Genomic DNA, 68,426 nt, shown 5'->3' on the forward strand with positions numbered 1-68,426 from the left:
TTCTCAGCTATACGGAATATTTGAGCTTGCCATTTCATTTTTGCAATGTTAGCAGTATTGAGGATGTTGTGTAGAGAAACTTGACTATGAACAAGTTCCCTGGTCTAGGGCTATTCACCCAATGAACTATCACAGCAGCAGGAACAGATGCTCATATTGACGGGACACCCTGACAGTATGAGCAGTGAGGGAGCTATAAACCCAACCCTGGATGTAGAGCCAGTCTGGAAGTCCTAATAAGCTGAATCCTAGAAATTTGAAGATATTCAGGCAAAGACCATTTTACATTTGCTTTGTGACATTTCATATCTAGCTGTTGTGGATGAAGTCTGAGATGAAGGGAGTGCTGGGAGAACATGTGGAGACCAGAAGATGTTCCTGCTTACTTTGGGCTGAGGGGAGCATTTTGAACCTGGATTTCCCAGATCCCCCCCCACAGGACACCAGCAAAATGAGGAAATCAAATTTGCTCAAGCCTTCCCTAAGAAATGACGCTGTGGTGGCTCAGCCCAGCCCAGCACACGTCACTACAGGGCCTTGCAAGCTACATAGACATCTAAGTCCTGAACGAAGCATGGGTAAAGCTCCTTCCTCTGCATATTTTAGCAGAGGACTCCCACTCAGCGTGTTGGCTTTTGCAGCCCTGCTGCTTGGATGTTTAGGAGGGCAGTAGAAAGGCAGCCAAGCCAATAAGAGGGAAGGTTTCCGTGGTACTTGTCCACCTCCTGCGTCCAGTGATCATGTGGGGATGCTATTTAGGGAGCTCACCCAGCAAACACCAAGCCACTCTCCCCTCCACCCCCCCACCCCCCCCCCCGGCCACCCACAACTATTTGTTTTGGTTTATTTTTCCTGGGATTGGTTTCCAGCCAGCCAGGCTCCCTCACTGGGGCATCACAGTGACGTGCAGGGTGCAAGGGGATGGGTGAACCCAGGGAAGGGGACCCTCCCAGCCAGCCTCGATACTCCCTAGCATAAATACACAAAAGGCATCAGAATCAGGAGATAATCTCCATACTGTACACCAGGAGGGCTTGGCAGTGAGGATGAGGGCCAACTTTGAGGCTAGCTTTACACACTTTGACTTGACAGGAATCCTCCTGCCCAGCCGGCAGCAGAAGCCAACCCCTCTCTGGAAGTACTCGTGTTATTTATCTGAGGCAAAGGCTCCGAGCACCTGGTCCAGGGGGACCTGTGGCAGCACAAGGCTGCACTCTGCTCCTGACTCGGTTTAGCCCACCCTGCTGAGGCATCATGTCATTGGTTTAAAGGGAACAAATTGCCATTTCTTTTTGTTTGCATCTACTACAAGCTCTAGCGGTGCCGTGGGCAAAGATAAGGTTATGTGGGGATTCCAGCTACCTGGGCTGGAAAGTGGCATGCCTTCTGGGAAGAAATGCTGCAGGGCGGCAGAAATACTTCTCTGTCTGCTCCAAAATATGGAGTATTAATACCAGCACGGGAAATGGATGAGGGAGGAGCATGCAGGTGAGTGGGGGCTCTAACTAGAAGGACAGTGTTTTTCAAACTTCCTTGTACCAAACTTTTCTATCCAGCAAATGCTCATGGATTTCCTTACACTGTATTTAAATGCAAAGCATGTTTTGCTCTTCTTCACCTTCTTTTAAAATTGTATGAACACGAGAAGATGTTGGACGATAAGGATAGTATGCAGTTGTAAGCAGGTGAGCAGCAGCCATACTGTACGTAAGAAGTTAACTGTGTTGGCAGTTGGAAATGATCTTCAGAGAAGCTGAAATCAACACACAGGTTTCTGCAAGTGGATCCTTCTTTCCTTCTCTTTTCCCCACGTTGGGTGTGAAGACACCAACGGGCCCCAGGAATCACCCTGTAAAATCCCATTGCCTCCGAAAGGTTGCCCATAGCCCTGCTGTCTTCAGGAGAACTAACGCGAGTAAATCAGCCTGTGGACCCCAGAGCAGAAAAAGCCTTAACCAAGTCCTGCAGCCCAGCTTAGCCCTTTTAAAATATTTTGGGGGTGATGTCAGCACCTTGGTTGCCAATGCACTTGTTGCTCTCCTCCCTCAGACTACTTTAGTTCCCACACAGGGACGGGGCATCCAGACCGAGTGGGAGATAGGCAGAAGCTGAGAGGAAAATTATACCCCAGAGGCAGAACCACTGGGCTCCATTTACCTTAAGGTAAAAAAACAAGCAAACAAACTTGGCTTACTTATTAGGTCAGATTTTTCTCTTGCCCAAGGACGCGGGAGGCTGGCAAAACAGCTTGGGAATGGAGGAATTTTGTTAACTGCATGCACTAGGCTTTTAATATTTAATCTGCAAACTAAAGCACTTTCTATTTAAACTCTCTGTCTTCACTCTGGTATGGTCCCAAGGCTTCTCTTGTTTGCTCTGTAGATGTTACAGCCCAGTCTAGCTTCTCTTCTAAGATTTTGGTTGTGTGGCTGAAATTCTTGGTTTGTCTAGAGATTATGTCTCATTTGTTTAAAGGTTTTTATTTTATTTACCTGGCATACAGATGGGGTTAGTGTATGTCATTCCTGATAAAGTATTCTCATTTCTCTGCATGAACTTCAAGAACATACAGAAATCAAAACTTGCTGTGATGAAGTAATTGAAAAGAATAACCAACAGAAGAGTTTTTGAATATGACTTTGACTGGGATTTCTGGAAGTAAGATTTCTGGAAGTAAGATATAGGATTTCTGGAAGTAAAATATCTATAACAGCTTGAAAGTTCAGGAAACTCAGAGATGCTTGCAAAAATCCTATTTTATCCATAGGATTTACTTATAAAATTTACTAAGTTCTTCAGACATGAAAGCATCTAACCTTAGGTTCTCCTTCTAATTGTTGTGATACTGTAAATAATACATTGTTTTTTCTTTTATCTTTTACAAGAGAGGCTGAAATTCATTTTTTTTCCCAAGCTGTAGTATTTCTGTGCAAAATTTTAGTTACAGCAAAGATTACTTAAGAAATGTTGAAAAAGTGACTGAGGTAAAAATCCTAGAGATTTACTAGCCTTTCTTTATATGAGAACGGTTTGCAACTAGTTTCTTTAAAAAATGAAAATATGCAAACAAATATAGGAATTTGGAGAATGTTAAACAGTACTATATTTATAGTGTATACCAGTTCAAAGTAATAAATGGGGTTTTGGCATTATTTATTATAAAATGCTTGCACAAAGCAGAGCAACTTTCCAGGGACTGCTCACCCCTGTGAGATGTGTTTTGGGGTGGCACTGAGAGACTTTCTTGTCAAATGCTGGAAATCAAAGAAGGTGATAAGCTTCTTGAGAGAGCTTGTACTTCGTAGTGTTCACAGTGCTTACTAACTTCTAGGCGCAGGAACAACATTTATTCATACCAATATATACAGCTCTGCTGAGCTTGCTGCCTTCAAACATCTGTTCTTCACATATTTTTTCTTTTTCCTTAAAAGAGCCTGTGACCTGAAGGCTGAGCTCAAGGACGCTCCCAGATAAGTCCCTGAAGGCTTCCCTTTGCTCTGCCTGCCGACCTCTGCCTGCCCCCGAACATCCCCGAAAATGGAGCGATCCACACAAGAACTTTTCCTCAACTTTATGATTGTCCTCATTACTGTGTTGCTCATGTGGCTCCTGGTGAAGTCTTATCAGGAGTAAAAGACAATCAGAAACTCTCAGGGCTGGTCTAAGCCTGTGTCTGCAGACACCAGTGACACCCACTGCACACCTCTGTGATCAGCTTTTGGTCAATTTGGGATGCCGTGAATATTTTTTTTACTCTCTCATCTCTGTTGCCTGCGCTAATGTTTGTAATGGGTCTATGATGGTGTAATTATTTTATTCTGCAGTGATCCAACTGTAAAATGCAAGATCCTTAGGAAATGTCCTATGTGGCTCTCCCCCAGTGGCCATGTGAATGCTGTGCCCCTCTGCCCACGGTGCTGGCTTCTTTGGCGTCAGGGTAGGGTATAAAGAAGCAGCATGCAATGGATCCGTCTGTGTTAGCCAGTATAAAAGGCACAGGCTTGCTTAGGAGACAGGAACGTGAAACTTCTGTTTTCGCTTGCTCTTGTTTCACTTAAATAAAGAACATGTAAACCCATTTTTTGTAGCTTTCCTGGTCTGACTGCTGTTCACTGGAAAACCTGATAGCTGCAGCATGGTGCGTCATGAAGTCTGGCGGTTCGCTTGTTCCTCCCACCCAGATTTTTATTTGCACTTTATCAAAAATTTCTGTAGAGTAACAGTGCCAGTCCTGCAGGTTAACTGATGTTTAGCCACATGAATGAGCCAAATCCAGCTGTTCCAGCAACTTTTATGTCCAGAGTGACTTACACCGTCTATGCTATGGATGTCGACTTCAAAGAGACTCTGTCTCATGGGGACATTGTCAGATAATTGCATTTTCTGAAGCTGGATTTTGGATGGGGATTCCCAGGGTCCTATTTTTGGCCAAGCTATGCTTGGAGCCGTGCCTGTGGAGAGGAGCTGACGTCGCGGCGCTGCTGCAAGGGGGTGGTGGTCCCTGGGGGCCACCATGCCATGCCAGGCATGGGGGCACAGCCTGCCTGCCGCCTGCCTGCCGTGCTGTTGTCGCCTGCTAAAAAATCTGCAGCCAGCTTGAAGAGCCCAATGCCCTGCAGTCCCTGTGAAATAAGTGGTTAAAATCAGTGGTTGAAATCAGCTGTAAACAGCTAAAGTCATCGGTTGAAATCAGTGGTTAAGCTCCCCTTATGCATTCCCCCTTGTTTTAATGGCTTCAGAGACTGAGCTTCTTCTACAAGATGCTTCTTCACTTTCTGATCAGCTGGTCAAAAGAGGTGATCCTCTGCTGCATTTAGTGTTGGTGTGGCCTCACCTTGAACATTGTGTGCAGTTCTGGGCCACACAACATAAAAATTCTGTTCTGTTCTATACTGTTCTATTCTATTCTATTCTACTCTACTCTACTCTACTCTACTCTACCCTACTCTACTCTACTCTACCCTACTCTACCCTACTCTACTCTACCCTACTCTTTCTACTCATTGCTGGTGCAATGAGAAAAATCAACTCTTGTTTCCTCTTTGCTGTGGCTATGGGTGAGCAAACCTCCTCCCAACATTTCTGGGGATGACAAATTTTCTGTGAGAAAACAGACATTGAAATGAATTCGCAGCCTGTCTCTGCGACCCACCTTGCACCAGATGCTGCTGTAGTTTCACTAATTTACACGGTCTACTTGTGTGCACAGGCTTGGCTGTGGCACGCAGCAGTGGCTGGCGAAGGACATGGAAAAATCTATTTTTAAATATGGTGAATACTTGATAATTCAATATCAAAGACTCTCATCTTTCACAGGCTGTGACTCCTTACTCTTGCTGAATGCTGCATCTTCAGCCAGCATTATCAGACCTTCTTTGTGAATTAAAAATAGATCTTCAGGTTCTCCCATGCGTCACAGCTTTCACCAGGGACCCTGCCACTGCGCACCTGTCCCACCTGGAGGGCTGAGGCTTTTTAGCCAGTCCCAGAGCACATGGCCATTTCCGAAGGAGAGTGATGTTGTGAGCACATTTGAGCTCATCACAGGCTAGCAAAGAAGAAATGGAGGTGTGTGGTTCCCTGGCTGAGTCACAGCTCAGGGTGAACCTGGCCATTTTCAGGTAAGAAGAAAGACCTTGAGAGTTTGGGACAGTCACAACTTTTAGCCATCAGTCTCTACTTTCAACACGAGTAAGGTTAAACACTCAAACCACTTGTAAGAAGTGAGAATACTAGTCCAAATGGTTCTCTTTTCAGGCGTTTCTAATTTTTAAGCAGTTTTTCAATGAGAAAAGTTTATTTCCCTACATTAAGTTCTGCCATTGACCTAAAACTGAAGAAAATGTAAATTCAATCATCAGTAACAGAGCTGGATGCCCTGATGTTACGGCACTGTGCTGGTCCCTAGGCACACGAGACCAAGGCAAATTCCCCAGTTTGAGGGACCCTAATGTGGATGCTTGGTGTGCCACTGGAGTCTCAAACTCCCTCCATTATCTTCCTGCTTGCCAAAGATGCCTGAGAGAAGAGGTGGCTCTGTGTCCCACTGGTTTCTGTTACCAGCCCTTTGCAACCTAAGGGAGATTGAGAACACTGGAGCACTTCTGGGCTAACAATGATTTGCCTTTAGTTTATTGGTATAATTATTTCAGGCAAAACACATACTTAAATTATACTTAGGAGTTGCTCTCTGAGCAGCCTGTTCCAGTGCTCATCCACCCCAACAGTAAAAAGGTGTTTTCTTAAGCCCAGATGTAATATCTCCAGTGTTCCAGTTTGTGCCCATTGCCTCTTGTCCTGACACTGGGCACCACCAAAGAGAACCTGACTCTGTCCCCTTTACACACCCCCTCAGATATTTATAGATGCTGATAGGATCCCCCTGACCCATCTTGTTTACAGGCTGAACAGTCCCAGCTCTCTCAGCCTCTTCTTGTATGACAGATGCTCTGAGCCTGAATCACCTTTTTGGCCCTTTGCTGGACTCTCTCCAGTACGTAGAGGTCTCTCTTGTACTGGGGAGCCCAGCACTGGGCACAGCACTCCAGATGAGTCTCACCAGATCTGAGCAGAGGGAAGGATCACCTCTCTGGGACCTGCTGGCAATGCCCTTCCTGATGCAGCCCAGGAGGCTGCAGATCTTCTGCTGCAAGGGCTCAGTGCCGGCTCATGGTCAGCCCGGTGCCCACCAGGACAGCCAGGACCTTCTCTGCAGAGCTGCTTTCCATCTGGGTGGCCCCAGCTTGTCCTCATGCATGGGATTGTTCCCCTTCAGGACTTGGCATTTCCCTGGGTTGAACTACATGAGTTTCCTGCCCACCAGTTTCTCCAACTAGCCCAGACCCCTCTGAATGACAGCACACCCGTCTGGCATGCCAGCCACTCCTCCTGTTCTGTATCATTACTTTACATCTTTATGTACATAAATTCTTTACATACATACATTTGCATAGTATAAATCATTTTAATGAACCCATAACTATTTTAAGCCGCAGACTTCCTTCCCTTCTTTACAGTCAATCACACTTTATGAATGATGTACCATGAAAAGTACTTATGCAAGCACTCTTTTATATCTGCATGCTTTTGGAGTTTATATCTATATTATATATATAAACACATATAAACGTTTGACATGCTCTGAGATTTACGTAGTGTGTGTAGGACATGAACACAGCACAGTAGCTCCTCCTGGGGAGGATTGTGAAGCCGACACTATACTCACCCTGTTTCCTTGCTCACCGCACCTAATTGGAAAAGGCACTCTCTGTGGCACCTCAGGAACTTCCAAATTCAGGCAAAACTGTGCCTGCTCATGAACTTGAACTGACCTTAACACAGCACTTTTTTATTCTGGTATCTAAGTACAGATGAATTAGCCTCGGCCAGAACCAGAAGTTCAGTAGTGGCGTTTCCATTCACTTTACTGGGCTTTGGATCAGACCTTAGCTATCTAATTTTAGATGTTCAGACTTCAGAAGTCTGGCTATGAGCCTGGTAAGTCAGAACTGCTAAGCACTCAGCAATTCACTCCACAGCAACTAGAGGCACAGGATGTTCAATGTGCTCTTGGGAAAAATCGTACCACAATTTTGGGTGCCTAGATAACAACTTAGGAACCAAATGTTAGGCACCAAGATGTTAAACTTTGGCCAGATATTTAAAAATTGTTCAATAGAGTTTACCAAAATGCTTCTGTCAAAAGTGATTTTAGCCAAAACTGGTTCATCTCCATTGTTTACAAGAGTGTTTTTCTCAAGGAAAATTAAATTCGAGCAAAAAAATATTAAAAGTCCAGCAAATGTTCCCCAGATTCTTCTCAGCCAGATTGCCTGTTGTTCTCTATCCTTAGTGAAACTAGTTAGACATTTAGCCCACATGCATTCAAATTTTGTGATTCTGAAACAGTAATGACTCTGGAGTACATCACAGTCTATCCTCTGCTGCCCTACAAGTTGTAATTATGAATTTCAATGTCCTCATTGTAAGACTTACCCCATCCTAGTTGTAAGGATTGCTAGTTTCAAGCAATGCCATGCTTGAAAACCAACTGTGTCCATATCGCATTGGCTGTAGGCTGTGCAGCTTGTGCCCCTTTTCTCCTCTGTTGCCCAGGCTCCGGGTCAGGCAATGTCTGTCCTGGGTGAGGCAACCAGCAACTCTCACGATGCATCACCTCCGAGTCACAGGGCAGGAAACTGAAGAGAAAGGAAAGAAATGATTGACACCGAGGAACAATACTTGCTGCATTTCTAAATGGCTTGACTACAAACCATTGTTTTCTTGCTGACATTTTTTAGTCTGCAAACACTCACTCAAAAGTGACTTCCCCACGGAAAAAATTTGCACACTATGTAAAATCTGCATGTGTGTGTGTTCAGCAGATGACATAAAAAGAAGGGGAAGAGAAAGAAAGGCAAAAAGAAGATTCTTATCTGCGTCAAGACAGCATTCCTTTGCATGCATATAATTTTTCTCTGGACCAAACCAAGAAAAAGTTGAGCATACATAACTTCCTTGCTACATTGCAAGTCCAGCACTGTTCTATTTATACAACTGCATTTGGCAGTGTCCCAGAGGCAATAGGGGCTCTTGCAATTCAAGAAGCACTTTGCACAGTAATTATCTATATTTTACTGGTGCAAGAAGCTAGGAAGGATCAAGAAGACTGACAGCTGCTGACACTTTGGGATTCCATTGCGGGGGCTCCTAAATCATTCTTCACCTCCACAGCTGAGCTGGCTCGTCCCTTGTGCGTAAGGCTTGCCCACAGATCAGCCTCTCACAGGTCAGGGCTGGAAATGCCTTTGGCATCCTTTCCTGCCGTATACAGCTGGTGCTCAAGCCAATCAACTCTGACCTCTTAGCTTAACAGTTCAGCTGTCAGCTCCTAAAGAGAGATGACAGCATTTTCAAGCAGGCTCCATTGTGCTTATCAGCTAATGCTAATCTCTGCTTGCGCTTGCTCACTGAGCTGTTTGGTGAGGGAGGGTAAGGAAGCATCAGTTCAGGCAGAATGAATGGTGATGGTCAGTTTGTGCCTGTGTGCTTTCTGTATTGCACCAGTACTTGCCAGCTCTCCACTCCAATGGGTGGATGAGGGCGATGAGTAATAATAATTCAGCTTTGGCAGCTGTTAGCTAAATGAACACATATGCTTCCTTTTACTACAACTTGCACAGAAGGGTCCTGAAGGATGTTTACTCAGTGCGGAGATGACACTTTGCTGTGTGCATCTAGGCCGGTCTGTCTATCTAGTGGGAATGACCTAATTCTTTAATTAGGACTATGGAACATGCTGAGCAATAAATAATCTGGAATGGATTTTGCGTGTACCTCTTTTCCCTGCAGTATTTGACCATTCTGCTCTTTGGCTTATTGTCCACAGAAATCTGTCGGCATATCTGAAAGCAGAGGACATATTTTTTTAAATACCTACAGCACAGCTTCACACGTGACTGCTGGTTTCACTAGGGTCATTTTGCTGGCCATTTTCCCAGAGGATTTTGGTGGAGCTGGACCTGGTTACATCAGACAGGGACCAGCCTATTTGTATTTTTCCAGTTCTGATGTACTCTCTTGCCCAGGGAAGCTGTGGATGCCCCATTCCTGAAGCGTTGAAGGCCAGACTGGATGGGACTTTGAGCAACCTGGTCTAGTGGGAGGTGTCCCTGCCCATGGCAGGGGGGTTGGAACTAAATTATATCCAAGGTCCCTTCCAACCCAAACCGTTCTATGATTCTCTGCAAAAGTCTGTTTCAGCATCACCTAGAAGGGATATGTCAGACGTAGTTTTAGTTCTTCCACTCAAATGCACGTTTGAACAGAAGAATTTCACTATATGAAATCTTATATCCTAAATTGATTAAACTATGTTAACAAATATAATGAACATAAAATTTGGAAACGGTAATCCATGGGAGTGTCTTATATATAAATGTGAGCTACTAGGTTCTAAAAATTATTAGCCTATGAACAGAATAAGTAATAACGATTATTATTATTATTTTCAGTAACAATTTAAATTCTACAGTCCTAGTAGAACTTTAAATCTAGCCCAGTTTTTTTGATTTTTTTTTAAGGTTTAAAACTAAGTGAACTCAGAAGCTAATAAGCACTGGAAGCACAAAGCCTTAGGTCTTTCTCTTCATCCTAGGATTCTTCCCTACTTAACCGTACCTCTTGGTATGTCAGCTGTACTTTCAGTTGTGGACCAGCATAAAGATTAAACTGAAACTATTCAATAGGGTATAGTCAGCTCTATGTCATGATGAAGCTAAATAAATTCTCTCATGAGAACAGTAAGCAGGAACCTGTCGCACTACACTCATGCTCCCTTTTACAGTCATGGTTATGAATTTTGGCTCTTTCTCTGTTGAGGCTGTACTCACCTGAGTACAGAAAATACTGAAGACTCCCCTACTGACTTGGGGAAAGCTTGTCTGCATAACAAGCCAGCCCCAAAGCAATACCACTCATCTTCTAGAAGCAAAGTCATGTCATACTGTGTCCTCTGATGAAGAACAGGATGGACGTCAATGAATTTCAGGTGGGAAACACAGCAAACAGTCATTTCAAAAATGAAGGACTATTTAGCCAGTATCGGATCAAGCCAAAAGGTAAACATGCTTTTATTTCTTTTTCTGGAAATATTACCAATTACAAAATGAAGTTGGGTAGAATGGAACGTCTGGATTAAAATCGGACCCAGCCTGTAAGAGACATGGCGACCAGAAGGCCACCAGTCAGACAGTGTAATAACACAAATACCAGAGGGACAAAGACGATGTCAGTAAGGAACTGGCAACATACATTAAAGAAAGATTTAGGTAAAAAAAATAACTGTTCCAAAAAAAAAAATATATATATATAGTACCCCTCTCTAGTCTGGCATTTCAAATCTAAACAGAAAATGTGCAATTAGCCCTGTGCTCTCAGCCAGAATATGGCATGCTAAAGGAGACCATCAGGGCTGTAATGCAGAAAGTGCAGAGGTCATGGAGATCTTTGGTGGGGAAGCATCATACGGGGCTCTAAGTCAAGCTACATTTTAAAACAACATAAATTGTTGTTTCTTGGGCAGTCAGACGTCACAGTCATGACCAGCACACAGGACCAGGATCAAAATGTTACTTTTGAAAAATGATGGTGTGAGAGTGACCAAAGTCCATGAGTGAAACATGCTTATGGGAATGGGAAGGCCAAAAAAAGAATCAACAAAGCACAGGAAGGAATTACAAAGAAAATACTGCTGTTTAAAACACAGAAACTGCATCCAGATTTGAAAGACTGAAAAGAACAGAGGGAAATTAAATACAAAATCGTAAGGAGGGCAAGAAATAGATGTTGAGAAACAACAGGCCAGCTGCATTAAAAGCTAATATTGAAAGACATCAGGAACAGAAAACCTGCCACAGAGACTGCAGGGTCTGGAGAGGATAGGTGCAGAATAGGAGTGCTCAGAGAATATAGTTTTAATACAGGAAAGTTGTACTAATTGTCTGCAGTATTGCTCACTCTGGAAGGGCTTAGGGGGGTTTGCACACTATAGCTTTTATCTGCAGGTGATGAGTTGGAGAAGTGGTCTCAGCCAAAGGGCCAGAAGTGGATAGAATGAGCAGTCATATATCACAAGGCCCAGATGATGTTCATCCAGTCATTTTCAAGGAACTGAGATATGAAATTGCCTGCCTAGTTGCTGTGGAGTGTAATTTATTGCTCGTGTCAGAGTGGTACCAGAGGAACAGAAGGTGGCAGATGAGATATCAGTTTTTAAGAGGACAAGAGAGGATGGGTGGGGAGTTACAGACCAGGAAGTTTCATTTCCTTGTTGGAAACAAAACAAAACAAAACAAAACAAGCAAACAAACAAAAACACACAGAAAAAAACAACACAAACAAGCAAAACCAAAAACAAACAAACAAAACAAAAAGACAGAACCAACAAACACAGAAAATATATAGAATTTGTGGTTATATAAGTGAAAAAAAACTCAGCAAGGCTTCTGCAGGGGGAAATCATGCTTTCTGTATCTCTTACAAATCTGAAAGATTCAGTGAACATGTCAGTAAAAGAGAGCTGATCAATACACTTTAAACAACAACAACAAAAAACAACAACAAAAAAATTGTCATGGAGTAGAAAGCAAAGTTCTCCCTTTAACTGGTTGGAAGACAGAAAGAAGATAGCAATGACGAGTGAAATTGCATAATGGAAGGAGGTCCATAAGGGACTGCATTGTTTAACATACTTACAAGTAAAGCAGATGAACAAGAAGATTGAAAAATTTGCTGTTGGCATAAATGTCATGTAGTGTTGTCTCAATACCAAATGATAAGTAACAAAATGGTAGATGACATTCAAGACTGACAAACATGAAGTAGGCCACCCAAGGAGAAAATCTCTTCAACACATCGAATTATGAGCATGGCAGATACTGGCACGCAAGAAGGATCTAGGAATCACTGCAAAGTGCTCCCTAAACACATCAGTTCCATGATCAGTGTTGCAAATACTGCAGAGAGAAAACACAGTGACAACTTCAGAGTGAGAACAAATTAGGTAGACTAGGTCTCCTTAACCTGGGGGGAAAAAAAATGACTGAAAAAAAGGGTGAGAGCAGTAACAAATAAGGCCATATGGGCTGGCTCTTTCTGAGTCCATCACATAAACAGCAAATGTAATAGGGACATATAAAATGAAGAAAGGCATTTCATTGAGCAAAATTGAACTATAAAACTTATAAGTACAAGATGTTCTGAAAGAAAACAGTACAAATATGTTTAAAAATGTTTAGACAAATCTGTGAAAGAAAAAAAAACACACAACTATAAAGAGCTATTAAATATAAGGACAGACTTACTGGCTCCACAAAAAGGTTAAGCCACAGATTGCTAACACTGAGAAGGTGTGCTGAAGAGTTGCTGAAGAGTTATTTCTCCTGGTTTACCTATCATCAGGGCACGATGGGAGCTCCTCATTGCAGTAGGGTGAGGACTAGAAGCCAGAGCCCTTCCCACCACCCCAGCCACGGAGCAGGCCAGGCTTGGGGCAGCCCCAGCACAGGGCACCAAGAACCTCACTGGGGATGGGGCCACACCAAAAAGAGAAAATTGTTAAGAGGTACAACAGCCTTCAAATATGTACAACATAGCAGCAAAGAAGAAAACGATAAACTCTTTTCCATGCACAAAAAAATGATGGGTTTTAATGTTAGGAAAGGAGATTTCCAAGCAGTTTTCTTGATGACTAACTAATAGAGGGTATAGTTGAGTACTGTGCTACACTGTTGAGAGATGTGGGGCTACCAATATCAAAAGGCACTCTCAGAGGTTTTTAAGAGTGTGTTGGCCAAACATCCCCCTGAAACAGTTAGAGCTGTCCAAGCTTGGAAAGAGATACCATCTCTCACGGAGCTGCCACTAAAAGTAACAAAAGCTACACTTCTTGAAGTGCTTGGAAGGTCACGGTCCCCCAGCCTGGCTCAGGAGGGTATTTTACAGTGGGGAAGAATGTTTGTAGAGTGTTGCTGCAATTTGCCTATGTGAACTAACAATGAGTGTGTGAATAGGCCAATCTGCACTTTTTAAAGTGGAAAGTGTGACTAGAAAATGTGACTAGAACAGCATTTCCCAGCATGGAAAATGCTTGCCCCAGGGAAGACAAGTGCTACAGAAGTTTTATTTCCTCCAGCCTGATGCAGCCTCCTCAGGCCTCGGTGTGTGGGATTCTTTCTCCACAATGAAGGCAACATGGTATATTGAATGCAAATCTCCCCAAACCATCCCAACTCTCTTAAGGGACACAGCCCCAGCATGATTGCCAGAGTCTGATTTCCACCAGAAAACTGAAGTATACATAATTTGATGAACGGATTTTTCTTGGAGAGAGTTAAGAAGCACCTCAAATTCTCTTGTCCCAGCAGTCAGCTATGAGGAGAGGGCCGAAAGGAGGGTGTAGATGGTGGGATGAGGGGTGGCAGGCAGTCGGGGTCCCGTAGGGTCCCGCAGCCCCAGCAGCACAGAGCACAGATACCCGGCGCTGTCCAGGGTGCTGAGGGGCGCAGGCTGGGGCCGGGGATGGGAGAAATGGGTGGGAGAAATGTCCCCTCTGCCTGGGGATCTGACTTTTACACTGAGGTGCCACTTAATGGTCAGATCCCAGGTGTTGCGGAATGGTGGTGTAATGGCCTTACACAAGGCAATGTCTTCCATGTTGTATATATTGTCTATTGTCCAACATAAACTTCAGCTGTGGCAGAGAATTAGCTGTTAGAGTAGATGTGTCAAGATAGAATCGTACAATCACAGAATCATTAAGGCTGGAAAAGACCTCCAGGATCATCTGGTCCAACCATCCCCCTACCACCAATGTCACTCACTAAACCACGTCCCTAAGCACCACGTCCAACCTCTCCTTAAACACCCCCAGGGACAGTGACGCCACCACCTCCCATTCCAATCCTGACTGCTCTTTCTGAGAATAAATGTCTCCTAATTTCCAACCTAAACCTCCCTGGTGCAACTTGAGGCCGTTCACTCTAGTCCTAGTAAAGATCCTACCCAAAAGTTTTACTCACCAACCACAAATCACAGCATTCATCTCTCAAAGGAAGTCCTACTTGATTGCTGTTGTTATTTTGAGAAGGCTTTCTCATGAAAGCAAAGAAGGAGAAATTGGGAATTCAGTTCTCTCCCAGCTTCTAATGTAATTTAATTCTGGCTTATTTTCCAGTGCAACTCATTTTTCCCCAAAGTGGTAAGTAGGTGTTGTTTGTCCACCTATTGGGATTCAGTGAAACTGAATGCCTTCTGATGTGCAAAATATTACTTGCCCTGGCGGAACAAGGTTATTGGTAATCAGTCATACAACAGCATCTTGCTGAAATACATTGATATTATGTGGGCTTGTTAACAAAAAATTACTCTCTGTAAAACACAGAAATGTTTTCTACACATAATTTAACAGGAAGAAAATCAATTTATTACAGCTGCTTTGATCCTAGGAGCAGTGAGCTGTGGTATGCTGGAATTAACCCCTGGCAGAATAGAAGTTCCACTGCCTATGCAAGTAATTCACCACTCCTGGTTTCCAGCTGCCTGTGGGTATTACAGACTCTGCCCCCCCCCCCCCCTTTTTTTTTTTTGGTCTTGTAAAAATTTCTGCTATGTGCTTATCAACCTCTTAGAATTTTAGGCATTTGATATTAGTGTTAAATTACTGATTACACTTTCAGTAGCATCACAGATAACCTAACCAAAATGGCATAGGCTGCATTGCCTCCCGCAGTGCTCTACCCCAAAGGCAAATCTCTCTCTGGGAGGAAGGGAGCCTCTAACTCCCATCATTCACGTCTAAGAGCTGTCATTGCTATACCTGAAAAATAATGGAATATAACTCTGCATAGAAGTTAATTACCATTATGTATGAGACTCATAGGCAGTGATTATAGACATCCATATAAATTTAAGGGAATCACAAAAGATACTGCTGATAGACAGTGATGTTTAATTTGCATTTATAGGTGCAAATTAAGAATATAGAATAAAACTTTGAAGTGCCAGCATCTCTCTCTATTTCTTGCTGTTCAGACAGCTCTAAAATGACTTGAACTGCTGCAGGTTTCCAAATGCCTCTCTACAGCTTTTAGATCTCTACTGGAATTAGAAAAGAGTTTAGAATTAGAAAAGAGTTTAGTGCTCCAATAGCACTGATATTTCTACATGATAACAGAGTCACTGCCTGGTTTTTTGAATAGTCTCCCATGATACGAATGCTTAGTTTAGCTTTTAACACAAAAGCATTCACACCACTGCTCAGGGGAGATGTTCTGACCCACTCAGTAGAGAGTTGATGTTCACAGCTCCCTTAGATATCTCTTTTCATCTAGCAAATGAGGGTAGAACACCATGTTGGGAGTTTAACTTGGCTGGGGCTCAGGGTCTCCTATTCTTTGCTTGCTGGATTTACCTCTTCTGGCCAAATTTGGAGCCAGCCTAAATCTGTGCAACTTCACAGCAGGCAGACATGACTTACACTGAGACCTGTCTCAGGCATAAAGTATAATAAAATAAAATAAAATAAAATAAAATAAAATAAAATAATAAACAAAACAAAACAAAAAATTAAAATAAAATAAAATAAAATAAAATAGTCTATTCTGTGAGCCAGAAGAAGCTGATTCTCCTTGGAGAGAACCTGGTGGGAGGCTGAATGTGCTTTAGGGGCAGAACAACCCCATGAACCAAACTAGCAGCTGAGCTAGAGAAGCTCTGCTTTCCCAGTGCAGCCACATGCTTGTGCCCCTTCCCCACAGCCCTCGTGGAAGGGGCAAGACAGTTGGAGGCAGCAGTCTTGAGATGCTAAGAGCTAAGAGCAACCGTCCTGCCTCTGGTGTCACAGTGGCACCCTGTAAGCTGGGGCAGGGCAGGATGTGAGAAGGGGGCTTGCCAGATCGGCTGCTGTCTCCTCAGACCTTTGCTCTTTTTCTGCTGCTTTTTGGCCACAGAGCTAGTGACACCCACATCCGCCACAGAAATGTCTCTCTGCCAAAAGTGTGCAAGAAAGGGTGAAAGGAAAAGAGGCTGACAGGGCGGCGAGGGCAGAAGCATGAAAACCAGAAGCAAAGTATAAGTCCCTTGGCTTAAATTCAAACTAGTAAACCAATGCAAATAGAAAACTGGGAGAAAGCAAAGAGGAGATGATGGCTTGGTCAGATGGCTTGTGTCTTGCCAAGAGGATGCCTTGGTTGGACAAGAGCAGGTGGTGAAGGTTAAGGAGTTGAGCTGATTTACTGCTGTTGAGGACTTTTGTACTGATTTTGTGGTATATACTTACTACTGATTGGCCTGTGGTGAGATGGGCACTGCACAAGCACTTTGCTGAATGGACTGAAAGGAATCTGCTCAGAACAGAGCACATCACCAGGGAAAAGACAGAGCAGAGCACTCAGCTGCCAAATGCCTTTGACACAAATCACCACAGCCGTTTTCTCAAATGTAGTCTGCCCTTGGTTTCTGAGACAGTCCTCTCCTGCCTCCTACTTTCCTAGGCATACTGCCTTGAGTCCAGTGGAGGATTCTTTCTTTCCGTGGAACTCTTCATGGAGCTTTGCCAATGGTCTTTTTTTTTTTCCTCCTGCTTCAACATTTTCTCCTTGGTTAATATTGTTTGCTCTGCCAGTGAGTCACAAAGCCCTCTCTACTCCAGACTTTTATCCTGATGTCCATATTACAGTTCCAAGTTGTTCACAATTTCCTATCCCCTCTCCCTTTCTTAAGCCTGATGTGACTACAAAGCTCCTTCCTGCTGTGGAGAACACTCCCATCTTGTCTTTAGACCATGACTAAGGGCTCCAACTTTGCCTCTTATCCCTTTTCTTTACATCTGGGCTATATCTACATCTTGTTAATGCTTCCTGACTCACTTCTCTAGAGAAGCACAGCCTCTCGTATTCATCCCCAGAAGTGAAACTTGCCCCCAGGTTGTCCTTGTCTTCTCAGGCCCTGGAGCAGGCAGTGTTGCCATGCTCAGTCCCATTCAGGATGCTGGCAGGCAGCCCATGCAGAGCTCTCTGTGGCAATTGGACCAGCCCCATGTTAATCAGACCTGCCTCTGTATGAACCCCTCCTTCAACACACACTTCAGATTACATTTTCTGTCAAGGACCTTTCCAGCCAGATTGTATCCACCAGGGATGTGTCTGTCCTCAGTTCTAGCATGTTACAGTAGTGGGCTCTGTTGTCCATTGCTTCAGTTTTTCACAGTCATCTCCATGTCCCTTTCAACCTTGCAATTGGGAAAAAGAGGCCATAAATACCGGGCAAGCTTCCTTGTGTCCCATTCTCCAGCTCTGCTTGTGCTGCTCTGCTTTGCTGAGCTCCCAGCTGTGCTAGTAGGTGTTAACCCCAAGCTCCCCTGTCTTGCTCACCCCCCCCTTGTTTTACACTGTAAGCATTTGGGGGCACAGACCACCTTTAGTTACATGGGTTTACAGTCCTCCAATACAACAGTGCCCAGGTCTAAGAATATGGCCACACAGATAAATCCTCTGCCATTCTCTACAGTTATTATCTGAGCTGCTCTACCCAGTTCTTGCTCGGAACTTTAAAGCTAAATCTCTTTTTCTAATTATAGCTCCATATAGGGAAGAACAGTTTCCTTTACTAGAATAAGTAATGACCTGATTTCTGTGCATGCTGCTCACAGGGGAGCGCACAAAGCCAGTCCTACTATATTTCTACATGATCGTGTAGGAAGACTCCTGTCTAATCTTTGGCAAGTCTTATAGAAAGCCTGCACTGCTACAAACCAAGGAAAACAATGAATAATTCATTTCCTTATCTGTTTCAGGATTGTTTTCTGCAAAACATCTATTTTAATAATTTATGTGATTTTTAGCTGCACCATGCTGTAGATGCAAGTGCATAGAGGCAATACATTTTGTTTTTCGCAGCATAGCCTGGAGGATTCATTAGTGCAAAATTCCGGGTTGTATTGGACTAAAATCCAGGTGAGGACTAAGAGGTGAAAGTCAGGTCCATTAGCAAGCTACAAAGAAAATAGGACAGTTCTCTGAAAATCAAAGGTTATGACCATCATTCTCAGAGGCCTCTTCCTATGATGCCAACATGCTCATATGTTGACAATGTCAAGCTCATCAAGAGCCAACTGTAGGACAGAGGGAAATATAGAGAGTTCCCAGATGTCCCAACAGTGTTTGCCAAACACCTGAAGTTATCATTTATAAAACTGAACGTGGTTACTGTTACAGTCTGTAACTGACTCTGACCTCCACCAAATCTGTCCAAAGTGCAAAGCTGCAGACCGAGGTTTCCTCTAGACCTCACGGAGGAATGACTCTTGATTTCCAAGACCCCACTAGTGGATAATGAGTGCAATGCTGACTGCACTCATGGATGGATCAAAACCACAGGTCACATTATGACAAAAATGGACAGGTCAACAAATGAGATGTTAAAAGCGAGCTATAGCTCATGAAGGGCAGGATCAAGAAGGAACTGATGATACCAACTGCAAAAAGGAAAGCTGCACTTTGCTACCACTGGATCTTTGGTTGAGTAGCAGCAGACCTGGGCTCATTAACCCGAGCATCAGCACTCTGCTCACACACCTCGTGCTCCACCTAAGAGCACTTCTTTCAGCTGCTGACATGGAACATGCTGACAACTCACCGCTTGCAGCAAAGTGCTTCAGCCAGCACTGCCGTGCGGAGCACACAGCACACACCACAAAGCAGGTACAGGTGTTTATAAAGGTTGTTTTTCTGTTAACGAGGACAGTGAACTAATGCTCTTTACCCTCTACACCACAGGAAATTTTCCAGTCCAGCTTCAGTGCTGCTGCAGGAGACAGCCAGGAGAAATATTTCTTGAAGCCTCACTGCACGAGTACAAGGGAATTTCTCTACCGCTATAAATACATGTGTAGAAATAAACCAGCCTAAAACTACTCCGCTCTTAATTAAACCAAAACCTGCTCCCTGCAGTGAGTATAAACACTGACTCTATTGAAACAACTTTTTACACTTTTTTTTTTGGCTGTTTCTTTTATTTCCTATTCTCTAGAGAAAGCAGCAACCAGTTCCTCACAGGTCACAATTTGGAGATATATGAGTGGTGGAATAAATTATGATGATTATTTTTTTTTTTAAAGAAAAGTCCAGGTTTTCATTCTAGGTTTTCGGTTTCAGCCTGTGGCACAGCCACTGGGAACACTCTATGCCTCAGGCTTAATGAGGACCTTAAGAATGAGGATGTCACAGGCCACAGCTAAAGCACAAGTGGGCAGTAAAATAAGCTCCAAAGGAGAGCAAGCAAGAGCTCTACAGGAGAAAGAACTTCACACATAGCTTCATTAAACTCATCTCCCTGCAAGACAGGGAGAAAAAAATCACCCAAAGCAGCTAGATTATAATGACACAATCTGCCATTATGACATTTGCTGATTTTATTTGAAGTTGACACCCTGGGAAAAGTCATAACTGAGAAGATCACACCAGTAAAAAGGTAGCAGGGACCTTCACGCCAGCTCCATAAACTCCTGTGCAGAAGATTAAAAATAAACCAGTGCGGACTAACATGTTGCAGAAGGAATTTAAGTCAAAGAGATGGGAAAGGAAAGGTGAGTGAGTAAGATTTGAAACAATGAGAACTGTTGTTAGAAAAAGTGTTATAAGCATCAAGAGCAATACCAAAACCTCCTGTTTTATGTATTATTACCATGTATTATTTACAAGCTAAACATACATACTTTTGTTATATTTTCATACAAAACATGCCATAGGTAATCTCTCCAACTCCGTATTTCTGATGTCACTGGAGAAGACTAGTTATTGCAACACCCCTAGAGTTCCATTCTCAAAGAATGCAACTTCTTAGCCCTGCAGAGAAATCCTGATCCCCGCCTCACATTCGAGCTAAGAAGTTTCCCAAGAAGCATAAACATTCCCATTGCTTTATTTATTTAGTAAGCAATGCCCCAAGCTATAACCTGGAATACTATAACAAAACTGATCCAGGTAAATTCAGACCACTCTTCAGACTAAGGAGATATCACAAAGCTGTCACAGCCCCTTTGAACTTATCTACTAAAGTTGCTTACATCTGTATTGCTACCCATCTTCAAAATAAGACACGTAGTGCTTCAGATTAGAATGACATATAATTTATTCATATAATTCACAAGTAGTTGGACACTACTCCGAGTTTAATCTCCATATGCAAGTGATTTACACAAACATATAATACTAAAATTGCTTGCTTAGAAGGTAAAAAATACCATGGGTATGAAATGCCATGGTAGATGCTGTTCAATATACTACACATTCTTTGTGTCAGACACTTTCACTCATTCATGTTTTTAGAAAAAATGTGGTTTGCCATTTTTATTTTTTAAAGTAGTCTAGGAAACTTAGGTGGTTTTGCTCTAAACCTTCTAGTCAATTATTTCTCCCAGTTCTTATGAACTGAATTGACAACCAAAGCTACAGTTTTAGTAGTTCAAAAAATATATATATATTCATTTCTGCTCCCCTGAATTCACCAAGCATGGTGTGATCAAATCACATTGCCTTCCAACATGTGACACAGAATAGTAACCCCAGTACAGCCAAAGGAACATGCAGGAATTTATGCTTCAGCATGGTGGTGTTGGTGCTGGCAACCAGTAGTTGTGTGTTTGCACTTCACTAGGAATGTATTAGCATCACCAGATCATTTGGCATTCATGTAGCTGTGGAGTCTGATTGTAATTCTGCATAAATCTCTTACTGAAACTTGTATCTCATAAGCCTCATTAATTCTGCATTAAGCATATATGGCTGTGTGGAGAAAATTGGACTTTAATGTGTTTGTCTGCATCAGATTAAGTTACACACATTATCTTCTAGACGAGGTCCAAACATATATTTTGCTTGAAATGCCAATAATCTTAAAACATACCGAGAAGTTAAAAAGCTTTCACAATACAAGATCCAGCTACTTATTCCACATATACAAAAACACAGCTAGAGAAATACAATTCAATTGTTCAATGCTGAATTATGAGGAAAGTCTAAAAAAATAGAGAAAACTCTGATACCTGGACATCTATTCAGAATGTAACACTGCATAATGCCGCAATATGAGCACCCATTTAAAATGAGAAATCCCCAAAGAGAAGCATAAGGGGATCTAGTACTTGTGACAAAAATAGATGAGTACTGCACCAAAAACATGCATACAATCGCCATGGTCTTTCAGTATGCTAGTGATGGTCTAAACAGTGACCTAACACAAGAGTGAGACGATGTTCCCAAATAAAATCAAGTGAGTAACTACATATTGATTAAACTTTCTGATGCAGCAAAATGAGGGCACAAAGCCATCTCAGGGTTCTGGAGCTGTTTCAAGATTCGCTTGTGAAACTTCTCTCTGACACGGTTGAACTCCATTATATCCAGTGGGTCCTCTTCAACCCAGAATTTGTGGAATTCATGCATTAAGTAGCCTACAAAAGAATAAGAAGAATGAGAAATACAGTAAAGATTACAAAATTAGAAAGAAACCTGCAATTAATAACTATGATGCACACAAAGAATTCTGGTCACCAAGGTCTGAGACTCCATGAAGCTATGCAGGGATAAGATTAAACCCACCTGCAAGACCCCTGCTGCAACACTATGTATGACTTCTAGTGTATGAAACTAAAACAACTGGAAGTGCTTGCTGCCATAGCATTGGCATTACACATGCTGGACATTTAACAGCTGGAGATTCACTTCAGGAAGACATCTCATGCTTAGAAATGTTTCCTTGATTCAGGAATATTTCTCCTTAACAGAATTTTAGGGAAGCTTTTTAGAAAATTCACTCAGGGGCAAACTCAAGATTTGATGAACATTGGCAGAACTTCTAATAATTACAAGAAATCACTAAGCATCTTGACATATGGATGATGAGCTATTAATGTTTTTTGGCCATGTTAAATGATACATGAACTAAAACATTAAACTAATGAGTAGGAGAAGATGCTACTAACGATATTCCACTGGCCTTTTGTTTATATTGAAGTTCTGCCTCACTGATTTTTCCCCTCATAGAAACAGTGCTTACTATCCACTAAAAAGTGCATACTGGTAAGTAACTAACAGTTACGGCTTCCTCATACACAACATAGTTTTACTTGTATGTGCATGACCTTGCAGGAAAGGTTGTTTAACATTTATGTCCATGGTCCTGGAAAGACAAGTAAGGTGATACACAGAACAACTAGCTTTGGTAAGATATCCTTGCCTTAGGAAGAAGCTTGATGACAAATTGTGTTTACCACACAAGCTTTTTTTTTTTTTTTTTATTAAGGCCTTTACCCTTTTAGTTCTGTGCCACCCTTAGGCTTGAAGAGGAACCACCACCGACAAAAACCTTACATCCAGCACCAGGACTTCAGTGAACTGGACACCACCTCTTGATCCCAGCTTCCACAGCAGATCAACCATTGAGGATGCATAACCTTTCATTCCAACACAGCAAAGTGTGCAAGTTATTTGTGCTTTCAAGAAGTGATGGCATTTGTTGTAAAAGGGGCTTAATTGCTTTTATTCATTTATTTCATTGTATCGTAATTAGAAATAAAAACACACATAACTCTAGCTTAAATTTCACTCTGTATTTACAAAGTCACATTTTTTTCCTCTCAACCTGTTTGAGAAACTTCATTCAAAAGGTATCTTAGGCACATCTTCAACTCTTCGCAGATATTTAGGTAGATACTTATCTGTCCTTTATTTATCAAGCTGACCACTGACAAAGACAGAAGTGTAACAGCTAAACTGCCCAAGTTCCTACCAGCCAGTGTATCTAGGACAGCAACCCAGAAGCCATCACAAGAAGGGGGTCCCTGCTTCAGTATGGAATCTGCACATGTAAGATTTTGGGTGAATGAGTCTTGAATAGCAACCTCAAATGCCTGCATTATTTAATAAAAGATGTGCAGGTCACTAATATTTACTATTTATACAGTCAAGCAATAAAAAGTATTATAACTGCAAAACAAAAGGTCTGCTACCTAAATAGCCAACTTGCAAAGTTTTGGTGGCTTTTTTTTTTTTTTTTTTGAATTAACATAAATAGGGAAAACAGTGCATCTTGACTTGTGTTATCAGTTCCTTGCCTACATTTCAAAAAACATTAGAAATGTAGTACCTGCTGCCGTGCCCTTCTGGCAAGAATGCACAGTAGGTCTGTGCTGTAGAAGGGATGCTCAATTACAGGGGAAAGATATGGAAAAAGAATTAATCCTCGGGGGGGACAAGTCTACTGAAGGGTGCAGTGAGCCACTTTAATGTAGATATCTTAATACAGATGGATTTATGGGGAAAATACCTTAAGTTTCTTCTTATTATTTAAAAGCAGTTTAAGCAGGTAGGAAGGGCACTAGTTCATGCACTGTTTGTTTTGTTCTACTCCCTGGTTTGATGGTGGCATGCATCACAACTAAAAACTGGATCCAAGTATTCTAAAGTCAGGACAGCAAGACCAGCATGATAGTATTTGTGCTGTGTCAGCCAATTTACAGTACTCTTATCTGCAAGAACAGAAAAAACAGCGTTAGTAGGAGTGCAATAGGAGTATTTATCCCCCCTCATCACTTACAGAAGGTCTGCTGAAAGTGGGTGAGTGTTGGTGCCTCTGGAGCAACATTGTAGAAGTGGGTCTTCAGAGCTCCACTCACGAGCAAGTTATATGCAAGGTCTGTTATGTTAATACCCACAATAGCAAAAGAGTAGCTGTAAGAAAGAGAAACATTTGCAGAGAGCTTGTCTTCTTTCCACAGGCTGTAAGAAACTATCACTGACATTGCAGATTAGGTGATACTGAGGTGTATTGACTCTCCCTCTGGTGAGCTGTTCTCCCTCTTGTGAGCTTCCAAGTGCGATGGAAAACTAGAAAAACATTTATCCTGTCTGCTTTCTACTCTCTAATGGCAGTGTTTCCCTAGTGAAACATACGGTCAGAGTGAAAACACGAGTTTCGTCACTGTGCCAGTGTTCTCAGTGGAGCAACAGAGATTCATTCCTGTGAAATGAAAACAAGCCCAGGAGTCCCTGGACTCACTTCTGATACAGGGTAAGCACTCCACACGGTGGCTGTGCCTGCAAGGTGACCTGACATTTGCTGTTTTAACCCATCTGCCCAACTGGAATTCAGTACCCACAGTTAGAAACATAAAGGTTTATACAATTGAACCCATAATGATATTCATATGGCTAAGAAGCCTGTGAAAGAGATCCAGCTGAGAGTCACCTCCAATTTCTTCCCAACACAGAACTAGATGCACAGGCAAAATCCTAAATCAGGGCATGCTAGGAACAGAAAAGAGAATATCTAACCTATGAAACAACACCCTGTTCTGCTAAGACAGATCAGCAAGGAAAGTATATTTAGGCACAACAGAACTCAGAAGTTAGAAGTTCTTTCTTAATTTGTAAACCTGTTGAATAAAAAGCTCAAGATTTCTGGCAATGACCATTTCCCAAGAAAACACAGCAAAGCAAACTTTTTTAGTTGCGGAAACAAGTCCTTAACATAAGGCTTAACAGCAAGTTTCACAGAACAAAGTACTGGCATTAAAATACTGCATTACAGATTCTCAGCTACACTCAGTTATACTTTCTTGAAAGCAGATCAGAACCTGCCTCTGACAGACACAGGTGAGACTCAATCATATTATGCATTAAGAAGAATTAAACAGATATTTATAACTGCACTGTTCATGGCACACAAAAAAAGCCTTTTCTTTGCTACAAGATTCCACCCCCTACCCCCAATTCTTACTTCAAAGTAGGTTTACCCTGTAATCTTTGATCAAAACAAAGATATGGTTAAGACAATGCATGTTAGTATGTACGCTGAAAAAAATCTAAAGAAGTAACCAAGCAATACTCTGTTCCCTTCAAATATGCAGCATCAGTATTAACTGTTGTGTTCCTGGCAAAAACTTACCCAATTGCCTTATCAAACTTTTTCTTCTCCCATTCAGCTTTGCTGAATTGGCTGGAAAAAATAAAATAAAATGCACATATTAACATGAATTGCTAGTTGACATATATTTCCTTCCAATTTCTTTGTTATTACAACATTAAATAAATAGACTGTATTTTACTTCTGTTGATAGGGCTAATCCCCTTTAGCTCTGCTTCTGACTGAATCAATAGGTATAGGGAGACTGGAAATAGCCAGAAATAGCTAACTTGGTTTATGGCATCACTGGTAAACTTGGTAATGATGACAAAAAGTACGTACCTACATCATTACTCTCAGTAAAAGCCAGTTATTTTCTATATTGGCCATAAAAACAATCCACCTCAATTAATTTTGAGCTGCACAAAAACCAGAAGATACCACATTTCTTCCAACAAATAGACAATGATTTTAGCCTTCATTTTCTCAAATATGTACACGACATTCATCACTGGAGATGCAATCCACTTGAGGAGGCAAACAACCTTTCTATTGCAGGAGTATTTTTCATGTCCAACCAAATTAGAAGTCATTCAACAGCCAAAATTCAGGAATTGAATTTCTTGTTGTTCAGCACAATAATGCAAATGTTTTCAAGAATACAGAAGATCCCCTCCCATAAAACAGAACTGGAGAGGGAAGCATTTAAATTAAATTTGTTCATTTGTTTAATGTTCAACATTTAAAAAAAGCTGCATGATGCAACCATCAGCAGCTGATATTCCACTAACCAGGTTTTACCTGCATTTACTCAGTGTAAATTTAGAAGAAATCATTGCCTGCATTTATCACCAGCTACAAGCAGGCAAGGGACTGACCGTCACACCAGTGCGCTATGGCTTAGAGTCTGGTGGGAGTTTTACCTTATCTTACTGTAAGGCAGCTCTGAGATTGCAGGCTTTAGATCCCAAATTATAGACACTTAAGTGTGCAAGTGTCCTTATTGGACTATACTTGAATTACAGTAAGCTTATATTATACTAAAAACCATGCCCTGAACTTCAGGCAAGTAAAATATTTAAGAATTGTTGCCTTTAAGTATTAAAGTTGCTGAGAGTTTCACACCCATCCTGACCTGTTACCAGGTGACATACGTTGGAACAAAATTTTGCATCTTATATGGTTTGGTGTGCAGGATTACACCAGTCTATGCTTATTGTCTAAAAACTTAGTCGTTTTTGTAGGTTGTGGCATAACATCTATTAAAAAACCCCAAGCAAGTGTTGAATAATAAAAGGTGGTACTCTTAGGATACGGACAAGCAATGCAGTTCAACAAAAATAGGAGCTACATTGATCATTATCACATCAGAAACCAGCACTGCTGCTAAGCAACCACACCAGGAAAACACCACAGGCACCAGGAGCAGCATCTGTCTTCTAGCAAATGCTCTTTCAAGGGGTAAAAATTGCACATGCTCACACAGAACTGCAAGATGGTCCTTGGAAATCACACACAGAAGTGGAGAACACTGATGGGATTCTCAGCCCTGACAGCAAATATTCAGCATCCGTGCAATACTGTTTCATTTCCCATGTACTCTTCTGTTCAGTTAAACAAAAATCTTGGCTATTTTCTATAATGCTGTTTAAGCATTGTGACAACACCTTTTCATCAAGGCACATTAATTAAAAGCATCCATTGGCAGCACAATACATAAAGGGAAGACTAGACCTAGGGGGATGCTTGTAGTGAGAAAGTAAATGTGAATATATAGAAAGAAATGCCAGACAAACTAAATTTGAGGATTTAAGTCAAAGATCAAAGTCTATCGCACTTCCATTCCCCTCAACCCTCCAAGCACTTTTTGTCACAGAATTACCATTGGTAACTCAACCACAAGACACTGGGGAGATCAAAAGCTATTCAGGATTCAGATGCAAACACCCCTGCTATGGGGGTATCTAGCACTACTGGCAGAAGAAGAGGAGAAAAAAATAAAAGATGTATTTTGAGACAACTGATTACTGTGGAACTGGCTAAGAGGCACCCATTCCCCCAGCAATTACAGAATAAGTCTCCTCATGAATACGTTCACAATACGAGGTTTTCAGCACCTGGTCTCTCAGAAGTCAGGATATTGGACTAGCCAGATCAGACCAATCATTAGTCAAGGTAGTCAAAGCATGTGAATAATAAAGTGGATTTTCAGCTGTGCTAACAAACTCTTGGCATAGAGTGTGTTTGATTATAAAGCCAGTCACAGCTGCTGTGACCATATTTGCACTGCTGAGACACCCTCCCAAAAGTCACCCCAAAACTGTTGGATTTGTTGGTTAAATTTGTTACTAAATAGATCTTAAAATAAAAAAATAAAGTAGCACTTTGGCTACAGCAAGCAAGGTTGATTTTATTCTTTATATATTTATTAGCATATTCAGATGTACCCAGCCGTGCACCATTAGCTAAAGTTGAAATTAACACTGCAGCATTTAGAGAACGGAATAGGGATCTGTGTTGCATTAACGATTTTCAGTTTATAACACACCAAATTGCAGCATGGTTTGATCATTATTTACACGTAGAGTCTTATAAAACCAAGAGAAAAGAAAAAAATACCTTAGTTCCTTCTTAGAGACTTCCCTTCATTATGAAAAGAAAAAAAGAATTAAAACAAAGGTAAATAAAAACAAAATCAATTGAAATCAGAAATTAAGTGAAAACATTTAATGCTAAGTTTCACTATTTCTAAGATTCAGTATACAAGTTTTCCTCTTGAATTTGATCAATTTTCAAGATCAGCACTTGAAAACAGATAGCACGTGGCAATACTCACACATGTCCAACAAAAGGAAAACACGGTCCCCTTCCCAAAACAACAGCCAGTACAGTACTCTCTCAGATTATTCTTTTCTAGGCTAAAGCATTACCTGTATTTAGGCTGAAGAGAATCAGAAAGAACTTGCTGGGCTACCTCAGTGTCCCATTCAGCAAAATACCTGAAGAGATATGTTTAGGTTAAATTGTTAAAACTTGCTTTGCTTTTTTTTTTTTTGTTAAGTCACAAACTGTCCACACATGCCAGTGCCAGGCCCTTTAAATATCATTACATGCACTATGCAGTATTAGTAGCTTTAACATGTTGAATTCATTCAACTACCACTCAGACCCCCAAAGATAAAAGCAGCCTGAAATGACAAGTGCAATCCCATAAGCTGCTAGTGAGCATGGGTTACCAGACTCGCCTTTCTGCCCATCCTACAGAAGATCTATTGCTTATTACTAGTGCGTGTTGACTGCAGAGCTCAAGATAAGCAGATCAGGCTCCTTGATCTGGCAGATTCACTAAGCAAGATAAAAGTCAACACAGGAGACTGTGACATGAAATACATGGTAGGAAGTCCAGTGGAAGTTCAAATCAGACTCTAGAGTCCAGATCCTTAACTGGTCTTGGCTAGAGATGACATACAGACAGTCATTTATTTTTATTTATTTTTTAATGTCCCTCAACATAGAAAAACAAAGTATTTATTCCCCCCTCCATCCCAGGGAGAGGTTATTTTTAGCAAAATAAATCTTGTATCTATTACCTGCAGCAGATACAAGGTCTGGCGGAAATAACAGGGACCAATCAATTCCCAAATTGCTAGCCCCAGATGATACCAAACACCTGGCCTGCACGAGGCAGAGGGAATATTTATGTAAACCTCACTGCTTAATATTGGGTATAGAAAAATTTAAAAAGCAGTCCAACTACAGAAGTCTGCCATCAGTGGCCAGACTTCAAGTGTTTTACTTAAGAATTCAGTATAAAAATTTCAAAACAAGAAAGATGAGCAGTAACATAACCCTCCTACTTTCCAGGGCATTTTGTTTAAAGAGATCCTCCAGATATTGGTGAAAATATATTTTACAGTTTCTCTCCTGGGGGAAGAGCGTTAACTTACTGTGTTACAGGGAGGGAAAAAAAAAAAAGAAGACTTAGCAAGCAATATAACCTTGTTGAATGAGGAATACTAAGAGAAAAGACCCCCCCCCCAAAAAAAAAATTGGGAAAGAAAATAAATTCTTTCAGTTTTTGATATGGAGTCCCTAACACTTTTCAAAGTTGTTCCCACAGACTTGCTAAAAAAACCCCGCATATTATGCTGCTTTTCAAAACTTTGGATACACATAAATACATCTCTAAAGGAGCATACTTACACCAAGTTATATAATCCCAGCAGACCCATCCCTCTGAAGTCTGTTTTAGGATCATCACCTTGGAAACCAATTTCACACCACTGCTTCGAAATCCGAGCTTTCAGTGGCGAATTGGGCTTCAAGCATTTCCACAACTAGGAAGATCACAGGTAGAATATAATTAAGCCTCAACACATTGGCATGACTTTTTCTTCTCTTTAAAGCAAGGTAAATTCTCGTGTAACAGATCTGTATTGCTATTCCAGCAACCAGAGCAGAAGAACAAATGAAATTCCTGGGGGTGAAGAAGGTTGGAGGAGGGAACCAAACCACTCAAGTTTTGCAGCCATTTCAGCCCTAGAAGGTCCTTCTGACCTTATCTGCAAGTGCAGCAACATCTCGCACAAGGACTTATTTTGTTCATGCATTGTGTATCAAACTAGAGCCTGCCTCCATAAGCACCAAGATAGGAACGGGCTGAAAGTTGGTTGTAAATCACTGGCAGAGAGGAAGGCAATCAGCCCTCAGGTCCCTAAGGCTCCACAGCAATCTTTTCTCCAGCATCTTTTGCAAGTCTCCAGAAGGGTAATAAATCGAGGGTGCTGGCTTGGCTACCACAGAGCTGAAAAGCAAATTGAAGAATATAGAAAGAAAAAAAGCCATACAAGAACAGCTCTTTCCACCTTCGTATTTAACTAAGGGGTGAATCATTCATTGATCTCACAAAAATTAAATAAATAAATAAAAAGGAGAAAGTGATTTAACAGGCCAGATCCTCAGCTAGAATAAATCTACTTAGCTGTGCTGGCCCAGTGACTTAGTGCCTAAATATCACGTTGCTAGGCACCTAAAAGCAGTCTAAATTGACATCTGACAAATACATACCTTCCTGCACATCTTATGTGCCATATTGCAAACCTACGCTTTCCAGAGTGTATTGAGAAATCAGGTGTTACCCATAAACCATAAGCTGGTGAATATGGCCTCGAGACACACTTAGATAAAAGATAAAGCCTACCCAATGGAAAGAGCAGTATGCACATTTCTCAAGTAATCCACACAGAAGGTGTATTAATTTTTAGCAATTCAGACTGCATATAAAGTTCAGTACCTTTGGAAAGTTAAAACTTTTAATGATTTCACTTCGTCATGACTGCATAAAGCATCATGCAGTGTTTAAATAATATTTAGTGTCTTCCCTGTTCATCCATCGACACTAAACACAGTATTATTTATTAGTTCAACCACATTAAGTTAATCTTCCTCTCATTCATAAATTGCCCTCCTGGTAAACATGAATAAACGATAGGCATTAGGAACTTGAATTACTCATTGCAGAGATCACTTAGCAAAATACCTAGAAGCAAAGAAAATCTACTGGCTTATTCTTCCCCAGTGTGGACTGGAAGCTGAATTAAACCATTGAACATCTTTCTATTTGACATGACAATTAATTTACAGCAGGCTTTTTGCTTTTGCAAGTGCTATTGCACAGGTTACGCAGAATACAGATTGCGACACTGATACTTCTTTCAGCATTAGGAATTTTACAATGTAAGCTGCACTGTTTAACTTCCCTTTTGACAAATGCTCAGGTTCTACTCTGCTTTTGTCTTTAAATGTTACGTGACTACACATCACAGCTACCATTTTCAGGAACAGCTAAGAATCAGGTCCCCAAATGCCAGGTGGCAAGAAGAGAAGAGCCAGCTCCTCAGTGCTCCTCACCCATGATCACCTCACACCCTACTTCTTGCACACTGGGCAATGCAGGTGCACAATGCATTTAGGAATATTTTCCTGGAGCAGGGGCAGAGTCAAAGGAACTGCTTAAAGTTTTCAGTACTTAAACTTGCTTTATTTAAAAACAGTAAAAACAGATTTCAGCACTTTTATTTAAGAACAAAACCTGATTTATTTTTTAAGACCTCTGAAAATTCTGTAAGAAAGCATTTTCTTTCTGTAAAGTTAATGTATTCACTATTCTTGCCATTTCTCTGAAGCATCTTGCACTAGCTATGATCAGAAGTAGGATCAGAAGAATCAGAAGAAATACTGGGACTTGCTATTCGACTATATTCCATCCTTTTTATTCTCTCCTCAGTTTCCTTCCAATATAAAAAAGCTCTCTAGCTCTCTCCCTGCTTACAGCTTCAAGACCATCTTCCTCAAAAAACACTTATCTAGTGCCGTGCAAGGTTTTCCTTAAAGCATGAAGTAAAACCTAATTGGTATGGTTTTCACTGTTGTTCATGTATTATCTAAAGAATGGTCTAATTTTCATTTGAAAATACATTCAGTAAATGTAAATGTGCACATTATTTCCCACCCTGCCATCCTACACTGTGAAAGCTAGAGGCTTATCGTTGGGATATATGAACAATGTCTTCAAAAACACAAGAAACTGAGGAGAAAAGAAGGTTTATTCTCATTATGAGAACTTGAAGAAAGGTGTACTGAAGTAGGACATGCTGCTGTTTTTTCCAGAGCTCAGCACTGAGCTGTTACCTGTAGTAAGAGCTGTATATCCAGTACCTAGACACAGTTCAGCCAAGTGACACGTGCTCATCATCGGGGAACAAGCTGCTTGCCTGGCAAGCATTACACCCAGACTAGATGAGCATGCTGTACAGTCTAATCTCAAAGCAGGTACATGATGAAGGGACATGATAGTATCTCCCAATATCTTAAGAGGTTTATAAACTAGCCCTTCGGAGTTGGCATGAATAAAGGATGCCTTATCAGTGTCTCTTAAGCACATACCTTCAGAAGCATTTCCTCATGTTGCGGGTTCTCCGAATCGTACGGCTCTCGGCGCAGCTTTTCAACCTCTACAACCAGATTCCTGTACCCAACGATCTGCAGCAGGCAGGCTTGAAGAGATACTCCCAGCCTGGGGGTGGAAGAAAAATGTAATCCAACTAAGTCATGTGTAGCCATGCCACAGCACTACAGCATACATACCTGTTTAATTCACGAGTAACGTTACATCGATGAATTTTAATCCAATATTTTATTTACTGTTAAAGACTTTCCAGGAGATCGGTATTATATTAAATAAGGCCTTGTGAAAGGCATAGTCTTATTTAGTGCCCTACTTTGATTAAAAAGCAAATAAAAATGGATTTTTAAACTTGAAATGGTGAATTTCTCCATAGGAAAGTCTCATAAGTATACACAGCAGCTTTCAAAGCCTATTACAATCACATCACTGAATCTTCCCCCTCATTCAAACGGCAGCTTCCCAAACAACGCCCTGAAACCAGAGAAGTGAACTTAAAAAGGAAGGGGGGAACTCAGCAAAAAGCTAAAAACATGCATTTTATTTCCATGCCACCATAGCCTGCATAAAGAAGATTAAAAAAAATGAAGTAACACAGTTCAAAGATCTGCCTCTAGGTAGACTTTTTTTTTGTTGGACTCACGTTAAGAATCACAATAATGGCTCTTTTCATTATTATGCAGATCAACTTGATGCATCCTTAAAAAAAGCCAAACTTGACTTTGAAGGCTTTAAATTACAATGATTTACTCAGTTTTAAGTTAATTTTTTTTATAATAAAATACAATTTATAAGCATGGCAGTTTTATATTTCATTTGAATATTTGATTATATATAGGAATATGACCTTGATTTTAAAACTTATTTTAAATAAAGGATAAAATGATCCGAATGCCTAGTATGAATTTGGACCACAGTTAGATCTATACCCTCACTGCTCAGTGGAGCACAGGCTGTGCTGATATCAAGCTGCACAGATTCCTTATCTGCCCTATCTGGTACTCTGAAATACTTTGTATATTCCATAATACTGTTAAATTTTCCTTAGCAGAAGGTTTTTCACTGCTTATCTTTTGAGATTAATCCACAGAATAAGAGAGATGTCACCATTAGGCCATTTCTCTTGCCACAACTGCGTGCTACTTCTGTCTGTAACTCTTTTTGAATAACCTGAGCAGCATTTCCCCCCTTTGGTGTTTAGTTTTCGCATGCTTCACTTGCTATACCCTACAGTTTTATAGAAAGGCTGCATTTCAAAGAAAGCTGAGAAGCCTGACAGAATTGCCATAGTGCATCACTAAGGCACAGCCATCATGTTTTTAACTACTCAGTAACCTCACAATAGTTCAGAGCAAAACACCACAAGCAGGGGAAAAGCAGAGCAATTTTATATATTAAAATGTTATTTTTAAGTTCCAAGCTGAACACCATATACTAAGCAAGCAGTATTTGAACTTGCTATTTAAAGCCAGTCAAGCACTCTGCAATGTTGTTCATGGAGGAAGGGGAATTTCTTCATGGAGGAGGGATTTCTTTGTTTTGTTCATGGAGGGAAATGGAGCTTTCCTCCTTCCCCCAGCAGCACTGAGCAGAGGATGCAGATGAGCTGCTGATGCCTCACACCTCCTCCTGCCATCCCTGTGCTGGTGGTGGTGGTTCTCAGAGTGCAGAAGTGACCTGCTCATGCTCCCACCCCGTGTGGAGCCTCAAACTGGGAGTGTTTCACAGGCTGCTTCTGTAGTTGGTGCAGATCGCATGGGTCACCACCTGGTTATTCAACCTACTCGCTTCCACCACCGGATATACACACTTATCTCAAAGGCACTGACAAAGGGACACTACTCTGGGCCTCCTCCTCTTCATATCACAGCAGCCCATTGCTGTCAAGAACAGCTCGGAGCAAACATCCCTGGGATGCTAGCTCAGCTCTGCAAAGATGCTGCATGAACAAAACTGACTGCACACAGATTTATGCAAACACACAGCATGACACGTCCCCGTGTCATTACCCAAGGAGATTTTAAGTGTCTGCTATACAAGGGAAGGTCAGAGCTTCCCAACAAGACAGTTTGCATGCAGGTTTTTTGATGTTTGAGAGCAGGCAAACCAATGGATTTTCCTTAATCCTGCCTAAAGAAATAGCTGACCTGCTTTTGCTGAAGTTTCTCCAGAAGAGTTTAGTATAAAGTAAGTGCCTTGCATGTAAAGCTGCAGTCCAGATGACTGCAATTTAGTAGAACTGTAATTAATGTAAAGTAGGAAGCAATTTAGTGGCAGGGTTTGTCTTCATTCATGTGGCACTACCTCGCACATCCCAGCCCCACATTCCTCACTGTTTTGAAGAGATCTCAGCAAACTAAGAGGGGATGCCATGGAGTCAGGCATGGGAATTAAAGACAGTCCTGTAAAACACCGAGCACATAATTTCTTGTCCAAAACCAATTAAGCATTTGTTCTGCGCTTAGCATATGAACAACACCTGGGTTAAATGAAAAATATTAAGTTTTGCTTTTTTATATGAGGACCAGAGCACTCAAATGTAACCTAGTTCAGGGGCAGGACTCAGGCAAGCACCATTCATTTGCATCCCTCCTCTCCCTCTCTCCTGAAAGACAGCTTTTACTCAGAGGCCAAAGGCAAAGCCACAAGAAGAATCAGATGATCTCTGGTGTCACACAAATATTATTTTAATGAATTCCCTGTTTCTTCTTGGCATTATTCCACCCTGTTACCCAAGTGTCCAATGTTGACAAGTGAGTACTTCAATTAGCCCAACTGCTAATGCTGCGGTTACTAATGTCTACAGGTCAGGCTCTGAGCTATGCACGTTTATATTCTGCAGTTTTTCCTGGTACGTCACCCTCACTAATTTTTCATAGCTGAAATGCAGAGGAAAACAAAATCAGTGTCCTGTGCAACACTGAGTACCTAAGCTGTGGCACCCTCCTCCTTTGCCCACTGATACACAATATTTATACCAATAACAGAAGTGTTACTACATACTCCTGAAATACCTGGCTTTAAATTTAGTGGTTTGTTGTTAGTCTCTTCTTACCACTAAGATCTTGTAGCATTAAAAAAAAAAAACTGTGTTGTGTTGTTAAACCTTGTGTTTGAATAACTCAAAGCAGCTTTAAGACAGAAACAATATAATGGTTTGCCCGTTATGACAGACCAATTTCTTCCCTGCCCAAAAGGCTACCTACAGCCTTGCTAAGAAGCCATCACTGTCACTTCCGTGACCACCTGCCTTGGCAGTATTTTATCCCTGGGAAAGTGGTCCCCATAAATCAATGCATCAACAATGTACTAAGTATGATTCAGGAAGCAGCTAGACAAAGAAACTCAGGACTTGGCTATTACAGTCCCCACAAAAGATAGTTCATTTTTCCATCAGCTTTTTGACAGCAAAGCTTAAGCTGTAGCTTTACACTGAGAAACAAAATTCATCTTCAGATTGTGTACCAAAATAGCTATGAAAAAACAGTTGTCCACGGACTTGGGTACTGAAAAGAAATCAATAATTCCCTGCTTATTTCATAAGGAAGTCATGAACTTACTGTGGATTTATATCTGGATTAATCTTTTTCAACTCCATGATGTCATCTATAGTTTTTTCAATAGCATCAGGGTGAACACTTACTGAAGTTTGCAGACGCTAAAAAGAGGTTTTAAACACATTAATTCTTATGGAAGCTATTGTTCAATGGAAGTTAACAACAGTAAATTTAATACCCAAAAGCTTCTAGCTTAAGAGCCAGGCGAGCCAACTCTACATGCACACCTTTCCAACGTACTCAACCCTAATGACTAGCTTCAGAGCACCATCCCCACATGAAAACTTGAGCTGCTCCAAGGGCATGGGGAAGCCAGTCGATATGTCTGCAACAGCTGCTAGTGAAGATGATCTGCGTTGAGGCTTTCGGCTGAGAAGCAGCTTCAAGCCACCCACCTAATTACAGTGGGATTGCTACCCTTCATTTCGACACCCCCCCTCTCCCAACATATTGCAGTAACACAGAAATACATTTTTTCTTCCTCTTGCACATCATTGCCTTGAAGATACCTCCAGAAGTTCAATATAAAAGAAATCAACATGCCTTCCAAAAAATTAAGGAAAATTTTTCTGGTGCTGTCTTAAAATTACATAAATTTATAGTGCATCTAAGCAATTTTCTTATATAAGAATCTGCCTTTTTTATTGTGCTAAAAGTACATTTGGAAGTGCCATGCCAAACTATAAGCTATGTGACACCATTCTCATTAGTTTTGAGGTAAGCTTTTCAACAGCACTGGTTCTCATACCAAGGAGAAATGAATGGTTGAGTAATCTTAATGCATACACAAATGCTTTTTTCAGATGAGTGAGAAGCATTTATATTAGCACAACCAGTGCTATAGTGAAAGGATGAATTGAAAGTCTTGTCCATAGTGTATTTAAAAAGAAAGCAGAGATCTAAGTTGTCTTTGCAATCTAAGTAATGCTGACTTCAACCTCTTTTATCCTTGCTTTAAAGGCAAAGAAACAAAAAGTTAAGTCTGTAAGTGACTGACTGCAGATTACAGAAGTTTTGGATAGGATGAGGAATCCACCTAAGAAATCCTAAATTACAAAACATCACCCTTATCTCTTCCATGACCTGTTGCTCCCTTGATTCCAATAGCACCAGCACCACATTGTGTTGTCCCTGGAGCACAGGACACTCCTCCCAGCTTTGGGAAATCACCTGCCATGATGGTCACAGCATCTCCTCAGTAGCAGACGCTTTTAATGTGAGACCATATCAGATTCTAAAGTGATTTTGTGGGGTGAGTAAACAGCTGACTGAACAAGCTACTGGATACAACAGGAAAGTTGAACTGAGATCTTTCACTCACCTTACTTTTTGAACCTTTCAGTGACGCCTCTGTAAGAGAACAGTATTTGAAAGCAGAGTGTCAGACAGTTTTAAATGCATCCAATATAAATTTAGCTTATTATTTCTTAAAGTCATGCTATTTTTAGCACATGCAGAAAGGTACAAAGGCATGCAGAACTAAGTTCTTCAGTTACCTATTTTCATAGTTCTGGCAGCTCCAGGCTTTGTATTGTAACAGATCCTTTGCAACTCACATCGCCCTGTTAGTTTCCTCACCACAAATTTCAGGCAGCGCCACAAGAACTTGCAGTAGAAATACAGGCATACCTGGATAAATATCCTGTCAAAAAAAAAAAAAAAGCCTGATAATAAGACTTGAGCAGATTTTGTTTAGACAAAGACACCACCCAAATAGGATGTACTTCCTCACCCCAAATTCTCATTGCATAATGGCAGCTTTAAAGCAAAAGCAGCAGTCACACTACAAACATTTATCTTAATAAATGTTAAAGGACCAGAGACTTCCTGAGGTTCCTCCTGGCCTGAATTATTCTGTCATCTTATGAAAGCCCAGAAAATAAACATCATGAGAAATGGTCTATTTTAAAAGTTTTTTGGGTTTTGTTTTTTAAAGCATTGCAGCTGTTACCTAAGCCCACACACCACGTGCTACCACAATTACATAACACACCCCAAAAACAGGTTTCATGGGCTACATCTCATTTGGAGAAAATTTCACTCTCTTGTTTCTACAGTTATGAATGCCCAGCCCCTATACTGTGCCCTGCCACGATACCCAGCCGGGAGCACAAGGACATGAGATGGGATACAAATAGCCCAGTGCCCTAGGGGTCAGAAGCATATCTCAGAAAAGGCAAATTGCAAAGACTTGACAATGGAAACGTTGGAATCTGGGCACAGTTCTGGGCAAGCTGCTCTCGGTGGTCCCATGCCCTGCTCAAGGAGGGCAAGATGGCCTCCAGAGGTCCCTTTCGACCTCAACAACTCTGTGGTTATACTCCACGAGTATATTCTAGAAAAACATCAATACAGCTTTAATAAGCTAGCTTGCTGTTGAATGGTCAGAAATAATTTGATCCATTACATTGTCAGCTGTGCATGCGTAGTCATTAGTAGCCTATTATCTCTTCTACATACTGTTGACACTTTCAAAGGAAAGTTAGTTGTTAAAAGCCTCCATATTACCCTTTTCAATTGAGTTTGTTGCTTGTTCTGAAATACTAAATTCTAGATACTCAAATCAGTATAGCTTTATTAAAGCTGAAAGAGCTCCACCACTTCACAACGCATCCTGAAGGGTATGTTGCAAAAGGATATTCAAGAGAAGGAAGATAAGTTAACTCATGTTAATATCCACACAGGAGTTTAATCTGCTTTATGGTCACTTTAGCTTAATCCCCTTTATAGGGATTAAGCTAAAGAAAAATAAAGCCATTTTATGCCTAAATGAAGGGCATCCACACAAGTATTTAACATGCTTTAAAAACATCCACTTTATCTTCACACTTTCAGTTAATTCACTTAACATTCCTGAATGCCTGTGTGTAGGCAACCCCCTTGTCTTTATGCAACATGAAGCCTCTGTTGTATATACAAAGTGAAACCTAAAGAATAAGGAATTAATTCCACATCGGAATCGAGCTTTAGGCAAGCAAAAAAGTTTCAGTTGCTGACCTTGAAATACGTGGGTCCTCCCACCCCAAGATGGGCTGCTCACTGTCATGAGAATTTTGTATGTGCTTCACAGCAGATGATCAATTTAGTGTTAAAGAACAAAACCAGTTATCAGAAGCTAAGTCCATCAGCAGCCAAACAGAAGTATAAGCCATTTAAAGAGCAAGTCTCATATAGAGTCAGCTAAAGCCTTCAATTGCAACATTTAACAGTGGCTTGAAAACAAACCCACAGGCTAACACTGGGCATTTCAGTTTTTTCAGTAGATAACTGATGTCAACCATCACAGAGTTGACTAGCATCCTTTCCTCCCCTGTCAAGAATCTGCACACAACGCACACACAGCCAGCCTCCTCAGCACACCCCAGCTCTGTACTCAGGCTGAAGGTCCAGAGAAACAGATTCAAAAGGGTTAATGTCAGACCAAAAGGTGGAATGTAGTAAAACAAAGTTCTGGGCTTTCATCGCACATTTGTAGCGGAAATTACACTCTTTCTTTTTGGCCTGTTTTGCTTCCAAAGGTTTGCTTCAATTGAGATCTATTCATTACCCAGAGAGCTCATTTATATGGAAAGAAAGAAGACTCACTTAACTTCATATAACAGCCCATCTGAAAAAATTTCTTTCTAATGAACAAGAGACCCACAGAAAAGGGCAACTCCTGTAAGAAAGTTCATGCCTACACTTAATCACCTCTAATGCTGAAACATCACAACTCATTTCATTACTCAAAACCTTCTTTTTTACCATGGTGTGTGATTCCCAGTAGAAGAAAGAAATAAATTTTTTAGGTGTATTTGAATTAATCTTTGGATTATATGTGCTGCTTTAAGGTTCAACAGCAGATTAGCAAATAAAAGGAAAAACTCCACATGGGATGGGATGTTATCTTCCAGGGTTGCAAAATCACATTCACAACTGAAAGTTTGATTTGGCAGTGGTTTGCACGGAGAGTAACTAAGTAAAAATGCACCTAATAAAGAACGTTGCTACAGCACACAAACACTACATTGATTTACTAAAATGTACTTAGCCACTGTTACTAATAAAGCAGACAAACACTAGTTCTGACTGGTACACTAGTTCTGACTAGTTAACTTACAAAGGAAAGTTTGCCTTTGAGGATACCTTCAATTTTCTACTACTCATCCATCTCAATCTTACAACAGCTGAAATCTTCCGTTTATAACATGAACAGCATAAAAAGTAACACGTTTGTTTTCAATGGGTTGTTCTTTACAAAAAGGTGCTCTTGCTTGCAGAAACCCTGTAATAAAAGCACACTCATAAATAAAAAAAAGATAAGTTTTATTTTAGCTGCTAAGCACTTCAGCAAAGCAGAGACACCGGCAGCTATAAACAAAATACAGCCTGCCATTACCAAGAGCCCTCATGGAAGCCTTGCAATGAGGCACGTGTCTGACTGCCACAGTGGCCTTAACTTGTTTGTTTTAGAGTCTGATTCCAAGCCTTCTCTCCACTGAATCTCAGTGTTTTTGGCTTTTTTCCCTGCTTGGCCTTGAAGGCTGTCTTGGCATAGAAAACAGAGCGTGCTTTACTATAAGTCTGTGTTTACAGTTTTTAAAAGGGATTGCACAGTGATGCCTCAGTTCCTGAGGTGAGCTTCAAGAGCAGAAGTATTACAGAAAGGAAGGTGTTCCTAAGAACACCTCTTCCCAATCCTGATGCAAGCCCCTTCTCCTCCCCCCATATTACATGCTACTGTACCGGTCTACAGATTGCATTTATACACGCAAAGGACGTTAGAAGAGTTCATATGAATATTCTCTCAGGGAAAACAAGAAAATTGTGCATAGCCAGATGCTAATGCACACAGGCCTAACCAACAGGCAATTCCCTTGCTACATCCATACTACTTCAATACTACAGAAAAATGTACTTATTATTAGGGCTCCAAAACAATACAAAAATACATTTGAAAATGAGCATGAGTTTCCTTGCACGTCTAGAAGAGATTTACCAAATACTATCTGATATTTAAAGCCACTACCACAACAGTCTAAATTGCAAGTATGCATAATGCAACATTCAGTATTCCATTGACATGACAGGAAGTCAAAGAGTTACTGCACAGCATTCTTGGAACTGATGAAAACTGAAGGTACTTACTCCCTTCCTTCATTCCCTCTGGTAATTTTAGAATATCATTAATTTCATAGCTAGTAACAAACAAATACCTTGAGTAAAATGAAAACTAGCACTGGCTATCTAGTTAAAACGATTGGACTTAAAGCTAGATAAATACTACAAAAACCAAACCAAAGAGCTAAAGATAAAAGTCACTACATTTACTTACACGTCATTTTCTCTCCTGTGTCCTGTTTTAGGTCATATGGATGGGAAAGACATTTCTGCAACTATTTTTCCAGAAGGACATACTCAGCTCAATGAAGAGAGTGTTGCACATTAGTATTTCCTTACTATTCTGATAATGTCTTGAGAAGTTGAGGACACAGAAGTTAGCCATGGATGGACAAGATGACCAAATAGGTGAGTTAGCAAATGATACCACATTGTGAAGATTTAACTAACTTGACCATCTTTAGCTTATTTGTGCAACTTAAGCTGTGTATATGAGCTCAACCAAGAAGTAACTACCAATATATTTTTTTTCCATACATAAGTGTGCTATTAACTCCGTTAAAACAAGAGATTTTTATTCTGCGCTTTTTCAGACTTGACAACTGAAACCCATCTTAGCTCTCCATTTAGAGATGAAAGCAAGTCACCATGGCAACTTAAGAAAACATAAGAGTAGTTTTTAACAGCAGCTTTCCACTCTTCTCTTGCTTCCTACTGACTTGGGTTTTATTTCATCTGATGTGACTCCAGTCAAACAGAACTTATACTTAAAGTCTGCTAGTGCTTACAGACTGTTTTGCAGTAGATCAAGAAAAGGTGTAAGGTTTCTAGGATTTATTGAAAAAGCTGCCTGCTACAGCTGGTTCTCCAACTTGCTATTATTTCAGATTTTTAAGAGAAGTTACAAGCTCAGTGGAAGTGACACTAGGAGACTCCTCAAAAACCTTTTACAAAAAAAGGCACCAAAGGATTAAACATTTCACTGAGAAACAGTTCTATTATTTCATAAACAATACTTCAAACTTCAGGAATAATTCAGAGGAGAACAAGCTGAGAAAGAAAAGCAACCTAGAACAGCTGCTTTCATTTAGACATAGCCTTAGATTAGAGGTATAAATATCAGAGTCCTGTAGATTACTGGCCAATGTCACTCCCCTAAATCTGGGGTCATTCCAGTTACTGGACTGCCTGTTTCAAAGAAGTTTCTTTCCCCTGGAAAGCAACAGCTGTTGAGAACAGGTAGATGAAGAGGCAGAGAAACTTCAGCTATACTAAAGATGAGTCTAAAAATGACACTCATAAAATATCTGGATGTCAAAGTAGCTACCACTACTAGCATAAGCATGTAAGCACATCCCCTTTCTTAGCTATTCTGATGTGCAATACAGCCTGGGACAGGCAGAAGTGCATGAAGTAATTTGGACCTAGGAAGAATGCATAAGCAATTTATGACTTATTTTGAATTCTTGCATTTTAATTGTTCAAGTGCCTTCGGATTTAAGTTTATTAAAAGCAGTCTTATTACATGGCACCAAAGCACACATTTTTCTCACATCTTTTTAATTATGGCCTTATTCAATATCGGAATTTGATTATAAGCTGCATTTCTAAGCTTCTTTTACACCGGCAATTTCACTTTCCAGCTAGAGCAGAGACAGCGACTGTCAGTGAAAATTAGTAACTTCAGGGTCAAGCCATTTTGCATGAAGACTACCTTAGAAAGGATATCTAAAAAAACACACGCACAAAAAAGAAAAACACCACCACCTGCATAACCAAAGACTCCATGCAAGCAAAACCAAAAACCCCTCAAAACTAAACTACCTGATCCACACCTCAAGTAAATATATGTATCAAAATAGTAAAACATTATGCCATCGTTTTTTAAAAGGGATGTTGCATACTTGTCTATTGTTTTAAATATCAGTAGGAAAGGATTCATCAACTTCATGTAAAATACATTTTACCTATGTAAACAGCATGAAGCAAACTTCTTACTGCTTTCCTTTAAATAGGAGGATGTACAGGTGTAACTTGTACAAAACTAAGCAATTGCAATTGTGGAAGAGGGGTCATTGTTTTACATGTCCATTGCCTTTCATGTGAGGTCCCTAAAGCTCCATATATCTGTGGATCATACTCAGGAAAGTGATGTTTCCCCTCTGCTCAGCCCTGGTGGGATGCATCTGGAGCATTGTGTCCACAGCCACATTTGCCAGTACAAGAGACATGGACTAGTCCAGAGAAGGACTGTGAAGGTTATTAAGGGACTGGATCATCTAGCCTACAAGGAGAGGCTGAGAACTTGGGGGAATCTTATCTACGTGCATAAATACCTCATGAGGTAGTGAAGAAGATGGAGCCGGCCTCTTCTCAGTGGTGCCCGGTGACAGGACAAGAGGCAATGGGCACAGAGGGAAATGCAGGAATTACATTTAAACGTAATATTGTTTATTTTGAATTGTAAGGTTCATAAAACAATGGAATAGGTTACTCAGAGGCTGTGGATTCTCCATCCTTGGAGGTACTCAAAACTTGACTGGATGCAACCCTGGGTAACCTGCTGTAAGTGACCAATTTGAGCACAGGAGTTGAACTTGACGATTTGTTTTCCAGCCTCACTAGCCACAGAACTATGCAACAGTTAAAGAATAAACAGAACATCCTAAATAGTAATAATAATTTTGGGGAAAAAACAAACAAAAAGGACCCCAACAATTCACTGACGTTAAATACAAAACAGACTACGTAAAAAGAGAGACAGGAGATTTTAACCTAGTTATGAAAAGCACATCCATCACCTAACAGGAATAGTAGTCATAGCAAAATCAACACTGAAACTGCACTGATTCCTTACTTTCTATATTCACATCTGCACTGTTTTGCTTAGAAGACAAACTCCCGTAGCAGGAAGCCCTGATGCAACATATGCAGACTTGCCCTTTGGCAGCAGCAGCAAGGACAGCGTGCCTCGTGTACAAACACCTAACTCAGAGGTGAGTGGCAAGCCTATCTGCTGATGAGACTGTAGAACTTCTCTTCCTAGAACCTGGATTTAAAAGCCACTGCTGAAAGTCCTCCTTGGGTCTCCAGGTGACTATCTACTGCCAGAAGCTGCTGCAAGTAAGCTACTGTCACTGTTCTGAGAGAGCAGTGCAGATTGTCTTCACTTTACAGATGAAAGCTCCTCTTTTCACCTATTTACTGGCATTTTCTATGCTGCAGTCAACAAGATGACTTGCAGTTTGTGTAGACTTAAAAGAACTCATTGGTTTTAAACACAGATAATCTATCCACACAGCGTGGTGTGGAATTGTGCAAGTATATCTGAGCTAGTTCACATGCTGGAAGTTGCTGTGGCATCAACCCAGCTTTCTGCCATTTCACTGTTCCTTTTCTGTTCTACCTTTAAAATAGAGGAAATGGCTCTATAGTAAGTTGAAAATAAAAGAAAGTTTCATGCCACAGAATCTGAACTTACACAGCATTATTCTGTCAGAACATCTTACCCTTTCTTTCAGTCCCAGGTTACACGTAGTCCTTCAGAACTAACAGTGGGACAGTTTGTTTCACCTGCACAGTCTCTACTCCTCTAAGACTCAACTCCCCACAATTTCTGAAGCTCCTCTCTTGCTTATCATCCCTGATTTTTTACCCTGTCCTATTGTTTTAGGGTATCATATTGGTATCTAAACTTACAGGAACACCATCCAAGCAGGAAAATGGGTAAGATGGGAATTTCATGAACTATAGATGGCATCAGTGTCATCTAGTCCAATTTCTGCTCCATGTTGTGCACCAAAGGAAAGCTCTTTGCTACAGAGCAGTCCTCATCAGCAGACACTGCATTCAGCGTGGCATTTGATCTTGACAATTTATGACAATTTTAAGCAAGTTCCTGGGCTGCTACTATTGGTAATGGACAAACACCAGGGTACAAAATATATGTTAACTTTTTCATTTTCCGGCTGATTTCCAAGCCGGAAGGCTAAATATCTTTGTCTTGCACACAAATTTGGATCTGCAGGGACTGCTGTAACTGCTATCACAAACCTGCAACCACAACAACCACGTGCAACAGAGCTTACTGTTGCCAGTAAGCACTCTTCTTGGAGGATGACCATAGCTTATTCATAAAAGCTAAGGACAGTAAGAAATAAGTAAGAAATTTGAGAAATACTTGTATCAGTCCTACATCAAAGAATTAATCTGAAATAAGAAAAATCCAGATTCTTATAAGTAAACAGAATAGAGGCTTCATATTTCATGGGTTTTCCTGTTTGAGGAGCTGTGTTCTACCACATGCTCCCCCTCACCTCACCTTCTTCTCCACATTCAGAACACTGGACTTTATTATAGAAAATCCTATACTGTACCATTTAGATAAGTTGCTTTTCTCTACCATTGCTCTCAGCACCACCAAGACTTATCCTCAAAGCCTTTAGGATTAATTTTAGAAATATCATGAAAAGAAGTAGGAGTTGGTTTCTTCAGGAGTACCACAGGAACCTAAATATCAAAACCAGCATGGGTTCTGCATGGGAGCTGCAGGGACCAATCCTCTCACCACCCTGATAAGGTCAGGAGGAAACACACTAATGCTTAGCCTAATAGCTCATTAATTCTTAGCTGTTTTTTGAGAGTGTTAGCAAATAAGTAATTGCTTTACACTTTTCACCTGTGCATGTTCTGCTTAGAGTCTTTTTGCAGCTGGCTCAAAGATTCCTGAAGAAACCAATCCAAGCACCCCACAGAAATGCCTGGAGCAAGGCTGGCATGGCAATAGTCATTACAGATGATCAACCTAGAGGTAATGATGCTGATACCCATAGCATAAAATATTCTTTACTATAAACAGTCTAAAAAGAGAGAAAAATAGTGACAGATGCTCTATACAGAAGCATATGTTTCAGTCCTCTTGAAAAAGTTTCTCCCAAGCAGACAGAATATGATTGCTTTGGCTTATACACAAGTTAAGCTCTTGAAAAGTATTAATTTATAGGAGTGCTCAACTCTCTCCGTTGACTACAGAACAAAGATGACATGAGCTTTCACAGTGGAAGTTAGCGTTTGCAAGCAAGTCATACAAAGTAGCAAGTACCCATTAGGCATTTCTCCTAAAATGGAGCACAATCAGCTTCAAAAATATTTGTATTTCTTCAGCAAGCATCTCCCCTTCTCTGCTTTCGCAAGCAGCACTCCAAAAATCCAGATAGCCAAGAACAAGGGAGGGGGAAAAAATCCTAACATTTTTCAAGCACCGTTCTGCGTCACTGTTTTTCCTGTTTTCTCCTGACACATTGAGCACTAGAGATCCACTACTGATATGGTGCAATCCAAACCCATATGACACTTCCCACATTCTTTGTTTCTATAAAGAACTGAAAAGGAAAAGCTTAAAATTAAACAGCTTTAGCAAAATCTAGGTGAACAGAAAGCAATCTGGTATAAATTAGTTATCAGTTGTATGGAAAGTGTAAAGAGCTAAAACACTTGACTCACAGCAGCAGGGAAGTAATTATAATCATTTAATACTTTAAAAAAACCATGCAGAACAGTTACCTCAGGAAGTGTTTCATGATGGCGGTTTTGCTTGCGTTACAGGAGCCGTAATGAATTGATCACTGATAGCCTCTTCTTTGCAGGCGATACCAGTGCTGTAGAAATAGAATTGAGATGCATTTACTAGCAGAGGAAAAGAAGTGGTACTTATGTTTTCTACACTGCTCTTGAAACATCTTTCCCACATATTTCCATAGGTATTTAAGAAGTCTTATGTCAATAAAAATAAAAATCATAATTTGACACTCTTCAGCCTGTGCACATATTTTGACCAGACTATCCATGTCTCTTTTCTGGCAAGTCAAATATTTGAATAAGAGCACAAAGTAAGAAAATTTAGATTTTTCTTCAAGCTTTTTCAAACACTTGTGTACGTCAAACACGCGAGGCTTACAGCAGCTTTCAAGTGGCAGTTTCAAGAGACACTCAGCTCTCCCAGCTGTTTGGAAGCCCTTTGCTCTCCAGAATTTGCAACAGCACTTGGAGGCATTGGGTAAAGGTAACTTGTAAGTGAAGAGTTACTGTTGGGTCCCGATTTAATTCGTAGAATCATCTAGTTTGGAAAAGACCTTCAAGATCAAGTCCAACCATCAACCTGACCTACAGAACCCTATAATTCACTATAAGGGATGTTAGGTGATCAGCTTCCCTGGTGTCAAGTTTTATGAAGAAGTGATACATATGATGTCTTAAAATAGATCTATTTGACCAGGCTGACCATTCATTCAGAGATCTGGTGTCCTACAGTTAATTTTCGTTACTATTACAACTTTGAGTGGAGAAGAACAAGAAGAGTTCAGGTCAAAAAATAAAAATGCCGACCAACTTTTAAGTGTAACCCTGCCCATGCTCCACAGCCTCTCCCCCATCACCTCTTTACTGTAGGTTTCCCAAATGGAGCATTCACATATGAGCAATATTTAAGAGATTCAAACTTCTCAGAATACTGTTTTTCATATCCTACAAGAGTCAACACAACTTCCTTGTTCTCTGCCAGAAAACAGCACTGTGCCACACTGTTGGGACAGCTTAATCTAAGATTTAAAGGGAACAAGATAACACAAGTTCTGCACCAGTACAAACCACATACACAGGCTTGAAAGCTGCACTGTTAAGAAATTATTTAAGAGCTCATTCTTCATTAGCACTGCATGCAGCCTGCTGAAGAGTACCAGAAGGCCTTCAAAATCTGGCCTCTTTTGTCATATAATGGGAAGCTGTAAGTCCAGAGAACCTCAAATTATTTTTTTCCCCAAGATCCATCAGCACTGAGGAGATAAAAATATTTTCACCCTATCCCGTTCTTATTTTCTTTCCAATATGCAACTTGCAAGTTTTACATTATGCTGTTGCGTGTTGACAGGAACAGAAGCAGCATTTAAGTTGAGAAAAATACAGCTATCTTGTTGGATTACATCACATACCGTTTACTAAAAATATATAATCCCTGAACTGTAAAAGCTTCATTCATTTATATTGTTTTTGACTGGCTGAATCATGTTGCTGTCCCCTGAATACAGCTGTAATTGGTGTTGGCTGCAGTGACACCTTCTTGCAAGGGCAGAGAGAGAGGCTAACATCAAACCCTGATTCGTTAATGAACAGGGTAAGGCAGGCTCCTAATGCTTCCCTCTACAGCTTTTGATAGGCCTTTGATGACAGCAAGCACAGGCGGCATGGGAGACAGGCAAGAACTGGAGGGGATGTAACCTGCTCCCCTTCTCCAGTCTAATAATTTGCTATTTAAAAGATAGCCTGTGAAAGACTCTCACAGCCGAGCCTCAGCTTTTTAGCATCAACTCGAACAAAGGCAGCTTCACCGTGATGTTTGACCCACGAGGGCAGCAGGGTAAGGAACATGCCAGAAGTGCCAGGAGCTGTCAGATCAACCCCTCCTAAAAGGGTGCGCTGGCCTCAGCCTCAGAGGTCAGCTCCTTGTTGATTCTGATCAAGGTCCTCGCTGGAAATACATTAGGAGTAAAAAAGCAGCAAAGGGAAGAGAAGTCACACTTGCCTGCACTCCAGGATTGTCTCATCAAAGCATGGCTTGGTAGGAGCTGCAAAGCAGCCTCTCTCCAAGGAGAATTATCAGCTAGAGCCAACTGTAAGTTAGTACAGTGATAGAAATCAATGCCAGATCAGAGGGCAGGAGTTTCCAGTCATTTTCAAATGCGTAGGACTTGAGGTCAGCATTTCCCACTTCTGCATGCCTCCGTAAGTGATCCGATGGTAGAATTCAGCAAAGATTGTGTGTGTGTAGGAAATGTTTATGCTAAGAAAATTATTGCCACAATTCACAGCTGAGTAAGTTCAATTATTCATAAGCCTGTAGAGCCACAACACCTAGTTTCTACAAACGGCTCTTCCTCACAAAATGTAATAATTTAAGTTGGGAAGGAAAAAAAGAAACAAAACTCCAAACAAAACAAATGAGTACTCTAATTTACTTCTGTAACAACTTTAGCATCTGAGTGAGCAAGAAAAGCAGCTATAGCTTTGGACTACGTTTATACCACTTTAGAGCAGTTTGTCCCAAAAGGAGAAGCATCTGTGGTCTGGGAGAGAGAACCGATTCTTATGCAATTTACCCTTAACTGCAAAGTTCACAACACTTACAGATTTGGGGAGACCCAAAGATCAGTTTCTCAACACTCAAACTCCTGCAGAACTACCCCTTTTTGCCAGGAAGTACCAGATTCACAGCTGAATGCAAAGAGCCAGCAGGCCCCCAGTGGGGAGCAGCACGTTGGTCACAGCAGACACCCATCGCTCCAGAAGCCTATGATGACACTTTCACATGGTGTCACTCAAACCATGAGCTTGCATTTGCTTTTCCCTCCCACAACACCTAAGTACCCCACTGACTGTAAATGAAGTGGTTTCAACCGGTTTATCTTAAACCACACAGGAGTTTACTCTCCTAGAGCTAGCTGCAATTTTTCCTTGCTGAGAGGCAGTACCATTACATAGAACAGCGAAACTGTTTCAAGTTCTTTATCAAAATATAAATTCCTTAAACAAGTATTAACTATTTGGACTCAGGAGGCTGTTTATGGCCTTCTAAGTAGTAGAGCAAAACAGGCAACCATCTGAAAGGTTATCAGTTGCTGTAGGCTCAAAGAAGCCAAGAGAAAGACTTAAAAGTCACATCTTTCTCTGGAGCTGATGGCTTACTTTTTCTGCCTCCAAGAAAGCTGCAGATGCAGTTGAGGAAAAGATGTCTTATTTAACGTAAATCACCATATTCACAGAGTAAAATATAATAAAAGGTAGTTATCTTCACAGTATTTATTTTGCAAGCTAACGACTCACCTGGCATATTGCAAACATTTTTAGAAGGCTTATATCCTAATTATAAAGAATAGCTGTGCTGAGGAGACAAATCATCAGAACTATTAAGGTGAGCAGGCTGAACGCAGGACTTTGTTAATGTGGATGATTAGATTACAGTTCATCCAAACTTTCCTCCTCAAACAAAAAAAAAAGACATGTTTGAAGTAGAAGGCAATAATTGTACAGTCATCTTAAGTTCAGGAGAAAAAAGAGACCTTATTTTTAGGTTTAGTTGTTGCAGTTTTAAAAGGAGGTTCTTCTAAACTGAATACCAGCAACCATCACGACATTGACTTCAGATGGCAACTTCTGTTTCCAGTAGCATTCCAGGCTGCCACCTTCTCCTCATTGACCTCAGAAGCCTACACATTTGTAAGGAGTAAGTCTTATGTCATCAAAAGTGTTTTCCTGTTGTATATTTTTTGGAGATGGAAGTGTTAATGCTTCTCTATCCTGAACACCAACATGCAATAGGTTGAATTAGAAAGGGGACAAGTATCTATGTTTCAAAGCGTCCTAGGGATAGGGACAGCAAGCTGGTCAAGAGCCAGCAATACGCAAAGTAAGCCAACAGCACCCTGGGCTGCTGCTGGGCAGGAGAGAAGCCAGAGGAGCTGGGCTTGTTCAGTCCGTAGTAGAGATGGAGAGAAGCTGGAGGAGCTGGCCTTGTTTGGTCCATAGTAGAGATGGCTTTGGGGGACCTAAAAGCAGCTCCCAGTGACTGCTGCGAGGTCAGAGGAGACACAGACTGGCTCTTCACAGCTGCACAGGGCAGGAGGGCGAGAGATAACGTGCATAAACTGAAAGAGGAGGTTCGGCCTGGATAGAAAGGTAGAACACACACAAGAACAATCAGGAAGAGGCACAGGCTGCCCAGGAAGGTTGTACAGTCTCTATCCTTAGTGGTTTTCATGCTGGACAAAGCCCTGAGCAGCATGGGCTGACCTCAGAGCTGAGCCCGCTGTGAGCACAAGGTTGGGTCCTGACCTCTTGAGCTCCCTTCCAGCCTTTGATTTTCTGCTTCTCCCCAGTCATTCTTATGGGGAGATCTCAGATGTCACAAGTTATATCTGTTGCATATAGTACTTGGACAGAGTAACATCAGGGTGCCCAAGGTCTTGCTATTTTATTAGTTTAAGAGCTACCAACTTCTCACTAGAAATCATATATAATTGGCAGCACATCCCAACTTGCATTGAAACCTGAAGGTGAAATAAAATTCACATTAAAAAGTTATTTAGCAACCCAGTAAAAACATAGGATCTTTGATAGCCTTAACTGCAGTGTACTTGTTTATATGTCTTTAAACGTAACAGCACATACAGCATGTAGACCTCTACAACTTAGAAGACATCCTTGGAAACTGCTCTGTTGCCGAAATGGCTCTTGGGAACAGGTCACCTCAAACTTAAGTTTTATGGAATTCAACTTTGTGTTGACTCAAAGTGGCTTTGCCCTATGTTAACAGACGCAGCTGCTGGCAGGACCCACCTCAAAGACAAAGAGCTGATACCTGTTGTGTGAGTTCAGTTTCCCAGCTCAGTACAGAAGGGAGTTTTCATTTCCATGTGCTCAAGACAAGGCTGTATTCAACTTCAAGTAGAAAGAAGCCTTGGAACAAAATGTCACACTTGATTGATGAAGCTAATGAGCAAGGCTTGACTTCAGTCACACTGTCACAGGTAATAAGATTTTCTCTCCTAATCTCCATCACACATTGACATTTTGTGTTTCTGTATTTCACTAGGAGAGTGAAGGAAAGGCTAGACATGAAGACAAACTTCACTGAATTTTAGTCCTGTCTAAAAGATTCTTTGACTACGAGTGCATACAATGCTTAACCAATACTAAGAAAGAGCCCTGAGTAAAAGGTTAAAATTACAGCAGGGTTGGGGAGGCAGGGGAGAACATGAAGTCTCCCACCAAACAGCAGATCTTTTAAAGTCTCTAGTTGTACAGTCTTGCCAACACTTCACATCAGTCCATTACTGCCTCTTTAAAGTGGTAAATAGCCTCAGAGATGTGTGACAGAAACAAGCAAGCTTTGAGAGGGTCTCACAGTACCTGTAAGGGTAAAATAGAGAGAGGAACTGCCTCCAGAATTGAGCAAACTCACTTGCCAAACCCCATATTGCAAGTTACCTCTAACAGCATCCAGTTACGTCTACACACTATGGTAGATCCTCAACAGGTAACAATTACCTGGCAACTACTAAGCAGGTATGCTGCTTTTTGCCACAGATAACATCAAACCAAAGCTCAACATCACAGAAGTCTCTCACCAATTCATTATTGATCTCTGCCATTGAAAACAAAAAGACTATTATTCCATACCCAACTATTTAAAGACAGAGTCCTAGAAACTCGGTAACAGAAGCACACAAACATATTTTTATTCTGTATTCAGAACTATGGCATTAATTACTTTTACTAATTTCTATTAGCTCTGCTGTATTACAGTGTTCAATGATGTTGAGGAAAAATATATTAAGTTGCTCCAGGTCAGCAGTGAAGAATTCATTGGACACATTCTATTTCTAATGTGAAATTAAAGTCAGAGAGGAAGCTTTCTGCATCCCAGATTACGGTAAACTTCCAGAAATGCAGCCAGATGTTTACATATTGTAATTCATTTAAAGTGTCATCTCTGTCTTCAGTGTTTCCATCCTTAACAAGCTTTTTTTCCCCCTTTAAGTATTTTATCCAGAAGAGGACTGAGTAGATAACATCAGCTAAAAAAATAAGTCTCATGCTTGAAAATTGAAAACAGCCTTCAATCTATGGCAAAACATTTATTTTTGCTTCATGCATTATAAAAATGCATCATTTCTAGCCGTTTCTCATGAACTTTCACTTGACCCCTGACGAGTTCACCCAGGAGAACAGCAGCAGCATCTGGGTGGCTCAGGTCTGCCTACATGGCTTTCAGTGCAGTGTTTCTGGCCTACTTGCTCTGTTTCCATACATACTCTACAACAGCTTGTACCATGAGGAAGTCTGTTCTAAATAAAACATCACACTTTGTAGCAACATTCCTTCAAGCTTAGAATAAATCCTACAAGACTAGATGCATAAAATCAAGAAGAGGCAGCCTGGTTAGCTCCCAGACTCATTAGTGCAGAAGCTCCATGGAAGAAAGAAAAGCAAAAACACCACCAAAAATACCCCAACATGTACAAAGTGACTACTTTCAGTGAGTAAATGACACCCTTTTGCATTCCCTTCATGGTTTCCACCTCACTGCCCAGATTAGCAGGGGGTATAGATAAAGGGGAAAGATGAAGTATGGACTTGCTACCAAAACTAACTGAAGTCCAGGTTTGCTTTAGAGCCCCACCAATTCCCAATACACAGTAGCTTATGTGGAAGAAACATCCTATCAATGGGTCACAGACAGATCCGCAACACCAAAATAATTGCACCAGCGATGCCTACTGTTTTCTCCTACCTTTCCAACATCTGTTATATCTGCTTCGACTAGGTAGAATAAATCCAGCCATCATCCAGCCAATACAACCTCATAGCAAGCATCAGCCTGAAAGCACGTAGGACCATGGACTTTCATATTTATTTGGTTAGCTGGCAAAGAGACAAAACAAGGACAGCAGAGGTGTCAGGGCAAAGGCCAGACAACGCTTTCAGGCTATAGGAACACAAAACAATTCATTTACCCTGGAACTTGGTGAGGGTCAGACAAGTCATATTGATCTAACAGAAAATTGTTCTAAGTGGTACCCAGTTCTCCTGTCACTGCATTCAGGTTACTTTGACATGCCAATGACAACTTTTCCATGGAGCTGTCCAAGTAAAGCATGTAAGAGTTTATGCATGTCCTCCTATGATTTTATAGGCCCACTGTTCCCTAAAACAGGGCTCAACAATAACCACTTCCCCTTAAACAAGTCAGCAGATAATGCCATGAAGTACCATATTTGTGAAGCAGCAAGCATCCTATGGCAAGGGTTATGCTCCAACTGTTAGCTGCCCGAGGTCATGCAATCTGCAGATGGACCACAATAAATGAGCAGCATACTTAATCTGTAGTCAAGATGACTAAAGAACCCACTGCACTTTTTTTCTCCTCCAAATTTCATAGCCTACTATTTTATCTCCTGGGTGCCACTCAGTGAGATGTTCTGCATCCCAGGGGGGTAGGAAACCAGGACAGTTCCAAGTACATGACCTTGCTAGATGCTCCAGGTCTTCTGAGCTGCAAGCACATGAGTTTTTGCAAGGTAGATTGCTCTGGTTTTTACTAATGTCTGGGGTGAGGAGAAGTGGAATAAAGAATTTATTTGCCCACAGAAACCAGAAAGTTTTGTTAAGTTACTGCTCTAAATACTGCAAACTCCATGCTTTGGCTGCAGCCAAAAGCCCTTCTTTAGGGAAAAGAAACAACAACAACAAACCACAGCAACCCTTCTGGGGGAGGGGAACACAAAAAAAAAAAAACCAAACAGTAACAAGGTCAAAACTCACTTTAGGGGCACCTTCCCAAGTCTATCATTCAGACAGGCCTACATACCAGCAGTTACCAGTCGACACTTCAGCTTGCAAGATTCACGACCCTTGTTAATGGAAACTAAAATTTGGTAATATACTTCTGAACACTAGAACCAACTGTATTTAGACTCATTTCACCCTCTGGAGCTTAAGCTAAACCCAGGCAGCATCAAAATCAAACTCCGCTTCTGTCAGATGTGGAAAAAAGCTCGGATGGAGTTCAGTGACAAGTACATTCAAAGCAAGGAGCGAAACAGTAGCAAAGACACCCCAGTAACATTACTAAGAAAAAAAGTGAAGAAAATCTGCAAGAGGTGAAGACAAAAAGAATAGTTTGAAGGCTAATAGTTATACCAGCTGGTAAGCAAGATGGATGAAACACTTTCATACAGGGCTCAAAAAGCATTCTTCTGTGGTAATTGTGGAAGATGTCCTTCCTCAAGAAGTAGGAAGATGGTCAGCAGCGAGGAGAGAGTGAGATTCCATGGGGCCCTCCTTCCTCTGCCTCCTCCTGCTCTGTTCTGACAGGCTTTGCTTTATTTTAGGTGCTTATTCTCAGGTAGAAAAGGATCCTGGTAAAGATTAGATGGCAGAAGAATGAAAAATGGGGAGAAGACAGTGTGAGAAGGAGAAAAAGAAGAAACACGAAGACCATTGGAAACTGGTCCTGAAACACTATTACCAAGGGGGAAGAACAAAGCAGAGCCAGGAAGAATGCAAACTAGGACAGGATGATTGACACCAGTGCCATAATGCACTCATTCTTAACACAATCCGACACCGAGAGCCTTCTTCCTTCAACATCTCTTTCTACTTAGAATAATAGCAGGGCGCAAACATTTTATAGTTCTACCCTTTACTACAAAAGCAAAGCAACAGTTGAAAATACTTTTTAAAGAAATAGAATAAAACAAATTTCCAAAACATTTGCAGCAGACACCCAATAACAATTCAGTACTGTGAACTGGAAACATACCTGAGATGGTAGCCCATATGATATAGCACAATGCGCATACCCAAATTTCCTCCAGGTTTTTGACAACTGAGTGATGACCACAATTCCATTTCTCATGCTTCAAAGCTACTCCCAAATTGCTTGGTTTGTGTATGTTGTTAACTGGACATGCATGAGAACCAGACAACTCCTTGCTCATGTTGTGCCACTCAACTTGCCCCTCAGAATCTCAAACTATCCCTACAATATGATAAACGAGAGGGAGGGGAAGGAAAGGTCACTCTAGCTAAAATAGTCTATAGTATCAAAAGTTTCTGTTGAAACATTTTCTCTCCCAAAGGGAAACTTAAATCTAGTAGTTCTCAGGCATCTTATTCACATATAGGAGCCTAAAGACTACAAAGATCAGTGCTGTGTAAGGACACCAATCCCTGGCTCAAGGCATTTGTACCGTAGGTGGTCAGGATAAGCAAGGTTCAAAGAAGAACATGACTACCTCAAATTCTTGGAGACTTCATACTGGTGCCCCTCCAAATAGCTTGGGTAGACTGTATGGCCTCTTCTTAATTTGCACCCAGGGTGTGTGCCTCACTCCTCTCCCTTCCTTTGCTCCTCTCCCTTCCGCAAATGGTACAGCGAGAACTCCTCTTTTCCTCCTTCAGTCCATCTGTTCTCCTCAGGCTGCCTTAACACTGACAGCGTGAAGGCCTAGCAAGCCCAAATTTAGCAAACCCCACATCAATCTTCATGTTTCACAGAGGCACAACCTGTTTGATGGCACGCATCCAAGCCAATGTTGATATGGATGTGGCTTTGTGAAGGCAAAGTGGGAAAGGGAATAAAAGACTTGCTCTTATAACTGCCTGCCAGAGCTGTGAAAAAGGACTACAATTTCCATGACCACAAGATTTCATTGTACTAAGGTGCCTATTCCTGTCACCTACCTGTCCACCAGATTGTGCAACTATCATCAGTACAGCAAACAAATTGTTGCTACACCATGGGCAAGTCTCAATACCTGAAGCATTCTGGAAAAGAAAAAAAAAAAAAGTTTTTTTGATATGTATATAATACTTCTAAAATATCAGTGGCAAAACCTCTGTTAGTAATCAGTACAATCTGGAAATGGCCACAGAAGCCCATGCTCAATAGGCTGATCCCATTAGCATCACAGTTTTGGGGCCCTAGGAAACTTATCAGTTCACTTTTGGCAGACTCAGACACAGGCACACAGTGTGGCAGATGGAATACACCAAGGAATAACACCTCTGCTTGTGAAATTGATACCCAGTTGTACACAGACTGTTTCTGTAAAGAATGCTTATTTAGGACTTTCTTCCTTAGGCACCTCCAGAAGATACCAGTTAACCGTGAGTGGATTAGCAGCATGGCACAAAGAGATGTGGAGACAGGTTCTCGTATGACTGATTTTCTTGGGTTTGGTCCTACCACAGTCTCTCTGCCTCAGCATCCTTCTCCAGGAAGGAAGATACATACTTACCACACAAGCTACAGCTATATCATACCAACAGAAGGGGCTCTGCCAAGGAAAAAATTGGTGCCAAGCATTTGAAACTGGAACTACATAGCAAGGAAGGCGGGGGAAGAAGGTGTTTGTTTTTTTTTTTTTTTTAAAAAAAAAAAAAAAGCACCTGATGCAGATGCTGGACAAGCTCCAACTCGGTCCCTGGGACTGGCTGCCCAGTGGCAGGCAGGATGCAGTAGGAATACTCCCAAACAGGTTTTCTCATTTATTTTCAGCTGCTCCTAGGCTAGTCTACAATGTGAGCTGAAGAACAAAAAGCAGGGACAACTGGGACATTTGCTTCAAAAAAACCCTGTGAGCTCAAACGTTAGTGTACACATGCCTGTTAAGACTAAAAATACCTGTGAAGTAATTCTGGGTGCAGTGACATCAGAGGGGGGATGCTCACAGGTGCGCAGTTACCTATGGCCACAGTGCTCACGACTGTACCTCCCAGATCTGCTTTCACAAGTCACAATTGCACCAGCTCAATCTGTAAATTATTTTCAATTCCAGTCTCTTCACCTCCTGTATTTCTCCCACTCTCCAGGCTCCCCTGCACATCTGTGACTGCAGCTGGCCAAAACATAATGGGGCACTCAGTCCAGGGATCTGCAGACAGATTAGTACATGAAAACACCAAGCTCAGCCACTTGGTTACAGGCAGGTACTAGCTTCCAGCACTTATCCTGGATATATCTTCTTGAAGGGCCTCTCAGCTGGAACAAAAAGCTGAGAAGCGCTTGCTCACATCTTGTTGGAAGCAGGGGACAGAGCACTCCAGGATGAACTGCTAGAAGCATTTTAAGTGTACAAAGCTGGTGTGGGGCTCTTAATTGGTTTTGTGCTGAAGTGGATGAGAACTGCTCACTCAATTACATCTGAGAGGTACTTTCAGGAAACCAACATACTTAGTGGAGTCTCAGTAATTGAACAGGGATGCTCCTGGAGCAGGACTCCTGGTTTCGTTTCATCGGAAGAGCTCAGTTCCCTCCTAGTGAGACTGCTCTGAGACCTGAACCAGCTCGTGGCAACTGGAGAAGGTCTCCAGAGGATGCAACAAACACTCGAGCTGGCTGTGAGCCAGCTTGCTGGTGTTAACATACCTATAATTTGTTTCAAGGCAAGCAGGTTAGCTTACTGCTCAGATGCTTGACTTCACTGTGAGAAGGAATGCTCGCACAGTCCCACACGCAGTCGAGATGTGACTCAGGAAGCTGCTCCCGCAGCCCCTGCCGTCATGCTTCTCTTTCCACAGCCTGGCAGGAACAAGCAGCTTTTCCAGCTCGAGCTCAGGCGCTACCATGCGTCTCCCAGCTCAGACTTGGCACATGGCGCGGTGCAGCACAACTCAGCACTCGAGCTCACGGTACATGGATGCTAAGCCTGAACCACAGCCTTGGTGCTGCGCTGCTGTGACCAGTCCCTGCATCTGTTCACATTAGTTTCATTTTTCATTCTATTTTTCCTCAATTTATCCCCCTTTCCTGATTGGGTTTTCATAGTCCGGCTTCCTTTCAGATATTCCAGCAAACTGAACCCTCTTTAAAGGGTTGAGTCCTCTTCTTGCCTCCTTCCTAAAGCCTGAATTCAAGAAGAGTAACATATTTCATGCAGTCTTTTGGCCTGCATCACAGAGCAGAAGATTTCAAAGGAATGTCAAGTAAAACAAGCCTTCCAATCAAGAGAGACAAGCAGATGTTCATTAAAAAAAAAAAAAAGCTTCATGATTCAGAGGACATTAAATCCAACAAGATTTGATCTCCAGGCAACCCCAGCTTGTTCTCCTTGCAATTTTCTGCTAACACTTCAAATGACCCCCTGGGAAAAATAAAGCAGGCCTGGCTCTGTTTACCCCTCATGCCCTGTCTGTACAACTAAACAGAATTTTTGCTAACATTGGTTACAGCTGATCACAGCTTAACAGTAAGTACAAATTCTCCGGACAGCATTAAAATACAAGAAGCTTTAAATACAAGCAGCGGCTTGGAGCCACACATACATACATCAGCATTTGTGCAACAGCATTTCCTCTGCTTCCATCCCTGTAGAGCTACACTCCTGCAAGCAATAGCAAGAGTCCTTTGTGCAGGGGAGAAGACATAAAATAATGCAACACAGCCCTGAAGTTTTCCAGCATAAGTATAGCTTAGCTCAAGGGACTGTAATTCCAGGGCAAGAGCAACAGAAAGATCTGTGATCAGAGAAGAAATTATTGGGTTCACATGAGTCTCTGCAGTCAATGCAATGCTGTCCCATAGCTAATAAAACTCTGTCTCAAGAGCTGAGCAGGCAAAGGATTTGTGGGCACTTGAGTTATGCGCTTAGCACTAGCAGGTTTTCATAGCAGAACGTGATTTACTGTGCATCGGTGAACCAGCAGGAGAGTTAACAAGTGTGTTGTTTGCTCATTTCCCATCGTTTAGTGCTTTCCTGGAAGTATTTTCTGCTGGCTTTCTGTAAACAGTGATACACACAGTATCTGATGCTGTCACATGATTTCACTCCTGAAAAGTCATAGGCTTCCTGTCTTTGAGCATCTATTAGGCTCGCTGATAATCTATTGTTGCAGGAATGTGGTTTGCATTTGTTTCAGCTCAAATACTGCTGGAAATATACAAGTTATGAGCACCGAACAAGTCAGAAGATATTTCTAGATGTAACTCCACCTGTTCCATTTAGAAATGCAATGGTATACGTATATATATATATATATATATACATACATACATATAAAAGGCAGGCTCTCCTAAATACCAATAAGTCTCTCTTGAATTTGCATCCTGCTAAAAACGCCAAATAGATTTAAGTATAAATACATACTAAATTACTGCACATGAGTCTTTAGCTGTTCTCATCTATGGAGACGAGACGTTCTTACCACAGGCACACTCAGCTGCCTCAGCTGTTACAGGCTCCAGCGGCACAAAATAATGTTCTTTAACAACACCTAAGTAGATGTTTGGGAGGGCAGGCAAACAGGGAGCGGGCTGCAGCGCCGGGGATGATGCGGGATTTAGGGAAGAGATGCCATTTCTTCTCTTTTACTTCATTTCGGGATAAATTAGGCTTGCTGTGGGCGGGGACAGGGGGGAGATGAATGAAGCCCTGGGTTTACTAAAGCATGCAAGCCACGGCAGAATTTTCTTTCCAACAGTTGCTAAAATGGCTCCTTTGTTCCAAACGCCTTTGTCACGGAGCCGGCTCGCTGCGGTGCCCACCGGACCGGCACCGGGGCCACCTGGGCGAACCCCGGCCGCCCCCTTTGGGCTCCTCGGGGGCGAGCAAAGCAGCACGGGGAGGGCAAGCACGTCGCGGGGGGCGGCGAGCATCAGCCCTGGAGTTACTCGGGAGCCAGTGCAACTTCAGCCCGCGATAGCCAGCGGAAAAAAAAACCCAAACCCACCCGGGCCAGGTGCCCCCGCCGGGGCAGCCGAAGCCCCCCCGGTGCTCCCCCGCCGAGGGGGGTCCCGCTTTCGGAGGGGCCGTGGGGTAAGGGGCATGGGGAGCAGCCCCCGGTGCCGAGCCGTGCCAACTCACCGCTCCGCTCCGTTACAGCCCCATGGCGCAGCGCAGCCGCCGGCCCGGGCCCCGCTCCGCTCCTACGGCGCCCGGCGAAGGTGAGGAGGAGGAGGAGGAGGAGGAGGAGGAGGAGGAGGAGGAGGAGGAGGAAGGCGGTGCCGCCTACCGGAGGACGGGGAGCAGCGCCCAGCCGCAGCCTGCGGGAGGAGCGGACCGGGCCCGCCCCGCGGGGAGGGGACGGGGGGCGAGGGGCTGGGGGGCTCCGTCCCTTCAAGGGCAGAGCCCCTCGCCCCCCGGGCACGCTGTGCAAATAGGGTTGTTTATGAGGGGCATCTAAACTGCCTGGCCCGGAATTAATTAATTAATTACCCAGGCAGTCCGTCCCGAGGAAATGCCTGTGTCTGTCTGTCTGTCACTGGGGGTCACAGGCGTGCTCTCCCCTCCCAGAGGGAGGCCGGTGTTGCCTGAGGTAGCCCCAGGAGCGTTTCAAGTTGCCCCGTGCTGTAACTGCTGCCAGTGGCCGGAGGGACGAGCAGTCTGGTCGCCCACTGGCAGCTTTGAAGCTGTGAGCAGGCTGTCAGGCCACGTTCGCATCCCTGCCTGGTCCCGTAGTGTCTTAGTTTTCGGATGTCCTTTGAAATAGAGGTTAATTAGCATTTGCAAAGTGTTTTCCGTGCCTAACCTGAAAATAGCACTCTGCGTGCCTGTTAAAAGGACATAGTTTCATTTCTTCCAAGTCTCCTTTTCCAGTCACTTCAATCCCACTGTCACAGAATGCTCTGGGCTGGAAGGGACCTTAAATGTCATCCAACTCCAGCTAATTATCAACTGTTACAAGAGGTATGGTGAAGACACTACAGTCACTAGGTTACACATTTAAGGATGGCTAGGAAACGCTGTCCATGTCTCCCAACTGAAGGGGAAACAAACTGCTTCTTAACCCTCCTCTGCTGGAGATATGTTCTCTTCCATGTCTCGACACTGACATGCCTGACGCCCCTGGCTGGCAGCTGCAGGGCTGGTGGGAAGGCAAGGACAGGCCTCAGCAGCCTCCATTTAGCTGTGCTGTCTGTTAGCAGCCAAGGCCCAGCGCTCTGAGGAACCCCAATAAGTGATGGGTATCAAGCTGAAGCCTTCCTGCCTCATCTCTCATTTGGGTCATGTCTTGCACATCCAAGGAAGGTTTCAAGCCTATTTCCATGTGTGAACGCAAACAGAAAACTAACTCCTTTTCCCCTCTCCTGCATTACAGTGGTGTTCCTATTAACTATATCCCAATGAATGTTATGCCAACACAGACCCTTGTTTTCAGTTTCTGAGCCTTTCGGGAACTGTTCTAGCACTAGACGGCAGAAGCTACTTTCAGGGGCTTCAGTAGCAGAGTTCGAAGATACTTCCCAAAATAGGTTTACAAACTGAGCTTTGAGAGACAATTCACTCATAATTCTGCAAGATGCATCATGAGCATTGAAAGACATATTCACAGCACAGAAGTAGCTTCCTTTCCCAGACACCATACTCTTGTCTACAGACATGGAGGCATTTAAAACATAAGCTGGAAAGGATCAATGACTGTAGCCCCTTCCTCTTATAGCAAACTTAAGAGATTAAATCACTGGGCATGGACTTTCCAGAGGGCCTCCTGCCCATTCCCAGGTCATAGCACCTGGTATATGGTAGTCATACAATACCATTTAGGACTGGATGGGATTACTGAAAAGCCCCTGTTATCCAGCTGTAGTTTGATGTACCCATTCACTCAGCATTTTAGGATGGAAGTTACCTATGCTTACACCTCTTACGTTGAACATCACTGTTCTCATGGAAAGTTAAAGCTAAGCAACATTTTAAAGCTATCAGGGGCACAGATTAAAAAGCTCCTAGCTCTTTTGATTATAAACAGAACTTCCTACTATGCTGTACTTTCCATCTACGAGCATAATTATATTTAATTTATGTCAAATGAAAGAAACTATGCATTACAGCAGAAATACTTTCCTCTGCTACTTCTAAATACAGGCTGTACATTAGAAAAAGGATAGAGGACTCCACTAGTTGAGCAATATCACACTTTCTCAGCAATAGCTCATGCAGCCTGCTGTATGCAATAAAAAAAAATCAGCAAGGTCACCTGCATGATTAATTTAGTATTGCAAAGAAGGTGACAGAAGTGGTCAAAAAAAAAAAAAAAATAACAACCTAGCTCAGATATTGGTGAAAAAAATCAAAAGCTCAAGTCCCTCATTATTTTGGTTGGAAGCTCTTGTTGTTGTTGTACCATTCACTGATAAAGACAAGGTTGATAAAGAGCAGGCATGCCATGCCCTTGTGAAGAACCTGCTGTGTTTTGACACCACACAGTGCTTTTCCTAGAAGAAGTGCCACCCAAGCATTATTAAATGCACCATAAGGAGCTACTCTTCAGCTAATGCTTTCATAGTATTATTTCATTTTGACAAATAAGATTTTTCATGTTTCAGTAATACAGACAGTGGCTAAATACCTTAACTGTATTTATATTCTTTTACTTAAAACAGATAGAAGAATATATTTTACCTAATGCTAGAATAGGTATAAAAATAGTAAAGAAAGATAAGAAAGGAATAAAAAGAACCCCCTATTTACATAAAGGACCTTCTTACCTCAGTTTTAGAAGCCAATAACCCAGATTATCATTCTGTTTAGATTTTGCTCAGGATAAAACATGCAACTCTCAGCATAAGTTATCAGGCTGCTTTTAATCCTCCTCAGCTGCCTTGGCCTGCAGGGGACCCTTCTGTCAGCTGGGAGGTGTTGGGGTGTGATGAGCCACACATTTGTCTTCAGTTGTGCTGCTAGCACTATTCCTGTGACCTGTGGATCAGCTGAAAGTTTGCATTTTTTATTTCTTAGTTCTTGATCTTCTGGCTCTCTGAGACGGGTGTGATTTAAGAGTCTATAATATATTAGGCAATTGGTGACAGTGCTGTGCATTTAAAAGAAAATTGCTGTAATGAAAGTATACTGCTAAGTTAATGATACTCATGATATCAAAGGAACAATAGTGTATTAAGTACTGCAGGACCAACTGCTGTGTTTTTTTATTACTTTGAGCTGATCAAACTTTTTTGCTTGTGGGAAAAAGCTCTGTATTAAAAAGGCTATGGTACTCTTGCCTACTGGAAGACAAGAAGGCTGATTTCAGTTAAAATGACTATTTGCTCTCCCTCTATATGAAAATACATCACACCTCTTGTCATTTGGAACCCCGTGCTTTGTACGAAACTGCTGAATGTGGGCTTTAGACCCCATGAGAAATGACCAAACGCTGGTCTGTGGTGAACTGGAGGCTTTCCAAAGTCACAAACAGATGACAAAGGAATGCTGGAATTAGCAAGTCTGATGCTAACGCTTTTGTCAAGATGTTGACGGAAGAATCAAGCTCAGATTACCCAGGGTGTAGGATGGTATCAAGCAAACACACAGCTGTGTCTTCTGGGAGGTGTCATATGGTCCAGGTGAACAGGACACTCATGTCAAAGTGCAGACAGGAGGACAACATTTGTCTGAGGACTGCTTATCACTGTTTTCTGCACACGTGCATTTGGGTGTAAGCTCCCTGCCAAATAAAAAGTACAGTAAGGGGGAGGAATCTGAAGTTTGGGAGGCTGCTAGTGGGAGCAGGAGTCACAAGAGAGGTGCGCAAGCTCAGTACTGAAAGGTGCCAATAGTAAATTGTTTTCTGTACCATGTATGCAGGACAGGTGCTCCCAGTACAGTTCTTACTTCTACATCATCATAGCCAGAAATTTTTATATATCTGCCTGAAGCTTTATGGTTTGCATTTAATAAATAAAAATAAATATAAGAGGAAAAGGGAAACAGGCCCCTTGGGGATCCATGCAGATCCAGAAACAGAAATAAACATCTCCAAATTTGCTTATATGTAAGAATTATAGCACTTTTGGATCCTTTCATCTTAGGATACTCACGTGCTAGTTGGGTTAGCATCTCTCTTGTATGTCTGATACTGCACAATATATCTACAAGCCTTTTGATCTTATTCTGCATAATCATGGCATATCCTTGCCAGGATTTATTGGGTGAGGTCTGGGGTTTGTAGTTCATTCCTCCCCATTCCAAGCAGTGCCCAAGTAATGACCATGATCCCAAATTATGTGATGCAGTAAAGGATTTCCCTTTTTGGTCTGCATGCAAATTCAAGTAGGTGCTGAATCCATTCCTGGGACAGTGTCTTGTGCAGCTGACAGATGTATGGGGACTTTCCTGCAGATGTCCTCCCCCAAAATGCATTCCTACAAGTGAGCTGCAGAACACTATAGAAGTATGCTGTAAAGAACTATCTTGCTGTGGTGAAGAGAATAGTAGGATGACAAAATATGTTTCCAGTCCTTACCATCTATAATTTTGTTTGCTTAAGAAATCTGTTCCCCAAATTAAGAATGATTTTCTTACTGTGTGTGAAATCATTGCAATATTTGAAATTTGTGTCAACGTTCTGCTTTGAAATATTGACCAGCTGACAGTTCTTTATGCCTAGCTCAGGACAAGCATCAAACACAGAAATGTCCTGAGATGGTGTATTGCATGGCTCTCCTGCATTGATATTATTGCAACTACAGCACTTTACAGACAGCCTTCACAATCATTTCTTAAACCTCTCTCCTAGATACGTTGTTTATTTACAGTGCCACACTTCATTTCTCTCGTATTCCTTCACTGAAGATGCTGTAAAGTTTAACATGGGAGACAATAGCAAAGCATGTAGATGATGGTAACAAGAGAGATGAAGTGTGTCAGGTTTGCTCATATAGCCTTTAGAGAGATGACAGCTAAGTGAGGCAGCCAGTATGCTCATTTAGCTTACCCGTCTCTTGAAGCAAAGAATTCTACCAGAAAGGACTTTGTCTTCGTATGAATTAAGAGCATTTAATGTCATTATGCTTTAACTTAAATCAGTGTTTGATATTTTCAAGTAGAAATAGTAAGAAAAAAGACAAGAATTTCAATTATTATATGCTAAAAGTGCTTGCATTTTTATCCTAATAAAAGTGAACAATCTTGAATATGCTGATTAGCATCAGACTGTGTCCTAATCTTCTTCACTAAGATCTGTTCCAACCATATTATGTATGTGTGAAGAAGAAAGAACTGTATTTATAATAAAGAATTTCTTTGAAAACAAATTTTGATCAAGGGAAAAGAGACACGAACATTCTTTATCTATTCTTCTTTTCATGTATCCTCTGCAGTTAATCAGATCCATACTCTGAATGCATATACTACATTTCTTTCAAGGATTACAAGGTGTTACACAAGCAATGATTCATAAAGATTCACAACCCTTGGTGAGCTGGGTAAATATTTATTCAAATGTCACATAGACTGACAAACTGAGTCACAGAGAAGTGATGTTTTACAAAAAATCCACTAATTTTGGATGAATCAATTTTTTGGCCTATCCAGTTGAAACTCTTGCAACTTCTGTTTTTTTCAGATGTGCTGAATACACGTACAGATCCAGAGAAGTCTATGAAAACTGGATTACAAGCGCAAGCAAGTGGGATGACCCAAATAACTGTTCATGTTTCAAAATTTTAACTTAAATTCCTTTGCTTATGGTTGCACAGCTATTCTTCCAAATAAGGTGAATCTATTGCATGAGCAAGAGCTAATGAGACCTCCTGAGATGATGCCTGTAAGGGGTTGAGAGCATAGAGTCCTAGCCTGTGGAACAGATTGCAGTATTTTCTTCAGTCGTGTTGAAGAACTGAGGATCTGACTTATAGAAATGGAAAAGAGCTGAGAAAACTTAATATTATTTAGTTATATGTAAGCAACACTATGCATTTAAAAATTAGCTTTGCAGATTGTGTCTGGACTGCAAGCACTGTGTCCTAAAAAATTTATTGACTGATGAAACAGGCATATTCACTGCCTGATATTCTATGATTGTCTTTATCTTACATTTATACCCTGAAGGATAACTGTAAGAATAGTGATCTCCAGATATGCAGGAAAGCAGACTGCCTACCTAGTATAGATATATATCAGGGAGGATCCCTGTGTAGAGTTGTTTTCTGAGCACCTACTAAATCCTAATTGCTTGTGACAGAACTGGGTTTTGCCAGGTTAGTGTAAGATTTTGACTGTAGGGCTAGAAGAGAATAATATAATTCAACCAGTAATTCCAAAAAATAGTGCTTCCTGTCTCATTATGAGAAACAGGTGTAAAGAGCAAGAAGAGAATGTAAAGCGTGTGCAGGCTTTGAAGAAGAGACGATCATTTTCAGCCTTTGTGCTTTGAATCTAACATGACTTTCAAGGCTAAACTAAAAGATGTGTTGATGTGCTCAATAATTTGGAGGGAGATCAATATTTCGTATGTTTCTTTCAGTACTTCATATTGTTCTTCTACACCTTCTGACGCCCTAGAAATTATACTAGACTAGCACAAGATGATCTTCCCCAGACTTTGCCTGAATTGCAGAGGAAGAGTCAGCTGGGCAATGAAAGCAGCATTCCTTATTCAGCAGAGCCAACAGAGGACTCAGTTATTTTTTCGGGAGAAGTGGTTCTGAAAGTGATTTATGGATGTAATCATCTCCAAGCCTAAAGTAGATGGTCCATGGACATGGCATGTAGTACTGAATTGTAGAGTATTTTCAAATAAAAAAGTGTTGATAAAGGTGTGTAGCGCCTGATGAGGTACTGGTAGTGGCTCATTGCTTCAAAGTGTATGAGGACTGCTGTTCTAGAGCAGTGGAAATGCCCGTAGTATTCTTACAGCAGAGGAGTCAAGGCTTTGGAAATATTTAAAATTCTAAGTCTCCAAGATTGCTTATGGTCAGAGAAAACTTAAAAGATTAAAACTGAGGGCAAAACAATAGCCTGCAGTGTGTGTTTTGCTTAGTATTGGTGCATGTGGGATTTTGGAGGCAGGGTACCATTCACTGAGAGGTTTTATGTGAGCAGAAAAAGCTGGCAGGAGACAGCATGTCGGGAGCTGCACTGGGAGCTTTTAGTTGATCTTCATGGATATTATGCTTTCCAGTAATTGTGCCTAGGGAATTTACATCTCTTAGAGTCTTCCTTATTCAAATGAGGAAACCCTCTGTCAACATTTGTGTGCACGTCAGGAACCTTGCAAGAGCTGGAGCTCTGTGCTCCAGCAGTTTGGCAGTGCCAATACTGAAAGGTCTTCAGACCTGTGGCATGCACTTCAGAATTGCAGTTGTTCCTGTCTTGTGCATGAAAGTTCAGAAGAATTTTCTGAATTCTTTCCAGGAAAGGATCAAGCATTTGCTGTTCATTGAAGCCTCCAGAATTGTGCTCCTTGTTCTAGTGACGTATCAATGATAACCCAGCAATGCAGGCACACCCTTGTAGCGTACCATAGAATGACTCAGGTTGGAAAAGACCTCCAAGACCATCTAGTCCAACCTATAATCTAGTACTGACAAGTCCACCACTAAACCATGCTACTAAGTTCTCCATCTACACATTTCTTGAAGACCTCCAGGGATGGTGACTCAGTATCTGGCTATGGAAGTTACAATTTTCTCTCTGCCAAGTCTGATAACACATTTACATTGCATTAATGCAATCTCAATGTGTGGCAGAAGTGCTTGGTTTAGCTAGCCTCTGCCCAATCCTAAACATTCACTGACCTTTTAGGTTCCCTGGCTGATGAGGTCTGTAGCAGTCCCAACACAGCGCTGAGATCTACCTGCTCAGAAACTCAGAAAAAGTTGTATCATTGCATCAAAGAAACTTGCTGCACAGGAGGATTGTACTTGACAATGTTGGAAATGAACATACCAATAATCATGTGTTTATGACACAAAAGTGTTGCTAAATCATACAATGAGAGATTGTGAGATTTATGCTATTTAATGTGCTTCTTAAAGTTCTGATACCCTGAGTCTAAAGATTTCAGGAAGA

At 41.5% G+C, this 68,426-nt stretch overlaps 2 protein-coding genes across 3 annotated transcripts; one reads left to right on the forward strand and one right to left on the reverse strand.

Annotated features, from left to right (window-relative positions):
• Positions 1 to 3,537: 3,537 nt before the first annotated feature.
• SLN (sarcolipin) lies at positions 3,538 to 3,633 on the forward strand. The gene has a single exon (XM_035542707.1). The coding sequence runs from the start codon at positions 3,538 to 3,540 to the stop codon at positions 3,631 to 3,633; it is 96 nt and encodes a 31-aa protein (XP_035398600.1).
• A 17,033-nt stretch (positions 3,634 to 20,666) lies between these two features.
• On the reverse strand, positions 20,667 to 46,739 carry ELMOD1 (ELMO domain containing 1). Of its 2 annotated transcripts, XM_035542550.1 has the most exons (11): positions 46,645 to 46,739; positions 37,479 to 37,624; positions 37,304 to 37,332; positions 35,986 to 36,083; positions 32,407 to 32,536; positions 29,665 to 29,798; positions 28,392 to 28,460; positions 28,081 to 28,104; positions 25,504 to 25,554; positions 24,154 to 24,287; positions 20,667 to 22,009 (listed from the first exon to the last, which is right to left on the reverse strand). In XM_035542550.1, the coding sequence occupies exons 1-11, from the start codon at positions 46,659 to 46,661 to the stop codon at positions 21,837 to 21,839; spliced, it is 1,005 nt and encodes a 334-aa protein (XP_035398443.1). In that variant the 5' UTR covers positions 46,662 to 46,739; the 3' UTR covers positions 20,667 to 21,836. The 2 variants fall into 2 exon arrangements, with proteins under 2 accessions (XP_035398443.1, XP_035398444.1); XM_035542551.2 differs by lacking the exon at positions 28,081 to 28,104 and having other exon boundaries at positions 20,848 to 22,009; positions 46,645 to 46,711.
• Between the last annotated feature and the right edge of the window lie 21,687 nt (positions 46,740 to 68,426).

This window comes from Cygnus atratus, chromosome 1, assembly GCF_013377495.2.
Source record: "Cygnus atratus isolate AKBS03 ecotype Queensland, Australia chromosome 1, CAtr_DNAZoo_HiC_assembly, whole genome shotgun sequence".
Taxonomy (NCBI): domain Eukaryota; kingdom Metazoa; phylum Chordata; class Aves; order Anseriformes; family Anatidae; genus Cygnus; species Cygnus atratus.

Coding starts and splice junctions, on each gene's coding strand:
- SLN (XM_035542707.1), top strand. CDS start 3,538: ATGGAGCGATCCACACAAGAACTTTTCCTCAACTTTATGATTGTCCTC.
- ELMOD1 (XM_035542550.1), bottom strand. Junction 28,461..29,664: donor CTGGGATTATATAACTTGGT/GTAAGTATGCTC, acceptor ATATCTCTTCAG/GTATTTTGCTGAATGGGACA. Junction 22,010..24,153: donor CCACTTTCAGCAGACCTTCT/GTAAGTGATGAG, acceptor ATTCTTTTGTAG/GCTACTTAATGCATGAATTC.